General features: G+C 33.4%; 1 protein-coding gene and 2 long non-coding RNA genes across 3 annotated transcripts; all 3 read left to right on the forward strand.

Moving 5' to 3' along the window:
- The first annotated feature begins 1416 nt into the window (after positions 1-1416).
- Positions 1417-17641, forward strand: LOC140447428 (uncharacterized). Its single transcript, XR_011951595.1, has 2 exons — positions 1417-1713; positions 17401-17641. It is a non-coding gene; the product is annotated as an uncharacterized lncRNA (long non-coding RNA).
- Positions 17642-46642: 29001 nt separating this feature from the next.
- On the forward strand, positions 46643-51934 carry LOC140448360 (uncharacterized). Its single transcript, XR_011951697.1, has 2 exons — positions 46643-46836; positions 51811-51934. It is a non-coding gene; the product is annotated as an uncharacterized lncRNA (long non-coding RNA).
- Positions 51935-62066: 10132 nt separating this feature from the next.
- On the forward strand, positions 62067-63753 carry LOC140448361 (uncharacterized). The gene is made up of 3 exons (XM_072541447.1): positions 62067-62226; positions 62391-62606; positions 63458-63753. The coding sequence occupies exons 1-3, from the start codon at positions 62163-62165 to the stop codon at positions 63655-63657; spliced, it is 480 nt and encodes a 159-aa protein (XP_072397548.1). The 5' UTR covers positions 62067-62162; the 3' UTR covers positions 63658-63753.
- The last annotated feature ends 8336 nt before the right edge of the window (positions 63754-72089 follow it).

A 72089-nucleotide genomic window follows, 5' to 3' on the forward strand; every position in this document is an offset into this window, starting at 1 on the left:
AGTAAATGGTATTAGCTATTGTTATTTTCTGACTCTTTGTAAACTTTTGCTATAAATATTTCGATATCTATATTGTCTATATAGCTTTCAATGACAATAAAGCATATTTCTATGCTATTCTACTAATAAATAAACGTGTATTTTTCAGAATATTATCTTGCTTATTGTGTAGGTACGTACTTCAAACAGTAATCCTGTGCAATGATTTACATCTGAAAATATAATAGGAATATATGATATGAAAATATGAAAATTATATCTTACCTGAACGTTCATTGCTTTCCAAAACCATACCAACCATCATTTTACCGCGACTTCCCATTTTATTTCAAGAAATAATAATTGTTTTTACTATTATCTAACTCTAAAAATAACACGAGCACAATTAACTTACTTGTCTTACTAACAATCAAACCTCTACTGATAAAATATTGGTCAAAACAACCACTCGACAAAATAATACTCGACAAGTGTCATCATGAACAGAACGACCGCCCGACCGACCGTTTGGCACCAGGGGAATAAGTATGCCGCCTACGCCCCGGCGGTCGTATTCGACCGCTGACCTATTTTTTCAAAAATTGGGACTAATAAATGAAATTGGTGAAATATTAGTAATGGAAGTATTTCAGTTGGTTGCCAGATGCACTTTTTTCAACTTGGCACCATGGACTTTTTTAAACATTTTTATGTGGCAGTCAACCTGTTAAAGATATGTATTAATCTTTGGAGCTCATATTCCGTTTCGGCGATTAATGCGGCGTCGTCTGCATAACACAATATTTGGATTTCTTTATTCCCCATTCTGTACCCATGACCTTTACGTACTGCTTGTATTATTTCGTTCATTATTATATTATAGAGAAGTGGACTTAACGAGTCACTCTGTCTGACCCCGCTTTGTAATAAACTACTGCCTTGTGATAAACCATAAATAGTTTATCATACCTCTTTGGCAGGGGGATGTAAAAATAAACTTATGTTTGTTTTAATAAAACAACAGAGTGTGTTGTACCTTTTACCCAATAAATAGTTTCAGGTTGTATGATTGTTTCACGTTAAGTATCACTGACGTTTTGAAATTATATAACATACTTGTCAAACAAATAATCTTGTATAAAAAATTTCTTGATTGTCTTTTTAGGTAAGTTTTATATTTGTTATGTTCTTTCTATGATATTTTATATGATAATAAACTCGTTTTAGATGAATTCAAACTGTTATCTCTTCGCAAGAATAACAGTACAATACATATTATACTTGATTATGATATTCATAATAATACAGTTGATCACCCTGTATATAGGAAGATGTGTAGAAAAAACTATGGACCTATCAACGAAATATTGTAGATTATACAACTATTAAACAACTATACACCTAAAATGCATTCTTGGTAAGTCTAATGACGCCAAAGAATAGAAAACGTGAACTTTCTACTAAGAGTCTTTTAATGAAGCATTAATAAATCATCATTCTAAGCAATTTTTGTTCATAAAGTAACGAAAAACAAATCCTTCTGTAATTAGTAAACTAATAAATATTGCATTACGATAAATACAAATGATTGTAAAGACATTCATATAAGAATGGAAGTTTTGTTCTAACAAAATTAGTTAAAAAAAAAACACGCCCAGAAAAGCAAGTTGAAGATGAAGGTTATTTTCATTATTTGTGTTTTGGTTGTAGCTGTAACCCAGATTTTTGCTGAAGGTAAAAATATTTTCCTTACATTTTTCTTTTTTTCTATGTTACATTTTATAACACAATTGTTTCTGTTTCTTAGTAGAGGCTGAATTGAATTTAGGATTGTCGTTTAAAAAATATAAATAAAAATTGGAACTAAGTTGCTTTCCTGTTTGATTGTGATTGGTCGAAACACAGCTAGATACACAGAAAATAAATATGTTTAAATTTTACATACTCTCATTTTTCTGCTTCTTCTTTTTGGCTTTTATTCTACTGAATAATCAGCCAGTATATTTGTTTTGTTATTTTTGGGCCACTGTCGTGAGTTTGAGAATATATCTCATGCCCTAGTATCAGTGAATATAGACATTTCATCTACATAAATATCTACATTTTATTTATGTTTTCTGATTTCTTATAAGTGGTTTAAATGTTAATCTTGGGTAGATTATTATGAAGGTTATAACTTTATGTGGTTGATCTGTAGGAATCTGAGAAGAATTTTGATAGTTTTAGGGTTAATATCGCATAAAAGCATTGGTGTGTTAATTGGGGTTTATTATTAATTTTGACCACTTCCTGATAGACATCATAATCTTTTATTTTGTTTATTAGGCATTCCCAAAATATGTGTTCTAATGTTTCTATTTTTCCACATTCACAATATGGGTTATCGCGAATGTTGATTTTATATAAATGTACTCCTGTCAGGCAATGACCAGTCCTCATTCTAATAATGGTAGTAATATGCCGCCTATCTATGTATGAGATTGTGTCAAACCATGGTTTATTAGGAAAAAATTTTTGTATGTTGTTATACCACTTACAATACCTTTCTTCCTTCCTTCTACCTTTATATTGAAAAGATTTTAACAATTTTTTTAATGCATAGAACATATTTTATTTTTTAATATTATCATATCCAAGTTACTTAATTTAATTTTAGCAGGAATGTTTAATTCAGCCCCAATTTTTGCCAGTTTGTCAGCTACTTCCCTCGATATCATTGTGTCCAGGAATCCAACATAATCGTATATCTTTCCTATCTGTATTTAAATAGTATAGTTTCTTTTTAACTTCCAAGACTCTGTAGTCATTTGTTGCAGTTATCATCTATCTATCTATACAAGGATTTTTACAGCTGTCGCCGCCTTCCTTCTTTCAGCCAACGTCTCCAGTCCTTTCTGTTCTGCCATTCTCCATCTCTAAGGTCTCGTCTTTCCATGGCCTCGTCCACTTCATCCCTCTCCAATCCGAAATCTTTGCTATCCACCTTGTATGATCTGTTCTTCTCACATGCCCATACCAAACTAAACGTTTTTTTTCTTCGATGTAGCTGAGTATGTCTTGTTCTATTGCCATTCTTCGTTTTATCTCCTCATTTCTGATGCGATCCATTTTTGTCACTCTGCAGCTTCTTCTCATGAACTCCGTTTCAGTTGCTGTGATCATATTGGTATTAATTTTTTCTATAGCGCTTTTTGAGTCCGTAAATATTATAGCTTTATCAAAATTTTTTTCCTCACAAATCGTTAGGGTCTTTTGAATAGCTATTATTTTAGTTATACAGATATTAATAAGTGAAGGAATTTTTTCAGAAAAGGAATAATTTAGACTAAATATGTGTATTCCTATGCCCATTTTGACTTCTTCAAGGTCTTGCTTGTTTTGATTTTTTGAAGCATCTGTAAATATTCGCATGTAATTATAGTAATACGAATTTACAAAATTATAATATTCCCAAAGGTTATGGGAACTATTTTTTTTTGATGATACTTGTGTTCATTGATGGTCAGAACTTTTTGACTGCTGTAAATCAAATATGTTGGATTTTTTCCCTTCCAATATCTGTGTTGATAACCATAATATTATTGAAGTCTAGAAGCATATTTAATAATGAGTGATTTAGAGTTGTGCTAATTTTTGGTATGTATTTCGTGGCAATCCATTTAAATCTATTGTCTACATCGATAGTTGCACTTTCTGCTAGAATGACGTTAAAAGGAGTAGATTTCATCATCACATGTGTTGGTCTCAAAGCTTGGAATTAATTATAGCAGCACCATAATCTAATTTTGATTATATCAAGCCATTATATATTAATTTTAGAATACTTGGATCCCCACCATTCTCTACAAAGAGCACATATTACATTAATGCCCTTTTGGGCTTTATTAATCATGATCAATTTAGATTGTGCTTAAATATTATCTTCTTCTTTAAGTTCCATCTTCTATCAAAGGTTGGAAATCATCATGGCTATGCAGACTCTGTTGACTGCCGCTCTAAAAAGTTCTGCACTACTGCATTCAAACCATTCCCCTTAAGTTTTTAAGCCAGGATACACACACACACGCAGTGATCAACCCTGCCCCTAGGAACATGTGTATACCAATGTAAGAATGGGATCCACATGTCCGAAGATTAAACCGGTCACACCTCGCTAGTCGAAGTGGTACCTATCTGACCCCCAGGCTTTTCCACCACCCCTCCTCATCGTGTGACTTACGTGAGGAGGCTTATGATCTGAAATTTACTTAAGATGCCCTGGGTAATAGGACATCCTCGGTTTTTAGTGAATGTGGTTATGCCACCTAACTGTAGGGGTAGCCACATCTAGGCTTTTCTCCCTATTTACTTTACTGACTCTATTGATTTTACTCTAGCTTTACGTCGGGACTTGAGTCCCTAAAAAAAAAAAAAGAAAAAAGAGCGTGTGTTCCGACCATAGAGCCATCAGCCTGAGCTGATGACTCTATGTCCGGAAAAGAGTGTGTGCTCGGTCACTCAGCCGCCGATTTGGCAAAATAAATTTTGTTCTCCTCGCCGGCTGAGCACCCGAGAGGGGTCCGACCACCAAGCCCATGTATGCCGCACATGACCTCAGTGCTCGGATTTCGCGAGTAGATCTTTCATTCGATCTGCCTTAAGGGCCTAGTCCGCGGAGCGGTATATAGAAGGCCTGACGGGCCCCTTCTATATTTGCTATATAAAGTAAATTTACGTTAAACAGTTTAATGAAAAGTATGAATATATCAATATGAATTTACGTTATTTAATCAAAAAACACATTTTTTTTTTGTTTGTGGACTTCCTTGTGGCTTCGGGACTATAAAATGCCTGGGCAACAATTCTTTCCTTTTTTCCTTAATCCTATTTGTGTGCGTGTATTGGGGTGTGCATTCCCAAGTGTATAATGCTCTCACACACCCCGGTGTATATTGGACTTATAATTACCTAAAAACCTAAAAACCTAAAAAGAAAAGCGTACCCTCTCGCCAGAGTTTTTTTGGTGTGTTTTCTGATTGACTGCATTTCTTTGTTTGTTCTTCTTGCAACCATCTTATTCTTTATTTATTCGTTCGGGTTCTCCCTATATCGAGCTATCTGTTGTTTTGGTCTTCTGTGTACCGTCCTTATGTTTTCATTGTAGTTAGTCAGCTCTCTTAACATTCTGCTTGGGTGGTTTCTTAGTCCGTTGAAAATTTCATATGCTCTCTCGTCTAGCGTGCGTAGGATTCTTGTTTGTCCTGAGTCTCTATATACGTATCTCAAGGGTACGTACCTTGGTATCTTAAGGGCATCTCTGACTATTTGATTCTGAGTGGTCTGTATCTTTTTCCTGTTTGTTTTACAGGTGTGTCCCCACGCTGCGGATGCATATGTTAGGACTGGCAGGACAATACTATTCGCAACCCTGATTTTGGTTTTAAATCGTAGTTTACTTTTCCTTCCAATAAGTGTTGAGAGCTGACTTTTCAACGCTTTGGCTTTGCGTATTTGCTGATTGATGTGCTCAGTGAACGTTAGCTTCTTGTCTAGATGTACCCCTAGGTATTTAGCCTGGTTGGTCCAGTCTACTGGGGTGTTTTCAATTGTAATTTCGCGATTTGGTACACTTCTTCTGTGGCTAAACATTACAGCCTGTGTTTTGTCTGGATTTAGGGCTATTTTCCATTTTATGCACCATCTTTGGAATCTGTTTAGTGCTCTTTGCAGATGATTAGCTGCATGATCCGGGTTTCTCCAGCTAACAGCTATTGCTGTGTCGTCAGCGTAAAGACTTAACAGAGAGCCTGGCTCTTTTGGCGTGTCGGCCGTATAGATGGTGTACAGGTAAGGAGACAGCACCGCTCCCTGAGGCACACCCGCCTCCAGGGTCCCGACTTCGGATAGGGTTGCCCCTATTCGAACTCTCAACCTTCTGTTGGCAAGATATGACGCAAGAAGGCATGTCATCGCCTCACTGTAACCAAATTCATTCATTTTATAGATGAGTCCATGGTGCCAAACTCTGTCGAAGGCTTTGCTGACGTCCAGAAAAGCTGTAGCTGTGTACATTTTTTCATTAAATCCTTTGGTGATAAATTCTGTAAGTCGTAGTACCTGTAATTCACAGGAGTGTTCGCTTCTGAACCCGAATTGAGCCTCTGGTATGGTTCCTAGCATTTGTGATTCTTCATTGAGTCTTCTTAGTATGACTCTTTCCGCTATCTTGCTTATAGATGATAATAAGCTGATAGGTCTGTAATTTTGCGGAAATGTGCCGTTTTTACCAGGTTTTGCAATCATTATTACGTGTGCCTCTTTCCACCTATCTGGGAAATATCGTAGTTTTAGCATGCTGTTTATTATGTTAGTGATATAAACAATAGCTTTTGTTGGTAGATTTTTCAGCGCCCTGTTTGTGATGTTGTCGGGTCCTGGGGCTTTTTTGGCATTTGTCATTTTTATAAGTTCCTTTATTTCTTCGGGAGATGTATGTGTAATACCTATTCTGCCCTTTTTCCTTCTAAGTCTTCTCCTTGCTCTTTCTACCTCTTCTTCAAAGTCTATGTCATCGTCGGGGTGTTCGTTGTTTCTACACGCCCTTTCTAATTCGTCCTTCATGACTTCGGCTTTGTCGATTTCCGTATGGACAATCCCGTTTACTCCGTGTAGGGGAGGTATGGGTTTCTTGTCCTTTCGGAGGATTTTAGATAACTTCCAGAAGGCGGATTTGTTAGGATTTAGCTCATCGATATAGGAGTCCCAGCTTTCATTTCTATGATTTTGAAGTTGTTTTTTCACTTCCCTGTCTAGCTCATTTGCAATCCTTTTGTCTTCTACCGTTCTTGTGCGGTAGGCTCTTCTTCTTTTCCGGTTTTTCTCTTTGATTAGGTTTTGAAGTTCTATACTTACATCCCTGAATCTTCCTTTTTGTCTTGTGATTGTTTCGGTTTTGGAGCTGGCATCGATAGCATTGTTTATTGCTTGTTCTAGTTTTATTACACTATCTTCTAGTTCTGTAATATTATTAATTGTTGGGATGTTACCGATGTTCTCGCTCACAATTCTTCTGAAGTTTGGCCAACTTGTCTTCTTTCTGTTGTGGGGCTGCAAATAGTTCAATTCTAATGCACCCAGGGTCAGGACGATTAGGTTATGTGTCGAATCGCCTTCATTTAGAGAGTGTATCTCGTATTGTTGACCCACGTTGTGTAGGATTGCAATGTCAAGATACGTAGGGAGTTCTCCGTGGAAACATGTCGGTTCTGTTGGTCCGATGACATGTGTGTTCGGTCTGTTCTCGAGATGGTTGCAGAGATATCTTCCGTTTCGGTTGGTCGTCCTGTCAAACCAATTGGGAGATCTAGCATTTAGGTCTCCAATAATTATAGTTGGCTCTTCTGAGTTCAGTATTAGGCTCAAATCTTCGTTAAAGATCGGATCATGTGGTCTGACGTAAGCTGACACTATTTTTAGTGTTTCGTTGTTGGCCTTAAGTCGAATAATTGTGGCTTCCATTGTCACCAGTCCGTCTGGTGTTGGGATGTGCTCGTGTTCAAGTCGCTTTTTGACTAATATAGCTGTTCCTCCTGATAATGCTCTATGATCCGTTCTATAGATATCGTAGCCTGGAAATTTTGTTTTTTTCCTTTCCACTAGTTTGGTTTCTTGAAGGGCTACAATATCGAGCTCTAATCTGTTTATTATTTCATCCAGAAGGTTGATCTTTTTGAATATTCCGCCGGAATTCCATGACCCAATGCGTAGATCTTCGTTTTGGTTTGCTAACATTTTCGGACGGCTTCTCCAAATGCAGTCATCATTTTTGTTGCTTTGTCCATCATGGACATCATTTCCATAATTTTGTTATTATACTCTGTATGGAAGTTTGCGATGAGGGTAGCTGCGTCCTGTACCGACACTTCTTGTGGTTGTGCTGGAGCTTCTGTGGTGGTTTCAGCGGATTTTTTCGCTGCCTGTGCGTAGCTGACTCCTTTGTTGATTGGAGCGCTGTTTATGGGTCTTCCTACCGGTCTTGTTGGGGCAGGCGTTTTCTTTTTAGGGGCCTTAGAGCATCCTCTATAATTTGCTGTGTGCGCTTCACCACAGTTTGCACATTTGGGGTCGGTTTCCCGGCTTTTCTCACAGTCGTTACTGATGTGGTTTTCTCCGCATTTTACACATCTGGATCCGCAATGGCAAGCCTTTGAGCTGTGATAGAACCCTTGACAGTTATAACACTGTAGGGTGTCTTTTGTGATTTTGAATTCATCCTCCACATAGATGCGCATGTAGCATATATCAGATATTTTTTTAATTTTTGCAACGTCTTCCTCTTTAAGGGTGACGATGAAATGTGGCAGTACTTTTTTATCAGCTTTTTTAGAGATCATATTGATCACCCTTGTTGCTTCTATTCCTTTATTGTATAGTTCGTCTTTAATTGCTACTGTGCTAGTAGTAGCAGATAGCCCTTTTATAATGACTCTTTTTAGTTTATCGCTATCTATGGGATATGCGATGAATTCTACTTTTGGAGTGTGTTCTTCTAGGATGTGTACCATTCCTAGGTAATCTTTTCTAGTTTTTGTGTTAATAACAATAGATCTGCCTGATCGTGCAAACTTATTGATTGATATTATGCCTTGGTTGGCTGCTCTCTGCAGGATTTTTTGGTGTTCTCCTACAGTTTTTAGGATTATCGCCGGTGGTTTCGGCTCTTTTACTATTGGCTCTTTTACTGTAGGCTCCTCGCTTGTTTGCGGTGAGTCTGCTTTGCAACTTGGCTATTTTTGCTCAAGTTATTTTGGGCAGTTTTCTTTTTCTGGCTTCTTTCATGAGCCTCTTTCGCAGCCTTGTTAAATTCGTTTTCTTTTCGCTGATTTATTATCTGCGTCTGCTTTTCGGCGACGCCTATTTTTGTTTTCACACTACTGTCTGATTTCTCAGTAGTGGTGCCTGTCTTTTTTCCTTTTTTGTTTTGGACTTGTGTCCAACCTGCAGGTTCTTTGGTTGTTATAATTCTTTCCGGCTCTTTAGGCTTGCCTTTGCTACCGGATGGCTTTGCGGGGGGAGGTGAACCGATTCCTAGTTCAACTAGCTTTACAACGTCGTTATCGAGGGAGGCTTTCCACGGGTCGATCTCCATTATTGACTCTTCTTTCTCCTTGGCTGCTGTTAATGCCATTATATGTTGTACAAGTTTTTGTATCTCCTTGTCCTTTTCCTTATTTTCGTTTCTCAGCTCAGTCATCTGAGCGAGAAGGTCTTGGATTTGTTTATTCGCCTTTTCCTCGCGAATACGGCTTTCTTCTTTTAGAGATTTGATCTGTTCCGTCAGTACATTGACCGACCTTAAAAGCTCATTGGCCTTTTCCCTTTCCGCCATTTCTCTGGCCTTTTTCTTTACTTCTTCGTCTTCCGGAGAGTCTTCTTTGGGCCTTAGCCTTTTCATTTTCTTGCCGATTTCGGGCTCGGCTTCATTTTTGGAGACGTTGTCCACGACGGGTGGTATCTCTACTACAGTTGGGGGCGGGGCTTCGCGCGATTCTGCGGCTGGGCTCGGATCTTCGTCGATGGCGTCCATCGTATTAACATCGTCATCGGTGTCGATTTCGCTTTTTTCTTCCTCCGACTCGGGCAGATAGGAGTCATCGTCAGAAGATATCACGATTTCTATGTCATCGATCGCGGGATTAGTCGATTGAATAAATTTATTATATAGCTCAATCGAGCTGGCATCAGAGGGGTTTGATGATTTGGCTAAATCATTCTCTTCTTCTTCTTGTGTTGTCACCTGCGTGACAACACTTTCTGGGGGGGGGGGGGATATCACTCATATTGCCGTAAGGCAGTGAACAAATAGTTCATAAGATATAAGAAAATTTTACTTAGATGACTCTGTTTTTTTTCCACCGACTGACCGCTGTCAGTACGGCTTACTGGGTGCCGTCCCAGGTACCTCGCGGTAGTTCACTCCCTGTATTCACAGTGAGGGATCCTCTTCCTGTTTCTCACACCTCAGGAGCAGGGGCCGTTTCTGTCCGACCTTGTCAAATGTCAAGGCCTTACAGTGTCATCCCTGACGACACACTGAGGTGATCCCGAATTCTTCGCAAACGCGAAGCTATTATAGCCTCCGCGCGGAGCCTATAAAAACAGCTCCTCGACGGTTTAACTAGTAACAACCTCGCATCCGCTTTTCGCTAATATGTAGGACAAGTGCCTATGCCACACTCGGTGTCTTACCCACCGGGAGCTGAAAAGCTCCGTTGACAATAGGTCAGTCGCCCCCACCTAAGCACGCTTCTCTCTTGAGCACGTCCGTACTGTTCGCTTTCCTCGGATTTTGCCTTGCATAATAAGTTGTAATAATGCGTATTTTTGCCCTCTCATCACATGTCCTAAGTACTCAAGTTTTCTTCTTTTGATAGTTAATATTATTTCCGCCCCATTTCCTATCATTCTAGTTACATCCACTTTTAACATTCTTTAAATTCATGATATTCGTAGGATTCTTCTGTAACACCAAAATTCAAAGGCGGCCAACTTATTCAGATGGACTTGTTTTAGTGTCCACGCTTCCAAGCCATAAAGAAGAGTAGAGAACACGTAACATCGAAGCATTCTCAGGCGTAGTTCTAACCTTATATCCCGACAACAAAGAAACTTTTTAAGTTTAAAAAATGATGCACGTGCTATTTCAATGCGTGTCCTAATTTCTTTGGTTTGGTCTACATCTGATGTTATCCATGTTCCTAAGTATTTATAGTTATTAATACTCTCAATTGTAGTAAATTATTATTATTAATTAAATATTATACCTGAATAATTTTTCAACAGAAAATTAGTGATTATGATTATATAGTCAATAATTTTTATATCTGGTGGATTACTAATAGGTCGGTTCATTTTAAACCACATAGTCTCGCATTTTGATGAAGATAGTCTAAGATTATGTATGTATATCAAACCATGTTGATAATTCATATAGGATAAAATTTATACATTATTACCTTTTGTTAAGATAAATTATTGTTTAAATGAAATTATGCCACAAAAGGTTAAAGTACGTTTATTGACGTTTCAATTTCCACTTCGGAAATCGTTCTCAAAATACAAACATTAGTAAATTAAACAAATTTTGTTTTTTTTTTTTGAAAACGAGTTCGGAACCAGTGTCTCGAAGTTAGTGCGTAAGCCTGTATAATTTTTAATTAGTATCTTGTATTTAATTAAATAATAAGATAAATGACTCCTGTACATACACTTTTTATTGTAATTATGCTTGGTGCCCAATTTTGTGGGTTAAAAAACCAGCTCCTCCGACAGTTGACTCTTTGTTTTCTGTGAAATGGCACATATTTCCAGAGTTAAGTATTATTTGGTCTTTTCCTCGACGCCTAACTTCACTTATACCGACTATATTCTATTTTCTCTGTTTTAGTTCTTCCTCTAGTTATATCATTGATACTTCTGTTGATAAAGTTTGTACAGTTTAGGCACATAATATATGCATTTGTCGTTTGTTATGTTTGCCTGATCTCTTCCGGTGATTCTCTCTGCACAATTCTGTCCTGAGCGCTACCTTAATCAGGGTGAGGTAATAGTAAAAAAATAAGTGGAAAAGAGATCTACAAAAATGTGTGCGCGATAGCGACTTGTAACATAAAAGTTATTGAAAAATTGGTTCTGTACAGATTTGTTATTACTTCTCCAGTATCAAATCTTTGATTCCTTTTGTTTGACTGTATTATTTACAATAAAGTAAAAATATATTTATCTTGCATCATTTATTTTTAGAGAAATGTGGTCCAAATGAACAGTTGGGATGCACTTGCTGTCTTGACCCAGAGCCTACTTGCGAAGATATATCGGGAGAACTATGTATGTTGAACAAATGCCCTAGGATTTGTATACCGTTTTGTAGATGTTCACCTGGTTACTATAGGGACGCTAGGGGACAATGCGTTCAAGACTGTTAACTTCGTTAATAACTACCCCACTATGAAATGTAAAATAAAACCAGATTTACTAATAAAATTGGTTTATTCAAAATTTTCGTTTTTTTGCACAAGGTTTTTTTGAGTAAATATAACTACGAATGTAGCGCCGCCTCAGACAAATGAATAAAACAAAGTTGAATGTCATCATCAGTGTAGCTTTACAACCCTGGGTGGATCCTAGCCTTCTCAAAAATTTCTCCCTATCCATATTTCTCATGTTTTCATCTATGTTATCAAGATACTTTCTTCTGGGTGTTCCTCTTCTTCTCTGACCAATGGGTCTATCAAGGAGCGTTTTTCTAGCTGGGTCATTTTGTTCCATAGGCATTACCTGCCGTATCCACCTTAGACGTCCTATCTTAATATGTTTTACTAAATCTGGTTCCTGGTATATTCTATAGTTTTCGAAGTTGTATCATCTTCTCCATACTCCATTGTCATTCACTGCTCTATAGAATCGTCTTGGAACTTTTCTTTCAAACCATTCTAATATGTTTTTTTTGAACCATAATATGTTAGGACTGGGCGTAATATTGTTTTGTAGAATTATTTCTTGTATTTCTGGATATAATTGTGGATCAGTGTTTTTCAATGTTAAGGAGCATTCCCAGGTAGGCAGGCAAACGTCTGACGTCTGACGTCGTTTTCTATAACGAGTGGTCGTAGGATTTGTGGTTGCATGCTTATTTGTATATACTTCGCTTTGTTGATGATTATTATTAAACTCATTTTTGTAGCCGATTAGCCAGCATGGGCAACGATTTGTACTGATTTAATATACAGTGTGTCTGTATATGTCCCTGTCAAAACACGTCGATTTTTAAATTTAATTTTCTACATTTTACAATAAAATTTCATTATACAAGGTAATACACATTACAGTGATAACGTCATCGGCTCTTTTTTTAAATGTAACACCCTACATTTTAGAAAATTTTTAGATCGATAAAAATGAGCTGATTTCAAAAAAGTATTACTGCTACTATATATAACTATGTATAAGTATAACTAAAAGTATAAGTATACTGGGGGTCTAACGGATATGATTTGAAAGATATGCGCTTAGAAAATTAATTTTTATTGATTTATATTATTAATAAATTATAAATAAATTATAATAAATAACTTGAAAGTAATCCAGTAAGTAATACCTGACTTAATCCTAACTGTTCGGAGATTGTATCCCTTGTTGTATTTGACAGTAACCCAAACGTTGTACAAATTCTTGTAGAACCTTGTTTATGCTTTCTTGAGAAATATTGTTTATTTCTTTATGAATTCTTGTTTTTATTGTACTGGGGAATAAATTAACTAAAGTAGGTACGAGATACCCACTTAAAAACTGAAGGTATTCTGGCCAATGATTTTATTTCTTACAATGCGAGCGCTATTGTGTATGATGTTCCCGCATTCAGTTGGAGTTTTATTTTGCAAAGTATCTATAATTCTGACGGTTGACCTCGTCATTTAATTTGAATGTAGCTTCATCAGAAAAAATAATATTTTGAACCAAGAGAGAGTTTCGGTGGCCGTCATTATTTCGCAAAATTGTATTTTTTTAGCCGGACCATCCAGCATTTTACTTACTTTACTTACTTTTACGTACTTTGTGTATCGTTGTTTTGCAAATATCCAGCTCACTACTAACCTTACGAACAGAAGTATGCACATCTTCTTCAAAAGCAAGTAGAACATCTAATGTAACATAATTTACAGAGGGACGACGTTTTTCGAAATTTCTTTTCAATCTTACTTACTGTTGACTACGTGATGGGTATTTCTGAATATTTACCATTAAATAAATTACACACTTTCGAGTTCGCGATTTGTCTCCATACCCATTCATCATGAGTAATTTAATTCTTAGCTTTACACTCAAATTCATTTCTACTTAAAATTAATTATACATATTATTATATATAATTATATATATTATTAATACTAAGCAATAATACAGAACATTCACGAATTAATACAATTATTCTTCTTCTTTTTATATAGACATGACTTTGTTTTTCAATGTGCCTCCAGTAAGGTGTCATTCCATCGTTTGCGTGGTCTGCCTACTGATCGTCTTCCTATTGTGGAACCGTCTTTTGCTGTCTTTACTACTCTATTTGTTGTCATTCCGCTTATATGATCGTTCCATTCTACTCTTCTATTTCTTACCCAGTTTTTGATGTTCTCCACCTTGCATCCATGTCGTATATCTGTACTTCTAGCTCTGTCCCATAGTGTCTTACCATCAATTTTTCTAAGTATTTTCATCTCTGCTGTTTCTAACATCCTTTTTGTTCTCTTTATGTCAGGTCTTCTTTCTGCCGCGTATTTCATTATTGGTCTGATGACTGTTTTGTAAATTCTGCCTTTAGTTTTTTAACCGATTGTTGAAGAATAATAATCTCCAACCAAATAATTCTATTTCAAAACAAATAAAAATATTTCCGCCGCGTCGGTTACGAAAATAAATCCCTAGTCTGCATTGACTTATTTCTTAGAATGTTAATCTCCGCCGATATTGACCTTAAACCGGTAGATCCTTCAAAATGCATAGACAAGTATTTCGGAGGGGCTAGGGGAAGCCAGTAAATTAGCGATCGTCGTAGGGCTTAGACCTATTTTTCAAGTTTCGGAGAGTTTTTCTACACGTTCGCAATCGCAAGTTACGCAATATATCGGGAACCCTTAATATGAACTGTTATGGTGTTTTCGTTCGTAAACTGTAATTTTCTAATTAGGTTCCTTACGATTAGTTATTCACTTACAGTTTATAAGTTTCTATTTCTTGTGATTTTCAATTACAGTTCTAGCTAAACAAGTTATTGTTTTATTTCACTATATCAATCTATTCAACAGGCCAGACTAAATCACATTTAAGAGTCCATTTAAGTTTCTATTACTGAGTATTCGAAGGCTAGCGGAACAATTGGACTTACAACAAGTACAAACCGCTGAAAGAGACACTGTTAGCAAACAAGACTCTCCCTGAAGGGATGTTGAAAACCGGCATCCCCCCACCGATATTTTTATTTCTCCATATTGTTTCGTCTAGGCAGCCTGCGGCTCTGTTTGCTCTATTCACTTGATCTTCCACTTCGGTTTCGAGCTTTCCGTAGCTAGATAATGTGATGCCTAGATATTTAAACTCCATCACTTGCTCTAAGATCTGACCTTCCACCTTCAATTTACATCTTAGTAAATTTGCTGTTATAACCATGCATTTTGTCTTTGTTGGGTAAATTAACATGTTAATTTTTCTGGCGGTTATATTAAATTGGTGCAGCATACGTTATAAATCATCCTCACTTTGAGAGAGTAATATTACGTCGTCTGCATAGCAGATTATTTTAAGTTGTTTTTCTCCCATTTGGTATCCTTTTTTAGTTTTTACTTTTTTTATTATTTCATCCATAATCAGGTTGAACAATAAAGGACTTAAAGAATCTCCCTGTCTTATCCCATTGCCAGCTTCAATAGGGTCGGTTAGTTCTTCTTCTACTTTTACTTTTATTGTGTTGTTTTGGTAGATATTTTCGATCGTTTTGATTATTCGTAGAGGTATGTCTCTTGCATTCAGTAAGTGGATAACGTCTTTTAATTTGACCCGGTCGAATGCCTTTTTAAGGTCCACGAAACATAGATATGCCGGTTTGTTGTATTATAATGACTTCTCTTGCACTTGCCTCATTATAAATATAGCGTCGGTGCATGATCTTCCCGATCTAAAACCTTGTTGTTCTTCTGCTAGTGTTATAATTTCATTCAATTTATTTGTTATCACTTTGGTTGTTAATTTGAGCGTTGCGTTTAATAAATTAATTCCTCTGTAATTTTCCTGGTCCGATTTGTCTCCTTTTTTGAAGAGAGGTATAAGGATGCTTGATCTCCTTTCTTGAGGAATTCTGTTTTGTTCCATTATCTTTTGAATTAGTTTTTGTAGTTGTTTGGTGAGATCTGATCCTCCGTACTTTAGGAGTCCGTTTGGTATTCTGTCCTCTCCTGGTGATTTTCTATTTTTAATTTTCTTAATGCTTCCTTTACCTCTTCTTCCTTAATAGTTATTTCTTCGTTTGTCATCACCTCTGGTGTTGGTGGTTCATTATCGTCACCTTTAGCAAATAGGTATCAAAAGTGGTCTACCCATGTTTCCTTCTGAGTGTGCTTCGTTTTTATTAGTTCGTTTATCTCATTTCTTCGTTCTTTGATCATTCTCCATATTTCCTTTTCTGTTTGGTAGAAGTTGTATTCCATCTGTTTTGGGAACCTCTGCCAGTGTTCCCTTTTTATTTGTTTAACTAAAGTAATAGTTTCATTTCTGATTCATTTATAGTGGTTATATGCCTATTGTGTTTGTTGTATTCTGTATTGTTAAAAGACTTTCTTCTTTTCTTTACATTTTGTCTTCACTTCCTCTCTAAACCATGGTATGTTAGTGTTTGTTACTTTTCTCACTTCAAGTGATTCTGTTGCTGCGTTAATTATGTTATTTTTGAGTTTTTCCCAGCTTTTCTTAATGTTATCGTGATCCAATATTGTATTTCCAGCGATCTTCTCTGATATTCTTTCTCTGTGTAAGTATTCCGTGGAATCCGTATCTAGTCCTTCGACTTGATTTTTGTTTGTGTTAACGCCGCTCTCTTGGATGTGAAGTATTTCAAGATGATTCTTATTTTACATAATACTAGGCTATGGTCTCTACCTACATCTGCTGAGTTGAGGCATCTTACCTTGAATAATTTCGATGGTTGTATATCTCTGTTGGGTATAACATAATCTATCATAGACATAGATCTTTGTCCACGGGGGTTGTCATTAAATGGGTGTCATTAAATGTATATTTGTGTTGATCTTTGTAGTCAAAAAAGTGTTGTTTCAAACGTTTCGAACGTTGCAAAAAAGAGGGAAAAAACGTTCGCCAACGACAGTGAACAAAGATGGCTCTGCTTTCTCACTGCAAAATAATGCTGTTCCGCTGATTCCACTTCAGGATTTTTCTGTAAAATTTTATTTAATTTAAGTTTGCTGATCTTGTAAGCTGCTGATGTTATGTCGCATCCTGAAAAACCATGGAGAAACAGCAATTCTCTGCAAATGACCTTACCATATATAAAACTTAAAGGACAGTATAATTGATGCGACTTACATCTTTTTAAAAGTGTAAAAAAATTGGACACTTTTGATACACATATAAGATGGTGGACGGGGGACAAGGTTGACGATCCTACAAACTTAAACTTTAGCTTATACTCACCCTCCCAGCATATCAAAAAAAATTGAGTCCTCTAAAAGATGCACGCTAAGGCCTAAAAAATGTATCATTTCAATGGACTATTACTACTCCTCCAGCATTACTTGTTTTGTCATTTTGTTAAGCTGTGTTTTTTATAATAAAGTAAAAAATATAGTTGTTATCAATCAATCATATCAATATTTTTAGAGAAATGTGGACCCAACGAGTACGCCGGATGCCAGCCCTGCTGCGCCCACGAAGAGCCTACCTGTGAAAATAAATTGGGAAAAGTATGTACAAACACATGCCCCAGGATCTGCATACACTATTGTAGATGTTCTCCTGAGACTCCATATAGAAACGACAAGGGACAATGCGTTCAAGAGTGTTAATTTGGTGAATAAATATTTCTATATTGGTTTAATAATAAAATTATTTTATTGAAAAACTGCGTTTTTTTGTATAAATTTATTTAGTTATTACTAATATCGTAAGATCTAACTGCAGGATCACTACGTTCATAACGTAGTTAATCTACTCACATTTTTACATAAATTTAAAAATAGGCAAATACATTCATAATAGGCTGCCAGTCAAAAAGGCACCGCAAATAATTTTAATTCAATTAATAGTAATTAACTTTGTCAACAATTTTATTGAGTTCATTTATTTTTTAAATAAAATTCGCTGCTCATGACATATATGCATGTTTTTTATATAAAACCAAATATAATTTTTCCTTAGTATGATGATATAAGTTTACCTGAGAAAAAAGGTCGAAAATTAGGGTTGCCAGCTGTTGAAACGCGAGGTATTAAAGATAAAATAAAAGACAGCTGGAGCGCAAAACTACTTATTTTAAGTGAGTTTTGTGAGTTTTTAATATAATTGGCTGCCACCATAAGAGTGCTAGGTAAGTGGCCCAGATTCCAAAATGAAAAAGGCGTACAAAATAATATTTATTAATACAAATGGTTAATAACACAAAGAAACTTTACACTCTTACTAATTAAAAAAAAAAGTAAGATCACGGGTAAACCTAATGGCACTATACACATATGTCCAAAAGTTTGGAATATTGAAATATTTCATCTTTTTATTGATTTTTATATATAAACTGTTTTCAATAATTAAACATTATTTTGTTTCAATTCTCAACAATACTAAATAAATCTCAAAACCAGATAAACGATATGCAAAAAAATTATTTATTCTCTTGAAGTGAAAAACTTACAATGTACAACTTACATTTAAAAATAAATTAGTATAGAAAAAAATAATTTTTAATAAAACTAATAATTAGTATTTCCTCCATTAGCCTGTATTTATGCCTGCAGGCTATTTGGCATGCTGCCGATTAACTGGTCGAGCTGGGTTTGCGGAATTCTCTCCCATTCTTCACGAGCAGCATCTTTTACTTCTCGAAGTGTAATAGGGGGATTGTTTCGCTTCTTAATGCGTGTTTTGAGAATGTCCCAAGCATGTTCAATAACGTTCATGCCGGGGGAATTCAAGGGCCACTGTAATGTAGATATTTCTTCTTCTTCCAGAAAATTTTGTACTGCTGCTGTTCGATGAGGAGGTGCGTTGTCATGCATAAACACAAATTCATCACCTACTGCCCCTCGCAATAGAAGTACGTTAGGATTTAAAATTTCCTCGATGTACACAGCACCAGTGACTCTTCTCTATAGAACCAGCAGTGGTGTCCGTGTACCACACATAATACCACCCCAAACCATAATACATAATAGAAGATCTACAGATTGATGACAACGTAACAATCAAAGGAAAGGATAAATTCAAATACCTGGGGTTTATAATCACGAAAAAGGCAACAACAGAGGAAGAAATTACACAAAGATTAGGACAAACAAGAACAGCAATCCGACAACTTAACTCAGTATGGTGGGATAGACACCTAAATATGAAGACAAAAACGCAGATTTATAAAACATTAGTGCGAAGTATTATGACATATGGGGCTGAAAATTGGATCATAAACAAGAAAACCAGCAGTAAGATAGTAGCAACAGAGATGGAATGCCTGCGAAGATGCTGCAGAGTAACAAGAATGGATAGGAGAAGTAATGACGAAATAAAGCAAAGAACATCAATAGAAACAGACATACTAACATATATAGAACAAAAAAGACTAAAGTGGTATGGACATGTAAGAAGAACTAGCGACAGCAGATGGATAAAGAAAATAACCGAATGGAGCCCCATAGGAAGGAGGAAAAGAGGACGACCCCGAAAATCCTGGAGGAACGAAGTAGAGGACGCCATGAGTAAGAGAGGACTGAACGATGGAGAATGGAACAACAGAGAGAGATGGAAACGGTTGAGCGAGGGAAGGCAGTGAATACTGTAGAATCCCTAAATATATATATATACCATAATACTGCCACCTTCAAATGGGACACGCGGTTGGGCTGTTTCTAGTCGGGTTTGTCGTCATGGGGCCCTCCAAACCAGTGTTGTTCGCGAATCAGATACCAAGCCAATTTTTGACTCATCAGAGAACATCACGTTATACCAGTTAGGACCATGATGCACCATTTCTCTAGCCCATTGCAACCTTACTATTTTATGTTGGTAGGTTAGTTTAGGAACACGTAGCGGTCTTCTACGATATAAATTTACTGCATTTAATCTGCGTGTTATTGTTTGCCATGAAATATTCAGTCCTTGAAGCCTAGAAATTTCTCTGGATATACCACTTGTAGATTCCAGGCGATTTCTACGAGCTACAGTGGTATTTGCCGGTCTTGTGCTGCTATTGTACATCGACTTCTACCACTTCTGGGACGATCCTTAACGTCATTTGTATCTTGGAATTTTTTCTAAACTTTGACTAAAGCCCTGTTGTAACAAAGAAATTACTCTAGGTATGTCAAAATAAGATATCACGTTTCTAGGCATTTTTAAACGGCTCAATTCAAATTTAAACAAAAACTAAAAAAATGTGTAAATACGCTAATCAGCGTATGTGTATCAGAATGTGATCAAAATCATACAAAAACGATTCAAATTTTTGATCATTTTCATTTAAAAACGCTTTAGAATGAATATTAATAACAATTTTAAAACCACCATAGGCGTAGATATATTATTTTTACATATTCCAAACTTTTGGACATGTGTGTACTAACATATTACACACGTTTGTGTCACTAGTACTACCGGTAGTTTCAGTGTAACGTTGGTTACAACGTTTTCTCTTCTTACTATTGTTTGTAGTTTTGGCGTCAACTGTAACAAGCATGCTTTAGAGTAGTAATAGGTTCAGGCATCTTACTACAATTGACTAAACTAGAGATTAGCATTTCCCGAAATGAGATAATTTGCTGTTTTGGTGTGTTGAAGGGATTATATAATATTAAACTATTTATGACAGTCGTATTCAATAAAACTTCAATTTGCAGCTTTATGGTACCAGCGAACAGTTTTTCTCAGAGGTGAGAAATGGCTTGCAAGTTGATGTGAGACGTCAACAGCATCTTTTCTTTTGTCGTAGTCTATAATTGCTTCAGGTTAAATTATATCTACATCACTTTTCTTATGTTTACCTGTCTTTCTCATGTCGATGCCATGTGTGGTCGTCAAGAAGAGGACATCACGTTTATCGTGCCATGTGTCTATTACAATGCCATCACGATGTTTCTTTGCAATTATCTCTTCTTTGTTTTAATTTTTCGGTAGTATATCTTCTGGGATATATTTTCTGTTTTTACGTGGTGTCCCTAATAAGTGTCTATTAGCATCAATTGTTTTGCTAAAGGTACAGACGTATAGTAATTATTGGTTATTACAACTCTTCCTCTTTGTAAATAGTCTTTTGCTAAATGTAGTACAATTTTTCCCGATAAATCCTGTCGTTTATTAGCCATTTTGCCATAATTTAAACAGTTTTAAGCCATAGAGGTGACGCTTTACTGTGGCGCACCCAGGGGGAGTTTGGGGGTTAAACCCCCCCCCCCCAGGACATATGAAGTAAACAATATATAAAGAATAGTAGGAAAATGTAACTTGTATTCACACATAATAGAAAAAATCCAAAACTGCTGATTGAATAATTAAATTACCACTTTAAATATGTAGAACACAATAATTATTGCATTACTATATAAATACACAATAATTAATACACAATAATTAATAAAATTTTTCATTATATTTAGATATCGATACCTAATATTAGGCTTATGAGAAAGTAGACAGAACGAGTCTGTTACGAGTAGCATGCGCCTACAGGACTGTATCTGCGGTGGCCTCGAGGACTATCACGGGTTGTGTTCCTCTGCATGTGTTAGCAGTAGAAAAGACACATCTCTATGGGAGAAGAAAGCATTTGACAACAGCTATAAAAAAAAGAAGAAAGGGAAAGATCAATGGAAGGATGGCAATAAGAGTGGAACAACAAGGAAGATGTTGCTCAGTGGACAAAGATGCTCATCCCGAGCCTAAGGAACTGGGTAGAGTGTCTGTTTATAGGGCGTATCTTCATAGGTTCAGAAAGACAGATACAGATAAATGCCTATACTGCAAATATTCCGACATTGTTACTCACACAATGCTGGAGTGTAATAGATGTACAGTGGAGAGAAACAGAATGTATAAAGAAATAGGTATGAACCCTGTGACTGTAAGAGAGATGATCGTGAAGATGACGGGAAATACAGAGGGATGTAATAGTGTTCATAATTACATCCGAGCAGTCATTAAAAAGAAAGAAGAAGAAGAGAAACACCAACCGAGCTAATGGCAGAGATAAGATCTAATTACTATTTTAATGGGAATAAGTCGCAATTGAAGGTTAAAATAAGTTTATTGACGTTTGAATTTTTGATCTTTGATCTTGCACTGATAATTTGTTTATACTCCAACAATTAATAAAAAAAGGAATAGCGGTTAGTACCGAAGTACATCTAGCCTTCACCGACCTAGAAAAGGCGTATGATACAGTTCCAAGACTTAAATTGTGGCAAGCTTTACGACAACTCGAGTGTAGTCCATACCTTTTAGGAATAATCACAGAAGTCTACAGGGATAGCCCTACTTACCTAAAAATCGAAAATAGACTATAAAAATAACTAAAGAACTAAAATAAGGATGCAGTATGTCACCCTTACTGTTTAATTTATATATTGAGGCAGCCCTCCAAAATTGGAGAAACCCCTGCCAGGGAATGGGAATCCCCATAGAAAATTACATACTGTTCTCCCTGAACTTTGCGTATGACCAAGTCATCCTAGCTCAAGATTCTTATGATCTAGAATTTATGATAAAGCGTCTATAGAGAGAATATTTAAAATGGGGGTTACAAGTCAGCATGAAGAAAGCAGAATATTTACTTAGTTATCAATTCAGATGCAAGGTTTGAAGCGTTGATAGACGAAGATGTGGAAATCAAACAAGTGGAAAATTTTAAATATTAAGGTACACGCATTGCTAAGAACGGCTTGGAAGAAACCGAAATTAAACACGAATTAATCAGGGACGTAAACTTTTAGGATGTCTGAACTCCTTATGGTGGGATCATAACATTTCCAAAAGGAACCAAAAAGAATTATGGCAAACCATGGTTGAATCAGTTCTTTGTTATGGCTCTGAATTATGGACAATTAATGCAGACCTGAAGAGAAGATTGTTGGCAGTTGAAATGGATTATTTGAGAAGAAGTGCTAGAACATCAAGGCAGGAAAGGAAGACCAACGAATCTATAAGAAATAACATGAATGCTACAGAAACGGTCATTGACAGAATAGAAGGAAGAGGTTCAAAATGGTTTGGACATCTATTGAGAATGCCTAACGAAGTTGGCCCCAAAAACTTTACAAATGGAAGCCCCCTGGAAGAAGAAAAAGAGGGAGACCTCGACGCTCATGGAATGAAAGAATTAGAAGAGCGATGGAATCGAGAGGTTTGGAGGAGAAGCATGCTTTGGACCGGGAGGATTGGCGGAGGAGAACGGGAGTACGGCAATAGCCGTCTCCAAAATGTATTGTATTTACAAGTTGGATTAATGTCAAACGTCAATAACCTTATTTTAACCTTCAATTGTGGCTTATTCCCATTAAAATAGTGATTACTTTACAATCCCACAAGAAAATAGCTTCAGAACAATAGATAAGATCTAGATACGAGAAGAGAGTGTCCCAAAAATGTCAGCCTTACAGTGGCCACCTACTTTTACCAGAGTACGGTACGTGCGACAGTCAACTGCGCACAAGTAAGAGAGGGTGGTTTTAGTTGGTAGGCAGGATAATAGATAGCAGATAGAGGTAGCATAAAAAAATTTCAAAACCCCCCCCCTAAGACAAATTCTGGGTGCGCCACTGACGCTTTAAAGGTATATATTGTTTTTAAAGTAGTCTTCTTCAAAAGGGAATCATAGTTTCATCAACAACTAGTATTAAGCCAGGATTACCTTGTTGGGTAAAACCTCACTTTGTCATTTTAAATAATTTTCTAATTTTATGGCAACGATCATTGGGTAAAGCAGCCGTGTTATCAGCAAAATGTAAGAATTTTAAAAGAAGTTGAAGAGGAATTAGTTCGGTTCTATTTTGAGGATAACGATCATCATAGACATCTGATTCATTACCAGGAAACTGTGTATCAAGATGTAAATGAGTACAGTCAACTTCATCGTCAATATTTTGCTGTTCAGGCTCACATCGGTCGAACTATTCAGAAGCGCCGCAAATAAGATCAGAATTGCCATGTTAATAGCCAACGTTCGCAACGGACAGGGCACTTGAAGAAGAAGAAGAAGGTATTTAGCTTCGTTTTGCCATTCGATGGGTCTGTGGTCTGTCTTGCACTCTTAGTGGTTCTTCTGGGTTATCTCTTCTCTTTTTGAAGATAACTGCTTGTGTTTTTTCTGGTATACTAGTATGCTACTTATTTATTATCTTAACCGTTTTTAATCTATTTTATCTCGTTTATGAAATGATCCCTTGTTTACGGAATTTCCCACCTCAAACAGTATCACCCCACTGATCTGAATATTAATGAGTCTTCTACCAATATGGTAGTATAATACACTTGGTAAGCATACATTAAAAATATGGAAATATGTTAAAAATTTACTTCTCAATAAATTAGTAATGTACTTGTCAACGATGGGTAATTCCAACAGTTATCAAGACGTTAATGTGAATAATGTCAAAGCCCAACATTTTTACATGATATTATAAAAAGTTTACTGATAATGTTTTATATATAACATATTCTTCGTTCTTAGGTGTGCAATCATTGTTGTAAAGTATAGTAAGAATGAATATTGCTTTTGTTGTTACTCTTTTTGTTCTCGTGTCATTATCGGTAGGAGAAGAGACTGGTAAATATATTTTTTATTTTATTTTATTGATAACAGCATCAACGACTTTAGGTTATTAACTGTACTATAATTATTACATAGATACTTAAATCTTCTTCTCTTCTTCCTCTGATTAAGTGATTCTGCTTGTTCATTGGCGGATTAATACCGCTATGGAAGGTTGCCACTCTGTCTTTTGCGCGGTCGTCCGATACTTCTTCTGCCGATTGGTGACTTATCTCTTGCTATTTTGACGACACGCGTCTCCTCCATTCTGCTAATGTGGTTATTCCATTCTTTTTTTCTATTTTGTGTCCATTCATTTATACAGTGTACGTTACATTTTCTTCTAATGTCTTCACTTCTCTATCGATCTCTCGATCTATCGATTTCCTGTAATTCTTTGTAGAACTCTTATCTCTGCCGTTTCCAGTAGCCTTTGCATTGTAGCTGTGTCGGATTTATAAATTCTTGACTTCATCTTAATGTTAATGTGTCTGATTCGCCATATAGTGTTATTAAGGCATCCTGCCAGTCTATTTGCTTTTTGTACTTGATCTCTCGCTTCTTTGCTTCAGGTGTCCATAGCTAGATAGTGTAATTCCCAGGTATTTTATTTCCAGTACTTGTTCAATGCTGATGCCATCAATTTCTATTTTACATCTGGTTGGTCCTTTGCTAAATACTATTGTTTGAGTTTTCTGAAATGAGATTGTCATATCAAATTATTTTGCTCCTGTGTTAAATCTGTGGACCAGTCTTTGCAGACTATCTTCATCTTGGGCTAGCAATATTGCCTCGTCTGCGTAAAAGAGTGTTCTTATTTCTTTGTTTGCCATTCTGTATCCTCTTTTTTTGTTAATGCTTTTGATGATTTTATTAATATTCAAGTTGAAGAGCATGGGGCTCAGTGAATCACCTTGTTCCGTCTTATTCCGCTGCCTATTTCTATAGGTTCTGTAAGTTGTCCATCTATTCTGACTTCCATTTTGTTGTTTTGGTAGATGTTATCGATAGTTTTTATAATATTTAGGGGAACTTCTCTAGTATACAAAAGATGGATTACATCTTTGAGCCTTACTCTGTCAAACGCTTTCTTAAGATCAATCAGACACAGAAATACTGGTCTATTATACTCTAGTGATTTCTCAGTAATTTGCTTTATAACGAATATCTGTACACGATCTTCCACTACGAAAACCCTGTTGTTCATCTGCTAAACTTATTCTCTGATTTATTAGCACTTGTAAAATTCTTTTACAAGTGCTTCTTTTTTAAGTTTCTTAAGTTCTTCATTTGTGGCAATTTCTGGTGTTTCCGGTTTTAGCGTCGTTTGTTCTTTTAGTTCTATTAGTTCCTTTATCTCCGTTTTTGACCTCTTATGAAGCGCCATATTTCCTTTTGCAGACTGTATAAATCATGTTCCATTTCTTTCGAAAAGAGTTTCCAGTGATCATTTTTTATTTTGGTTTTATTAAGTGCATATATTTCGTTTCTAATTGTCTTGTTATTATTGTATGCCTCTTGTGTTTTGGTTGACATGTATTTCAGGTAAGCTTTTTTCTTTTCTTTACGTTTTTCCTTCACTTCTGTATAAAATCATTGAGTTCTTTGCCTTGAGACCGATTTATTTTTATTTATATTAATTCTTTCACCAAGAACTTTCTTGGTTGAGGCTAATATATTAGACTTAATTTTTGTCCAGCTTTCTTCGACTTCATTCGGTGTTATACGAGTATGTGTTTCTGCTTTTTTTCGCTTATTCTTTTTTTAAATAGGTACCTTGTGGAGTTATCCTGTAACCTTTGACTTTTATCTTTGTGATGTATTCTGGTGTTTTGTTATCACATATATGTGTTTTCTTTCGGATTTTACACAATACCAATTTATGATCGCTTTCTATTTCTGCTGATGTTAGTGCTCTTATATCAAAGATTTGAGAGGGCTGTAACTCTCTATTTGACAGAATATAGTCTATCATAGTTTTTTGTCCTCTACTGCTTTCAAAAGTGTATTTGTATTGTTCTTTGTGAGGAAAAAATTTATTATTAATACGAGGACAGATTCGAATGTAGATATAAGGATCGAATCGTTTGTAATGCCTCTTTGTCTGCTTCTTCTCGATCGACAATTGTAAATACAATAAAACGTTGAAGTTGTGGAGTAAAAATTATGGTTTTATTGACAGCTACTAATAAGAAACTAAAGATGATGGTTAGGTAACTTTCTACAATAGACTGCGCTCGAATGAGCTCAAATCCCCAATTTATAATCTCACAAATAATGTATACCTCAGCACAGAGGTTATTGCTTCTATCATACTAACAATCTTTGAACTATGAGCTTACAATACAATTTTTATCTAGGCCGTAATTGTAACACTTAGGAAGTTCAATTGGAAAATATATTATTCGCCAATTTATTACGTTGTAGGTAAATGAACTAATTATTAAAATATTACACGATATGATTTCACAATGTTTCAATTATACACGGTGAAACTATAAAATATTAAGAAGTTAAGAATAATGTGAGATTACAAATTAAGGGATTAATTTGTAATTGAACAATACGTATCTCCTTTATGCTACAGAGGTTCGTCAGAAGGTCTCAGTTTTCATTTCTGATATTTTCGTTATATCGCTGTTTTATTCCTGAAACTATATCATTAACAACACGGGCGTTAAAATCATCCATAATGATTATATATTAATTATTTGGGGTCTCGTTTATTACAGTCTGAAGGTGTTCGTAAAAATTTTCCCTTGTAAGTAACAGAATTTTTAATTAATTGGTCATAATTAGGTAAAAATGTCATATTTAACATATTTTACCATTTATAAATAGGATTTACAGAACATTAACAGTTACAGTATGTTTAAAACATCAATATCTTTCAAGTAATTTAATATATTTGTAAATTTACAATGTGTTCCTAAGACTGCTTTTATATTGAGTGGTATTTATAGGTATTGAGTGTTTTTGTCTTTCACTAATATATTTAGGAAACTATTAAGATATTTGTTACATCAATGATATAGCTACATAAGTCACAAATAGAGCGATTTGATTTGGAGATTAGGTAGCTATGAGTTAATCTGCTATGACCTATACGTAAACGGGTTAGGTTAAAAAACAGCTGGCGATTTAAGCTTATCTGGCACCAAGATTCGGTTGAGAGCTTTACGATGTGTAGAGTTGATTGTGAAAGATTCCATTGGTTTTTCCATTCACGTGTCATTTTCTTTAAGGAAAGTGCTTCTTCATTTCCTTAAAGTCCAATGTATGATGGAACCCATATAAAGCGTACTTGCTGCCTCGCTTTGTTTAATAAATGTAATTGTTCTTTTATTAAAATACCTATAGGATTACTTATATATCTCCACAAGGAATCTACGTTCCTGTATTTGGCTGTATACCATATATTAAAAAAAATTTATTAAAATCCTTAAAAAAAATATATAACCACTTAATTAAAAAGAACGTGAAGTTAAAATTTTGACCAAGATTAATGTAAAGTGTGGTTAATACTTACTAGGAGTACATGAATGTAGCCACTAAATACATGGGTAAAAACCCGTTAACAAATAATTAGTTACATTTGTTTTACATTATATTTTAAAAATTATTGGGATGTTAAAGTTACTGTTGGATTAGGTAACATGGTGACATATGACTCCACGTTGAAGTTGCAAGTCCTGAGACGGTGTGTCTACGAGGACTTAATGGAAGCAACTGATTGAAATGACAATGTTGACAAGTTAGGACGGAACAAGTAACAGAGTAGTCAATATAACTGTATGTGTCTACTTAAGACAAAAGCCAACGTTAATTAAATTTGTTAAAGTAATAGATTTTTTGATATTAAATTAATATAACAGTATCAACCATCAATGTTGTTGTTTTTTAAAAATTGATTTTTATGTGTATGAGATGAAATGTGGAGAGAAGATAATGTGGTTATAGTTAGGCAACCAACTATGCATGTGTGTGGTAGTGTAATGAAAAAGAGATTTTTATATTTAGGCCCTTTATGTTTCTTCAACATTTGGTACTCGGAAAATAGAAAATAGACACATGTAGAAGGTTGAGTTATAGAAATTTTGTTTGATATTGGTGGAAAATGAATGAATATATTTAAAATATGAAAGTGTTCTTACATGAATGAAATAAAACTTTTGTAGTATAATGGTCATGTGAAATTTAACTTATAACTCGATTATAGAAGGCCCTGTATGTCAAAAAACAACATTTGGTACCTGGTAAATGTAAAACTAATTAAGTTATAAGTACATGAAATTAAATATCTGATAGGGTGTTAACAGACTAAGTGGTATGGAAGTTTTATTTTATTATCTATTATGTGAAATGAATAGAAATTGATGGTTGGGACATGGTTTTTTTTTAATAAGTTAATAGAATGGTACTCAACTTATAACTTAAGAAAGGCCCTATCTGTCATAAGCAACACTAGGTACATGGGAACTATAAAAGGATAAGTTACAAGTTGTATGATTTTCAGGTGTATAATTGTCCAAAATGTGAAAATGGAATGGTTGTGGGTTGGCTCTGTTAGAATTAAGTAAAACAAAAATTATGGGGTCAGCTTTAATGGTAATTAAGTTGTGGGATTTGTTTTTAATTCTTAATGGATATGAAGGTCTTAAGGTGTTCATTAAACTATTATCTAAAATAAACAGAATTTGATGGCTGGAGCATGGTTTTGTAGTATGTTGTAAGTATACTACTCAACTTATAACTTGAGAAAGGCCCTATCTGTCATAAAGCAACACTAGGTACATGAGAAATATAAAGAGCTAAGTTATAAGTTGGGTGATTTTATAGGTGTATATAAACCTCAATTATGAAAATGAAATGGTTCTAGGGTGGCTCTGATGAAATTGAGTGAAAAATAAGAAAATTATAGTGTTTTTGAAAAAATGTAGGATACGAAAAGAATACAGAAGGCTGAGATCCCCAGAGAGCTGCAACCAAACCCTAGGGGGGTTGTGTGGAAGAGTGAAATGAGGACTGAGAGGTTTGTTTGAAAGAGATGAAGAATAGTCTAAGGGTTGGAGGTGCCGACAAGAAGTATGGACAACAAAAGGTATAGTGGGTCGGATTAGAAGTTTGGGTTTACTAGAGAGAGATAAGGACTGATTGTGAGTGTGATGTGTAAACAGAAAAGTTTTTTGGAGTGGATTAAAGAAGATGAGTATTGGGCGGACAAATAGTGATTAATTAATTTAATTAACATTGGCTTTTGTCTTAAGTAGACACATACAGTTATATTGACTACTCTGTTACTTGTTCCGTCCTAACTTGTCAACATTGTCATTTCAATCAGTTGCTTCCATTAAGTCCTCGTAGACACACCGTCTCAGGACTTGCAACTTCAACGTGGAGTCATATGTCACCATGTTACCTAATCCAACGGTAACTTTAACATCCTAATAATTTTTAAAATATAATGTAAAACAAATGTAACTAATTATTTGTTAACGGGTTTTTACCCATGTATTTAGTGGCTACATTCATGTACTCCTAGTAAGTATTATTAACCACACTTTACATTAATCTTGGTCAAAATTTTAACTTCACGTTCTTTTTAATTAAGTGGTTATATATTTTATAGGACACTGATGATGGAATAATGGATTCCGAAAACGTTTTGTCTAAAACAGCCCGTTTGGGTTTTTAAAAATATATACCTTTTACAAAGGATTTTAATAATTTTTTTTTTACTTATATATCTGTTCTATCATATGCAATATACTAAGAGTCGATAACTATGAAAGTATTTGGAATTTTTTGGTTACATTTTATATAAATGACAGCTTGCAGAATTAAGTATAGTTCTCCAGAGTAAGTACTGCAAGTGAAAGATAATTTAAACTGTAATAAAATGTTCAGAGTTATAACTGCTGATCTCACACCATCAATAATTTTGGATGAATCTGTACAGATATGACCATGATCTGGGAAACAAGCAAGTATATTTGCTGCTATGTAAAAGGATTGAATAATTATTGCATGAAGCGTCTTAAGTTAATTATAATTAAAAAGTTAGGTCACATATTGTAGGAATAAAACTGCTTTATCTGGGTATCTTTAGCATTCGTCTATAAATCCATGTTTCCAATGCTTTACTTCTTTTCATACTTGATATTTTCAGTGTCTACACTTCGGTTTGATACAAAAGTACAGACCAAATATAGCACTTAACCATTCATTGTCTTAGTTCTAATCTAAGATAATTATTGCAAATTAATGGCTTACTTTTCATAAAAGTAGTTTTAGTAATTGCTACTCTTTGTTTTATTTCTATGTCTGGATCTAGTTGGTCAGTTATGACAGTTCGCAAATATGTAATTTTGTGAACTTTTTCAACTTAATTTAGAGACCTTCAATATTTTTTGCCAGAATTACTGTATTGTCCGCGTATCTAATTACATTAAGTAGTTCTCCTACGATTGTTAGTAGTTGGTAGTTCTCCTATGATTGATGAATAAGTTGATTTTGATTTCATATGGCTGTCCTTCAGGTGCGTTTTTATTAGCTGGTCCAAGTAAACATTGAACAATGTTGGGGACAAAATGCAACCTTGTCTTACTCATGAGTGCATCTGCATTAGTTTTAAATGCTGTACTTTATTAAATGCCTTTTCGAAGTCCACGAAGCATGGACATACACCTTAGCTTTAATCACGGCATTTTTGTAATAAGATATTTAGGACAAAAAGTGCCTTCCTAATTCTCATATTATTTCTAAAACCAAATTGGTTATCTTCGAGATCTTCTTCACATTTTTTTTTAATTCTGTTGTGGAGTATTCCTAGCAAAATTTCAAGAGTGTGGCTGATTGGGCTAATTAATCGATATTCCTAGCATTTTCTAGCACTGTGTTTTTAAGGTATTATAACAAAGATGGACTTAAGTTAGTCTGCGGGAATCACTTCACTGTTATATATTTTATTAAAAAGTGTTACTAGTATTGTTAGGATGTCTTCATCTATTAGCTTCAGCAACTCATTGGTGTATCTTCTGGACCAAAAGCTTTCCTAATTTTACCATTCTTTAAAGTATGTTCAACCTCTAATTTCCTAATTTCTGGGCCCTCAGTACAATTTTTGTAGTATTAGGTATTATCATTTCTGTCATTTTTAAACAACTCTGATATATACAGTTGCCATTTTCAACATCTCCCACTGTTGGTCAGTTGGTCTTGAGTAATGCTTTGACATATTAATTTTATAGTTATCCCATTGACTGTGGGTTTAAATGAACTACTTGGATTATACCACATTTATACACTCTGCTTTCAATTTTGATTTTTAATTTTTAGTATTTTTAGTATTTTAATTTCATAGTTATATTTCTTCTTTTCTACAGTATTGATAGTGCTTGGTAGACCCTTTTATTGTAGGCAACCACCCACTGTCTAATAGATTGTTTAGTTTATTTCTTGCATTCATACTTTACGTCCACTTCAGTTGCCCTCAAACTAACACACTAATTATTATAGATAGGTTTGAGTGTGAGATCTGGATTATGCAACCTACTTAAAATATTCTATATAATTTAATATTGTAGTGTAATCATCAGTTGATTTTCTATGGTAGTGTTAGTTGGACCTTTGGTCAATGCTTAGTTTCATAGAATTTTGAAATGTGCAGATCACATCTCCATGATTGTGACTGCCCAGCCAAGCTGTCATATGTCACATGTCACCTTAACATTTCCGTTAAGACCAGGAGCTATTCTCTCTCCTGATTCCAACCATAATGTAGCTTTGCCTATTTTAAAATTTTTTTAAAAAACTGTTTGTTCTTGTGTAGTGTAGTGTAATGTAAATTTTACAATTTTACAATTTTATGTTTATGATTACGACATTCTATAATTGTTGTATAGGCCAAAATTGACGAAGTAAGTCTAAAACGTTAATCACATATAAACTTTTATCAACCATCATCTTCGAGTTTTTTATTGAAGTTAATTAATTTTCTTCAGTTAAAAAAACGTTTCTTGACTTATTTCAGATGCCCCTGAAGATACTCTAGGAAGCGAAAGTATTTGGGCAAGATTTAATTAATAAACTGTGCTCGATATCTGCCTTTCATTCGATCAAAGTTCATTTATTCGAGCATTCAACCTTATATCAAATTGTATTGTTATTGTCAACTAATGTAGCATTTTCTATTTATACAGCATCTAAATTTTACTTATAATAGAAAGTAACCACATACTGCTCCCCTCCTAGCTCTAACATCCATTAAGTTTGTTGCTGCTCTTCTATCTATTAACATATGATCTATCTGGTTAGTTGTTTAACGGTGAGAACCATGTGGCCTTACGGATATCTCGTTTAGTTAATAAAGTTGAGCTGATGATCATTCACTCCTTAGATGTAATTCTATTAGTAGACTTCCGTTTGCAGTTGCAGTTCCGTTATCCTTTTACAAAACCTCTTGCTCTTTGACCTATGCATGACTGTAAATCTATACCACCCGTGATCTTAACACTGCTAAATAATTTACATATTATCTCATTGTACAAATTACAAGAATTAATTAGAATAATTTAATTATTTATACTTGCAGAAAAATGTCCTCCAAATGAAGCTAGCTACTGCACCAACCCATGCCACCCCATACCAACCTGCCAAAACAGAAAACCACAACGTCCACCTTTTGCTTGTGGAGGCCTTTGCATTCGCAAATGCGAATGTGATATAAATAATGGTTATATAAGAAACACAGTGGATAATAGTTGCGTAAAAGAAAAGGATTGTCCCAAAAGTATGTATATATTTTAAGACAATTCATATCGTAATTAATTTAAGGATTCTTGCGATTTTCTTTTAATATCTGTAAAGTTTGTGTAAAAGTAAACCAAAAGGAAGTTAAGACTTAAATGTAGATGAAGAACTGGAAGCCCTAAGAAATCAGAATAAGATAAGAAACTTTTATATAACCATCAATAGTGCAAGGTGATAGTGCCAATTCTTGAGCTAAATGGAAGATTTCAAGTATTTGCTCTGCAATGATGATAATATGTAGATATATAATTAATCCTTGACCTAAATGAGTGTGAAGTTTACCCATCGAGCTAACAGGAAACTAACAGTAGTCAATCCAGAAATTAAAGAACAACAAAGCGGCAGGAAATGATAAAGTCTTCCCAGAACTCTACAAATATAGAGAAAGATAATTATCAAACACAATCCACAAAATTATAGCAGTAGTATGCAAGCCATCACCTAAATAATGGTGCACAGTTTAAATGTGACAATTATTGAGTAAAACATATTATAAAACGCCATATAAACACCAAATATGGCGAATACCCAATACCGCCCCTTAATAAGATGGAGCGAAATTTGAAGCCAGAACAGACAACAAATCTATCAAATATCATGATCCATATATAGATAGATAAGCCTAATTTTGCAAATATTTTTCATTTCCCAATAACAGGATCAACTACTACAAGTATTAACGAGAATAATTAGTTATTAATTAATAGTTATTAAGTAGCCAGGCGACTGTGTGGTGACATTTTCTGAGAGTAGCTTTGTTTTGGGGTAATTATCACCCAATTTTTTTATTTATAAAAGTGAGAAAATATTTTATTTTTACATGCAACCTTTAGATTTTAGATTATGATTATACATATATCCTTTTTTATATTTATAGCATTTTAAAAATTTCCATTAAAAAATTCAGTAATTTAAAAAAGATACTAAAATTTAGTTTATTAACCAAAATTTTTGTTACCAAAATGGTTGTTGGATATACAGAATAAAAAACAACAAAATTTATGAAAAGTAACAATTTGTTGCACATTTGGAACAACAAGATACACAATTCTGTCCTTTCCACTGTGACACACTCCACATCTGGATGTTGTTCGTTGTTTCTTGTTGGGAGGTCCTTGAGTGGTCTCTCCGCTGTCATTTCTTTTTAGTTTCGCCCTTATATCTGATAATATTCATTGATTGTTACCTCGTTTTTCAATATATGTCTGATCGTTGAGCCCATGTTTGTCGCACTGTCGCACAGGTCTTTATGTGACCTGCCATGAGGGCCTACGCCTAAGCAGCTGTGTAAAAGCTCTTATAGGCCTTTTAAACTTATGCATTTAGTTTTATTGAGAGCATTGGTATTTAGTCGAGCTTATACAGAGAATTTAGTGCGATGACTGAAGGCGCTTTTTTTTATCCTTAACTATGGCGTGTGCATTCCCAACTAGTCTTCTTCAAAGCAGCATCTATACAATCGTCTTTAAAACTATTTGTAGTTGAAACACGAACTTGCCATTTTACTTTTCTGGCATCTAGTTTCCTTTTATTGCTTATTTTTTTGCAATTTTTTGTTTTATATCTTCAATTTCTGTTCGGAAATGTGTAAAAAAGGTGGTGATCAACTTTTTGCAGCAATCCATAAACCAATAGTACTTGTATGGCAGAATTAATTTCTACCAGAAGAGTGGCTAATGGGAATAATATGACTATTGCACAAAAAGAGAGATCAATTGGAGTGTAAGAACTATAGAGGCATTACTCTGTTAGCATCTGCGTATAAAATCTTCGGCAATGTATTGTTTGAAAGATTTGAACATTTTACAAAGGATATTGTTGGTCAATATCAATGCGAATTTACTGCTGGAAAGTCAACTACACATCAAATTCAAGCACATAGTCAGGTTCTAAAAAATTCACTAGAATATAACATAGATACACACCATCTCTTCGTTGTCTTCAAAGCAGCCTATGACAGTGTGAAAAGAACTGCGTTATGTAATGCAATGATAGATTTTGGGATCCCAACTAAGTTAGTTAATTTGACTCAACTAACAATGTAAAACCTAAGCTCATGCGTTAGAATTGAAGGAGAAAACTCTACGTTCTTTGACATTAATAATGGTCTAAGACAGGGGGACGCGCTGGCGTGTCTTCTCTTTAATATTGCTTTGGAAAAGGCAATCAAATAATTAAATATTAGAATGAATGGAACTATTGTTAATAGATCGACTCAAATTCGCACATTCGCTGACGATATAGTTATAGTGAGCAGAAGCATGAGGGACATGGTGCAGTGTTTTACAAGGTTTGCGGATGCGGCAGGTGAATTGAGGCTTGTGGTAAACGAGGAAAAAACCAAATTTATGTTGCTTTCTAAAAACCCCCGAAATATCCTACAGAGAATTCAAATTTACCATCATACCTTTAAGCAAGTCAAAGAATTCACATATCTTGGATCGCTAGTAAACGAAACAAACACGACAAGCGACGAAATAAAAAGACGCCTACCAATAGCAAACAGCAGTGTTCATGGTCTCCAGAAACATTTAAAAAATAAAAATATAAAACGTCCAATAAAGCTTAATATATACAGGACCTTAATAAGACCGGTTCTGATATATGTGGCTGAAACGTAAACCTTATCTCAAAAGATAAAAGACTTCTTGGTATTTTTAAGAGAAAAATTCTTTCTCAAAAAGATTTTTGGGGGCCGTAAATGAAAATGGGCTATGGCGTCGAAGATACAACTTTGAACTATATCAGTTATACACCGATCCAGATATTGTGAAATTCGTTAAAGTGCAGAGACTTAGATGGGTTGGACACATTGCTAGGATGGCAGATCACGAATGCACGAAGATATTAACATTTTTAAAACCAGATGGCATAAGAAGTAGAGGACGACGACGATGGAGATGGATTATTGATGTGGAAGAAGACCTACAGATTCTAAGGGACAGAAGATGGAGGGAAATTGCCAGGAATCGACAGGAGTGGCGACTTCTTTGTGAGCAGCCAAGATTCACAACGTATGTTTGTCTAGCCACTTATGATGATGATGATCTTCAAGTTCTGGCGTTGAATTTAAATATCCTGTTTTTTCCCGTTTTCTACCCTTTTTCTGCATTACTTCAGATACATTTTCAATCGAAGAAATATTTAGTCTTAAATGTTAAGGTGATGAGTTCTGGTCAGAATATCCTGACAATGGGTTTTGTTCAGAATTTTCTCTATATGTTATTATAGACTGCAAAAAGTGCCAATCTTCGAAGACAACTGGATTGAACGGTTGTATTTCCGTCTTTTTAAATGCATTGATTGCATTTGATGGTAAAGCACTTTTTAAATATGCTCTATTAAAGAGACTAGTTACTTTAAATTGGGTCACTGTTAACCTAGATTCTGTCACAGCCATAATTGAATTTCTTGGTCGTAGTAAGTTTGAAGTGGTCTTAAAAATCCTACGTTCATGAGTTGAACGTCATGAGAGCAGTGACCAGGAAAACAAAACATAATAATACCGTTTTCCTTTGCAAACTAGGAGCTTCAACACTTTTATGACTACCATGGCTATCGAGTAACAACAAAACTTTGTTGGTTTTAGAAGCCTTTGTACAGTTATTGTACACCCTAAAAAATGTGTTTGTCTGTTCTCTGGCAATATACTGTGCCGGGGGTCCAACATATAAATAAGATAGGGATTGTCTCTGAAGGAATAATAATATTTGGCAAATAATCTGTAAATTTGACTTCTGTATATTGCTTTTAAAGATATTTTAGTTTTTTCTCTGTTTGTGTATTTAAAACCTTTTTTTTTTGTTTCAGAATAATACTAGCTACCACTGTGACCTTAAACTGTTTTACTTCAGCTACAGTATCATCACATCCGAAACCAAATATACTTGTAAATAACATTTTATAATAATAAAATAAAGTTCATTAAATTATTTTTATTTTTATTAATAATGCGTTAGATATGTATAAAAACAAATTTAGAATAATATAATAAAAAGGAAAATTTAAATAATACCAGTGTAATGTGATAAAATTTAAAGTGGGATATTGTAAAACGAAAAAAACCAAACTATTAAAATTATTGGACATACAGTACAATAAGAAAATGGGCAAGGTGATGCATAAATGTAACTTGATCTACCAATTGCAAGAGGTTCAATTTGAATACGTTGTTTACTAAAAAGAAAATTAAAATATCTGTTAACAATATTTTAATAGATTCCTGTGCATGTTAATCGGTAATATGTGGTCCTTATAACAGTGAGCCAGCTGTAACAAATGACGTATTCATGGTGCGTTTTAGAAAATTAAAATTTGGGCAGCATAAATTATTCGAATCCTTAATTTTTTACATTTATCAATGACGTTTCATGAATGTAATTTAAAAGTATTGTCTTAATTGAAAATTTAATCAGTTTACAAAATTTATATACAGAATAAGCAAATTATACATACTTATTCATGTGATATCTCGTATGTCGCTATACGTTCATTAATAACGAAAAAAAGGTTTAGTGTTCTTTTGGTAGTCACCTTTAATATAATCCTTATCCCTCCCCTTTCATTTAACGTGTCACACGCTCTAATCAGAGCAATAATAAAGGATATACGATGTAATCCCAGCGCTGGAGTTTTCATTATAAACAGATAGATAAATAGACAGAATAAGCAAATTATATACATATATATATATATATATATATATATATATATATATATATATATATATATAGATATATATATATATATATATATATATAAACTAAGGTACACTCGAAGAGTGGTGGGTTTATCGGTCAAAGTGGAGAAATAAAAGACAAAGACGATGGCTACTTCATCTATTTATTGAAGACGTTTCGCTTTCTGCTCAGAAAGCATCATCAGTTCATCTAAAAAGAACAATATGAAACCAAACATCCATAGAGAAGTTATAACCAAAGTGTGTTACCTTACAAAGACATGTAGCAGTCAGTGATGTAAAAAATATGAAAAAGCTTACAAAGCTGGACATTCAGAGTTAACGTTGTATATAACAATTAATTGAAACTAGGTAAAGTTTGCAATTTGACAAAATTAGCACAACAAAAGAACATGTGATAAAAATACATGTATATATAAAAAAAAATTTTATAAAAACTTAGTAAAAAACATTAAGGTTTATTTTAAAGTGTAAAGAACTAGAAAGATCATTAGATTGCACTTCCAACAAATTTATTTAAAAATTATATTTTAATTTTAACTTTAGGTAACATTATAAGTTATTAAAGATTAATAGTAATAAAGAAAAAAAAAATGAAGTTACCAGTCTTTAGCTTACTGAGGCTCGTTGGTAAATGAATTTAAAAGTTTTGACACCCACGCACAACAACGTGAGTAGAAGTGGCCTTGAAGTCACAATGACATAAACAGCAAGGCAAGCTACCAACCTCTATGTATAAGGCGGTATATTCAAAGAGTGTGATAAATTTGGTTGACAACTTGTCGTTAAAAAACCAAGCAGTGAAAGGAAAAGGTGGTTAAGATCACCATTTAACCCTACAGTGATTGATCTGTCAACAAAGAACAAAGCAAGAGAAGTCAATCCAATATATCATATATTGTAATATTATGACGTCACTAGTTAGCCAGCTAACAGGTGAAGATTAATAAAAATTTCCACAGTCCAAAGGTTCAAATATTAAGGACCATAATGAAAAGGATTCTATGAATCAGATTCAATTTAAAGTTTTATCAAACAAGTTCATCAAAAAGAACAATTACTTAATTATGTAAAAGTGTTATTGACAAATATTGATAAAAAATGAGTTGATAAATCTTAATTAAAGAAGGAATAATTTATTTATATTTATTTTTATTTTTATTTAAATTTATTATACGAAAATGTGATAAAAAAAACCCCAAAATGGGACAAAATTTAAGTAAACAACATATCAAGCCTAATTCTGTAAAATTAATGCATGGTAAATTTGGCTCAAATTACTAATGTCCGTTCTCTTATTAAGAGTATTAGGATGTTTTAATATTGCACACATTTCTAAAAACTGTCTTTTAACGAGATTGCGTTCAGTGCCAAGAATTTTAACTTCATTAAAGTTTACTTCATGCTTAGTGTTAATGGCATGTTGGGCAAGAGCACAAGTATGCTTAGATAAATTGATATCACTGCGGTGTGTCGTAAGACGCCCTCTCAGTGATCTCCCAGTCTGACCGATGTAACATGAGTCACACTCAGCACAAGGTATATGATATATTACATTCACTTGTTCCAGAAGGGACAGAGGTGTTTTAGTTTTAGAGAACAAATTCCTGACAGTCTTAGCATTCTTAATAGCAATTTTAACAGGTACGTTATTATGTTTGTACAGTTTAACGAGTTTCTCAGTAACTTGAGGAAAATAAGGTAAAGAGGAGTAATGGGTAGTTGGATTCCCAAGTACAGTATTAGGCAGAACAGTGTTATTAATTGAATTATTTGATATCATTCTAAGTTGGTCACCATTGGGTATATCATTTAAAGAAGAACCATAGCTTTGAGCGAAAAGGTATTTATTAATAAGGGAGGATGGATAGGAATTCTCAACCAGAATATTTTTAAGTAATTGAAAGGATTCCCTTCGATTAATCGGATGTATCAGTCTATTTAGCCTGCAGCTTAAAGCTTTAATAAGGTTTAATTTGTATTTAAAGGGATGACAAGAATGGTAGTTGAGAAACCTATTAGAGGCCATTGGTTTCCTGTACCAACTTGTAGTAAGGGTGTTATCTCCCATTCTAATGACACGCATGTCTAAGAAGGGAATACTATTTGTGTTGGAGTCCTCAAGTTCAACAGTGAACTGTAAATGAGGATCAAACTCATTGAATAACCTTGACAAAACCTTGTCTTTATTCAATGAGTTTGATCCTCATTTACAGTTCACTGTTGAACTTGAGGACTCCAACACAAATAGTATTCCCTTCTTAGACATGCGTGTCATTAGAATGGGAGATAACACCCTTACTACAAGTTGGTACAGGAAACCAATGGCCTCTAATAGGTTTCTCAACTACCATTCTTGTCATCCCTTTAAATACAAATTAAACCTTATTAAAGCTTTAAGCTGCAGGCTAAATAGACTGATACATCCGATTAATCGAAGGGAATCCTTTCAATTACTTAAAAATATTCTGGTTGAGAATTCCTATCCATCCTCCCTTATTAATAAATACCTTTTCGCTCAAAGCTATGGTTCTTCTTTAAATGATATACCCAATGGTGACCAACTTAGAATGATATCAAATAATTCAATTAATAACACTGTTCTGCCTAATACTGTACTTGGGAATCCAACTACCCATTACTCCTCTTTACCTTATTTTCCTCAAGTTACTGAGAAACTCGTTAAACTGTACAAACATAATAACGTACCTGTTAAAATTGCTATTAAGAATGCTAAGACTGTCAGGAATTTGTTCTCTAAAACTAAAACACCTCTGTCCCTTCTGGAACAAGTGAATGTAATATATCATATACCTTGTGCTGAGTGTGACTCATGTTACATCGGTCAGACTGGGAGATCACTGAGAGGGCGTCTTACGACACACCGCAGTGATATCAATTTATCTAAGCATACTTGTGCTCTTGCCCAACATGCCATTAACACTAAGCATGAAGTAAACTTTAATGAAGTTAAAATTCTTGGCACTGAACGCAATCTCGTTAAAAGACAGTTTTTAGAAATGTGTGCAATATTAAAACATCCTAATACTCTTAATAAGAGAACGGACATTAGTAATTTGAGCCAAATTTACCATGCATTAATTTTACAGAATTAGGCTTGATATGTTGTTTACTTAAATTTTGTCCCATTTTGGGGTTTTTTTTATCACATTTTCGTATAATAAATTTAAATAAAAATAAAAATAAATATAAATAAATTATTCCTTCTTTAATTAAGATTTATCAACTCATTTTTTATCAATATTTGTCAATAACACTTTTACATAATTAAGTAATTGTTCTTTTTGATGAACTTGTTTGATAAAACTTTAAATTGAATCTGATTCATAGAATCCTTTTCATTATGGTCCTTAATATTTGAACCTTTGGACTGTGGAAATTTTTATTAATCTTCACCTGTTAGCTGGCTAACTAGTGACGTCATAATATTACAATATATGATATATTGGATTGACTTCTCTTGCTTTGTTCTTTGTTGACAGATCAATCACTGTAGGGTTAAATGGTGATCTTAACCACCTTTTCCTTTCACTGCTTGGTTTTTTAACGACAAGTTGTCAACCAAATTTATCACACTCTTTGAATATACCGCCTTATACATAGAGGTTGGTAGCTTGCCTTGCTGTTTATGTCATTGTGACTTCAAGGCCACTTCTACTCACGTTGTTGTGCGTGGGTGTCAAAACTTTTAAATTCATTTACCAACGAGCCTCAGTAAGCTAAAGACTGGTAACTTCATTTTTTTTTCTTTATTACTATTAATCTTTAATAACTTATAATGTTACCTAAAGTTAAAATTAAAATATAATTTTTAAATAAATTTGTTGGAAGTGCAATCTAATGATCTTTCTAGTTCTTTACACTTTAAAATAAACCTTAATGTTTTTTACTAAGTTTTTATAAAATTTTTTTTTATATATACATGTATTTTTATCACATGTTCTTTTGCTGTGCTAATTTTGTCAAATTGCAAACTTTACCTAGTTTCAATTAATTGTTATATACAACGTTAACTCTGAATGTCCAGCTTTGTAAGCTTTTTCATATTTTTTACATCACTGACTGCTACATGTCTTTGTAAGGTAACACACTTTGGTTATAACTTCTCTATGGATGTTTGGTTTCATATTGTTCTTTTTAGATGAACTGATGATGCTTTCTGAGCAGAAAGCGAAACGTCTTCAATAAATAGATGAAGTAGCCATCGTCTTTGTCTTTTATTTCTCCACTTTGACCGATAAACCCACCACTCTTCGAGTGTACCTTAGTTTATATTGGATTGACGGTCGTACTCCTTTTCTCGATATATATATATATATATATATATATATATATATATATATATATATATATATATATATATATATATAGATATATATGTATATATATATATATATATATATATATATATAGATATATATATATATATATATAGATATATATATATATATATATATATATATATATATATATATATATATATATATATATATATATATAGACACTGTCATATGACATCTCGTATGTCAGTCAGCTCGTCAGCTATACGTTCAGTAATAACGAAGATAAGGTGTAGTGTCCTTTTGGTAGTCACCTTTAATTTAATCCTAATCCCTTTCCTTTCATTTAACGTATCACATGCTCCAATCGAACCAATAACAAAGGATATTTATGATGTAATGCCGGCGCTGGGGTTTTCATTGCGACAGACAGACAGAATAAGAAAATTATATATTACTCAAATTATCACTCAAATCTATTATTTAATTTATTTTTAATACATGAACAACAGCGTTTTCACAATTCTTTATTTGGATTCAACATTGAATCAACAGTATATTGACGAGATCTACCACGATGTTCCTTGATTATTGGCATTTATGCTACTTTGGCCGTATCCTCTGTAAATGGAATGCATGCCTCTTGTAGCCAATTCCGCCTGACGAATTTTCAATCAGCCATCGTTGGAAAGCATTCAACAAGCCGTCTTTAATAATATGTGTTATGACATAGTTACTATCATTACACTGGAGAATGTTCTTGAAGCAGACGGAGTTTATGTCCTTATGATAGTCTTCTGTTGTATTTGATAAAAAATCAATACGGTAATTTGCAGAACACCAGTGTCGCTGCCCATATGGGTGACAATTCGATGCTGGCACTTACCTACCAATCCTGTCGACAGCCCTTTAACAAACATTTACCAAGCAGTTGTTACTGTTATATATTGCCAAACATTGCCAACTGTGTGTCCGGCGTTAACCCAACTTTCGTCTTAGTAATAAATTTTTCTCTTTGTAGTACGATATTTTTGAACTGATTGTAGATAATTACCTCGTTATGCTATTATTTGCTCCTTATCTGTTAAAATGGAACTCCGGTAGCGTTTTACATATCGAAATTTAATATAATTGTTATTTTAATGATTTCAGTGTTGGGAGTTCTATTTTTTAAGACAAATGAATGTACAGTTCTGCGGAGCATATCTTGTTGGGGTTTTATTAAACTTAATAGGTTTTTGTCCACACTGATATGTATTTAGAGGTTTTATTTTAATTTGTATAGATTGTAACATACTCTGGCCTGTAAGAGGTAGTTAGGACGCTCAGAAGATGGGTATATCTTTGGGGAGCATAAAAATTAAACCAATGGGACGTTTAGTGTTGGAACTAAAAGAGAACTGAAGAATTCCAGGTCAAGTATATTCACTTTGCAAACCGGCACTCAGGTGATTTAAAGGACACAACGGTCATTGAAAATGCTGATAGGAATAAAATTAAAGAAAATGACTGTGGATCTCCAAATAACTGAGATAGTTATTGAGATTAATTACTATTTAAATGGGAATAAGCCACAATTAAAGGTTAAAATACGTTTATTGGCGTTTCAATTTCCACTTCGGAAATTGAAACGTAATAAAATGTTCAGAGTTATAACTGCTGATCTCACACCATCAATAATTTTGGATGAATCTGTATAGATATGACCATGATCTGGAAAAGAAGCAAGTATATTTGCTGCTATGTAAAAGGATTGAATAATTATTGCATGAAGCGTCTTAAGTTAATTGTAATTAAAAAGTTAGGTAGGAAAAAAACTGCTTTGTCTGGGTATCTTTAGCATTCGTCTATAAATCCATGTTTCCAATGCTTTACTTCTTTTCATACTTGATATTTTCAGTGTCTACACTTCGGTTTCATACAAAAGTACAGACCAAATATAGCACTTAACCATTCTTTGTCTTAGTTCTAATCTAAGATAATTATTGCAAATTAATGGCTTACTTTTCATAAAAGTAGTTTTAGTAATTGCTACTCGTTGTTTTATTTCTATGTCTGGATCTAGTTGGTCAGTTATGACAGTTCGCAAATATGTAATTTTGTGAACTTTTTCAACTCAATTTAGACACCTTCAATATTTTTTGCCAGAATTACTGTATCGTCCGCGTATCTAATTACATTAAGTAGTTCTCCTACTTAATGATTGATGAATAAGTTGATTTTGATTTCATATGGCTGTCCTTCAGGTGCGTTTTTATTAGCTGGTCCAAGTAAACATTGAACAATGTTGGGGACAAAATGCAACCTTGTCTTACTCATGAGTGCATCTGCATTAGTTTTAAATGCTGTACTTTATTAAATGCCTTTTCGAAGTCCACGAAGCATGGACATACACCTTAGCTTTAATCACGGCATTTTTGTAATAAGATATTTAGGACAAAAAGTGCCTTCCTAATTCTCATATTATTTCTAAAACCAAATTGGTTATCTTCGAGATCTTCTTCACATTTTTTTTTAATTCTGTTGTGGAGTATTCCTAGCAAAATTTCAAGAGTGTGGCTGATTGGGCTAATTAATCGATATTCCTAGCATTTTCTAGCACTGTGTTTTTAAGGTATTATAACAAAGATGGGCTTAAGTTAGTCTGCGGGAATCACTTCACTGTTATATATTTTATTAAAAAGTGTTACTAGTATTGTTAGGATGTCTTCATCTATTAGCTTCAGCAACTCATTGGTGTATCTTCTGGACCAAAAGCTTTCCTAATTTTACCATTCTTTAAAGTATGTTCAACCTCTAATTTCCTAATTTCTGGGCCCTCAGTACAATTTTTGTAGTATTAGGTATTATCATTTCTGTCATTTTTAAACAACTCTGATATATACAGTTGCCATTTTCAACATCTCCCACTGTTGGTCAGTTGGTCTTGAGTAATGCTTTGACATATTAATTTTATAGTTATCCCATTGACTGTGGGTTTAAATGAACTACTTGGATTATACCACATTTATACACTCTGCTTTCAATTTTGATTTTTAATTTTTAGTATTTTTAGTATTTTAATTTCATAGTTATATTTCTTCTTTTCTACAGTATTGATAGTGCTTGGTAGACCCTTTTATTGTAGGCAACCACCCACTGTCTAATAGATTGTTTAGTTTATTTCTTGCATTCATACTTTACGTCCACTTCAGTTGCCCTCAAACTAACACACTAATTATTATAGATAGGTTTGAGTGTGAGATCTGGATTATGCAACCTACTTAAAATATTCTATATAATTTAATATTGTAGTGTAATCATCAGTTGATTTTCTATGGTAGTGTTAGTTGGACCTTTGGTCAATGCTTAGTTTCATAGAATTTTGAAATGTGCAGATCACATCTCCATGATTGTGACTGCCCAGCCAAGCTGTCATATGTCACATGTCACCTTAACATTTCCGTTAAGACCAGGAGCTATTCTCTCTCCTGATTCCAACCATAATGTAGCTTTGCCTATTTTAAAATTTTTTTAAAAAACTGTTTGTTCTTGTGTAGTGTAGTGTAATGTAAATTTTACAATTTTACAATTTTATGTTTATGATTACGACATTCTATAATTGTTGTATAGGCCAAAATTGACGAAGTAAGTCTAAAACGTTAATCACATATAAACTTTTATCAACCATCATCTTCGAGTTTTTTATTGAAGTTAATTAATTTTCTTCAGTTAAAAAAACGTTTCTTGACTTATTTCAGATGCCCCTGAAGATACTCTAGGAAGCGAAAGTATTTGGGCAAGATTTAATTAATAAACTGTGCTCGATATCTGCCTTTCATTCGATCAAAGTTCATTTATTCGAGCATTCAACCTTATATCAAATTGTATTGTTATTGTCAACTAATGTAGCATTTTCTATTTATACAGCATCTAAATTTTACTTATAATAGAAAGTAACCACATACTGCTCCCCTCCTAGCTCTAACATCCATTAAGTTTGTTGCTGCTCTTCTATCTATTAACATATGATCTATCTGGTTAGTTGTTTAACGGTGAGAACCATGTGGCCTTACGGATATCTCGTTTAGTTAATAAAGTTGAGCTGATGATCATTCACTCCTTAGATGTAATTCTATTAGTAGACTTCCGTTTGCAGTTGCAGTTCCGTTATCCTTTTACAAAACCTCTTGCTCTTTGACCTATGCATGACTGTAAATCTATACCACCCGTGATCTTAACACTGCTAAATAATTTACATATTATCTCATTGTACAAATTACAAGAATTAATTAGAATAATTTAATTATTTATACTTGCAGAAAAATGTCCTCCAAATGAAGCTAGCTACTGCACCAACCCATGCCACCCCATACCAACCTGCCAAAACAGAAAACCACAACGTCCACCTTTTGCTTGTGGAGGCCTTTGCATTCGCAAATGCGAATGTGATATAAATAATGGTTATATAAGAAACACAGTGGATAATAGTTGCGTAAAAGAAAAGGATTGTCCCAAAAGTATGTATATATTTTAAGACAATTCATATCGTAATTAATTTAAGGATTCTTGCGATTTTCTTTTAATAATTGTAATAAAAATTTGTGTAAAAGTGAACCAAAACGAAGTTAAGAATAAAATGCGGATGAAGAACTAAAAGCCCTAAGAAATCAGAATAAGATAAGAAACTTTTATATAGCCATCAATAGTGCAAGGAGATAGTGCCAATTCTTGAGCTAAATGGAACATGTCAAGTATTTGCTGTGCAATGATGATAATATGTAGATATATAATTAATCTTTGACCTAAATGAGTGTGAAGTTTACCCATCGGGCTAACAGGAAACTAACAGTAGTCAATCCAGAAATTAAAGAACAACAAAGCGGCAGGAAATCATAAAGTCTTCCCAGAACTCTACAAATATAGAGAAAGATAATTATCAAACACAATCCACAAAATTATAGCAGTAGTATGCAAGCCATCACCTAAATAATGGTGCACAGTTTAAATGTGACAATTATTGAGTAAAACATATTATAAAACGCCATATAAACACCAAATATGGCGAATACCCAATACTGCCCCTTAATAAGATGGAGCGAAATTTGAAGCCAGAACAGACAACAAATCTATCAAATATCATGATCCATATATAGATAGATAAGCCTAATTTTGCAAATATTTTTCGTTTCCCAATAACAGGATCAACTACTACAAGTATTAACGAGAATAATTAGTTATTAATTAATAGTTATTAAGTAGCCAGGCGACTGTGTGGTGACATTTTCTGAGAGTAGCTTTGTTTTGGAGTAATTATCACCCCATTTTTTTATTTATAAAAGTGAGAAAATATTTTATTTTTACATGCAACCTTTAGATTTTAGATCATGATTATACATATATCCTTTTTTATATTTATAGCATTTTAAAAATTTCTATTAAAAAATTCAGTAATTTAAAAAAGATACTAAAATTTAGTTTATTAACCAAAATTTTTGTTACCAAAATGGTTGTTGGATATACAGAATAAAAAAAAACAAAATTTATGAAAAGTAACAATTTGTTGCACATTTGGAACAACAAGATACACAATTCTGTCCTTTCCACTGTGACACACTCCACATCTGGATGTTGTTCGTTGTTTCTTGTTGGGAGGTCCTTGAGTGGTCTCTCCGCTGTCATTTCTTTTTAGTTTCGCCCTTATATCTGATAATATTCATTGATTGTTACCTCGTTTTTCAATATATGTCTGATCGTTGAGCCCATGTTTGTCGCACAGGTCTTTATGTGACCTGCCATGAGGGCCTACGCCTAAGCAGCTGTGTAAAAGGTCTTATAGGCCTTTTACACTTATGCATTTAGTTTTATTGAGAGCATTGGTATTTAGTCGAGCTTGTACAGAGAATTTAGTGCGATGACTGAAGGCGCTTTTTTTATCCTTAACTATGGCGTGTGCATTCCCAACTAGTCTTCTTCAAAGCAGCATCTATACAATCGTCTTTAAAACTATTTGTAGTTGAAACACGAACTTGCCATTTTACTTTTCTGGCATCTAGTTTCCTTTTATTGCTTATTTTTTTGCAATTTTTTGTTTTATATCTTCAATTTCTGTTCGGAAATGTGTAAAAAAGGTGGTGATCAACTTTTTGCAGCAATCCATAAACCAATAGTACTTGTATGGCAGAATTAATTGCTACCAGAAGAGTGGCTAAAGGGAATAATATGTCCATTGCTCAAAAAGAGTGATCGACTGGAATGTAAAAACTATAGAGGCATTAATCTATTAGTATCTGCGTATAAAATCTTTGGCAATGTATTGTTTGAAAGACTTTTAACAAAACATTTTACAAGAGATATTGTTGGTCAATATCAATGCGAATTTACTGCTAGAAAGTCAACTACACATCAAATTCAAGCACATAGGCAGGTTCTAGAAAATTCACTAGAATATAACATAGATACACACCATCGCTTCGTTTACTTCAAAGCAGCCTATGACAGTGTGAAAAGAACTGCCTTATGTGGTGCAATGATAGGTTTTGGGATCCCACTTAAGTTAGTTAAGTTGACTCAACTAACAATGCAAAACGTAAGCTCGTGCGTTAGAACTGAAGGAGAAAACCCTACGTTCTTTGACTTTAATAACAGACAATCAGACAATTAAATATTAGAATGAGAGGAACTATTGTTAATAGATTCTTGCATTCGCTGACGATATAGTTATAGTGAGCAGAAGCATAAGAGACATGGTGCAGTGTTTTACAAGGCTTGCGGATGCGGCAAGTGATTTAGGACTTGTGGTAAACGAGGAAAAAACCAAATATATGTTGGTTTCTAAAAACCCTAGAAATATCCAACAGAGAATTCAAATTAACAACCATACCTTTGAGCAAGTCAAAGAATAAAAAGGCGCATACAAATAGCAAACAGCACTGTTCACGGTCTCCAGAAACATTTAAAAAATAAAAATAACGTGCAGTAAAGCTCAATATATATACGACCTTAATAAGACCGGTTTTGATATATGGCGCTGAAACGTGGACCTTATCTTAAAATGATGAAAGACTTCTTGGTATTTTTAGAGAAAAGTTAAAAGATTTTTAGGACCGTAAATTAAAATGGGATATGGCGTCGAAGATACAACTTTGAACTATATCAGTTATACACCGATTCAGATATTGTGAAATTCGTTAAAGTGCAGAGACTTAGATGGGCTGGATACATTTCTGAGATGGCAGATCACGAATACACGAAGAGATTAACATTTTCAAAACTAAAGGGCACAAGAAGTAGAGGACGACGACGAATGAGATGGATTAATGATGTGGAAGAAGACCTACAGATTCTAAGGGTGACAAGATGGAGGAAAATTGCCAGGAATCGACAGGAGTGGCGACTTCTTTGTGAGCAGCCAAGATCACAAACGATCACAACGGATGATTGTCGAGCCACTTATGATGATGATGATTTTCAAGTTCTGGCGTTGAATTTAAATATCCTGTTTTTTCCCGTTTTCTGCTCTTTTTCTGCATATCTTCAGATAAACTTTCAATCAAAGAAACATTTTGGCTCCAATGTTAAGGTGATGAGTTCTGGTCAGAATATCCTAACAATGAGTTTTGTTCAGAATTTTATCTATATGTTATTATAGACTGCAAAAATTGTCAATCTACGAAGACATCTGGATTGAACGGTTGTATTTCCGTCTTTTTAAATACATTGATTGTATTTGATAGTAAGGCATTTTTTAAATATACTCTATTAAAGAGACTAGTTACTTTAAATTGGATTACTGTTTTACTTAGATTCTGTCACAGCCATAAATAAATTTCTTAACCATAGTAAGTTTGACGTAGTCTAAAAAATTCTACGTCCATGGGTTGAACGCCACGAGAGCAGTGAGCAGGAAAACAAAACATAATATAACCGTTTCTTCTACAAACTGTGGAGCTTCAACACTTTTATGGCTACCATGGCCCTCGAGTACCAATAAAACTTTGTTGGTTTTAAAAGCCTTTGTATACCTTAAAAAATGTTGCAGCCACAGATAGAAAATGCCGGAAGTGATCCATCCTTTTTCTTGAGCGAAGGCTACACTTTCAGTAGCTGCATTTATCTTTCTTTGTTTTTGTCGAGGAAAAATTAACGTAGTAAGAACATATATTCCAATTGCATTCATTGCACATACGACCGTAACATGTAGAGACTGCTGTATACTATTTAAAGCACCAACTTGTTTGAGACCTTACTAGCATAAATTTTCTGCGATTTCTTTTGCACACTTGTCAAACCAGACTCGTCCATATTATCAATATTTTTCGGTGGAAAGTAAAACTCGTCTAATATATTTGCTAATGCAGTAAAAAAGGCATTTGTATGCCTATAGGCAGTTGTATGTAGATAATATATTATGTATTTGGTTTATTAAAAGCTTGAGCTCTTGCCAACGAAGTATTTTCTGGAGTGCGCGCTGATATTCGAGAATTTCGCTTTAAAAAGTCTCTGACCGATTTCTAGCCTAAAATGCTGGTTTCTTTATTAAAATTGTGGCTAATATTGTTTCTTTCAGCTACTTTGTGTAAAAGTTTTCGCAAATATTTACAGATCAGGCCAAAAAAACAAATTTTCAAAGTAATAATAGGGTCAGCAACTTCCTGTTCAATAGTAGTGGAGAATATTGGTCTTTGACCTGCCAAATCATCTTTGATACTTCCTTGTTCATTAATAAAGCGCCTTGGAAGTCGTTCTTGGAACGTTAAATGTTATTTCTACCAGCTTAAACTCCATAGTTTTTTCTTGTAAGCTTTTTAAAGCTTGCTGCATATTGCTCTCTTTCCACTGTTGCAATTTCTGAGGAGCCTTCCCTGTAAAACATATTATGTTAATCATTTAGTAGCAAAAGTGAAGATATGTCAAATTTATTTTCGTTTTCCTGTGACCTAGTCATAGGTAACAACACATGGGTCCAACATAGGCAAATAGAAAAGGCAGTAAATTTAATTCTGTTGCTTTTGTTTTCACAGTCTTAACCTAAAACAAAGTACAGTATTTGACAAAGAGAGTGCAATCATTTTATACAAAACAAAACCAACACTTAACGTATGTTACCAGTAAAATACTACTTCCAAAAAATTATATTAGATCAGCAACGTCAAATTTTAGTTTTATTTCACACATTTCCTTTTATAACATCCACGTATCTGAACGTGATAAACCACAAACTTCGTGCGCAAGCTGCAACCAGCGATGTTATGTAACCACGCGGTATTTGAAATTACAGCAAGGGGAGCCTTTAATAGCAATATACTGTGCCGGGAGTCCGTCATAGACAGGGGCCCAACATATGCACATTTCTCCTAGTTAAAATAGGGATTATCCCTAAAGGAATAATAATTTTTGGCAAATAATCTGTAAATTTGACTTCTGTATGCTTTTAAGGATATTTTAGTTTTTTTCTCTGTTTGTGTATTTAAAACCTCTTTTGTTTGTTTCAGAATAATACTAGCTACCACTGTGATCTTAAACCGTTTTAATACAGCTACAATAGCATCACATCCGAAACTAAAAATACTATTGTAAATAATATTTTATAATAATAAAATAAAGGTAATTAAATTATGGTTATTTTTTATTAATAATGCGTTAGATATTATAAAACAAATTTAGAACAATAAAATAAAAAGAAAAATTTAAATAATACCGGCGTAAAAGGATAAAATTTAAAGTAGGATAATGTAAAATGAAAAAAACCAAACTATTAAAATTATTGGACATACAGTAAAATAAATTGGGGAGAGTGACGCATGAATGTAACTTGATCTACCAATTGCACGAGGTGCAATTTGAATACGTTGTTTACTAATAAGAAAATCAAAATATCTGTTAACAATATTTTAATAGATTCCAGTGCATGCTAATCGCTAATACGTGGTCCTTTACAGTGAGCCAGCTGTAACAAAAGACGTATTCACGATGCGTTTTAGAAAATTAAAATTTGGTCAGCACAAATTATTCGAATCCTTCATTCTTTACATTTATCAATAGCGTTTCATGAAGGTAACTTTTAATTGAAAGTTTAATCAGTTTAAGAAATTTAAGAAAGCTCGAAACCGAAGTGAAAGATCAAGTGAATAGAGCAAACAGAGCCTCAGGCTGCCTAAATTAAACAATATGGGGAAACAAAAATATCGGGAAAGAAACGAAAGGCAGAATTTACAAAACAGTCATTGGACCAATAATGACATACGCGGTAGAAATAAGACCTGAAACAGTGAGGACAAACAGGATGTTAGAAACAGCAGAGATGAAAACACGTAGATGCAAGATGAAGAACATCAAGAACTGGGGAAGAAATAGAAGAAGCCGAATGTCAACAAAAATAGAGTAGTAAAGACGGTAAGATACGGTTCCCCAATAGGAAAACGATCAGTAGGAAGACCACGAAAACGATGGAACCACAACTGACTGGAGGCACATTGAAAAACAGACAAAGTCATGTTTATATAAAAAGAAGAGGAAGAAGGAGAAGAAATTTATATATAGAATAAGTAAATTATACATACTTATTAATACTCTCATGTGATATCTCGTATGTCGCTATACGTTCATAAATAACGAAAATAAGGTGTAGTGCCCTTTTGGTAGTCACCTTTAATATAATCCTTATCCCTCCTCTTCCATTTAATGCATCACACGCCCCAATCGGAGCAATAATAACGGATATAATGTAATGCCAGCGTTGGAGTTTTCATTACGGAAAGATAGACTGACAGACAGACAAAATAAGCAAATTATACATATTGACACTGTCATTTGATATCTCGTATGTCAGTCAGCTCGTCAGCTATACGTTTAGTAATAACGAAGATAAGGTGTAGTGATCTTTTGGTAGTTGCCTTGCTCGTTCTTTCTATCTTAATAAAATCCTTTTTCCCTTGCCCTTTCATTTAACGTATCACATGCTCCAATCGAATAACAATCCAATAACAAAAGATATTTATGATGTAATGCCGGCGCTGGGGTTTTCATTAAGGCAGACAGACATAATAAGAAAATTATATATTACTCAAATTATCACTCGAATCTATTATATAATTTATTTTTAATACATGAACAATAGCGTTTTCACAATTCTTCATTTGGATTCAACAGTGAATCAACAGTATATTGACGAGATCTACCACGATGTTCCTTGATTATTCGCATTAATGCTACTTTGGCTGTATCCTCTGTAAATGGAATGCATTTCTCTTGTAGTCAGTTCCGCCTGACGAATTTTTAATCAGCCATCGTTGGAAAGCATTCAACAAGCCGTCTTTAATATTATGTGTTATGACAGAGTTACTATCAATACTCTGGAGAATGTTCTTCGAGCAGACGGAGTTTATGTCCTTATGATAGTCTTCTGTTATATTTGTTAAAAAATAAATACGGTAATTTGCAGAACACCAGTGTCGCTGCCCATATGGGTGACAATTCGATGCTGGCACTTACGTACCAATCCTGTCGACAGCCCTTTAACAAAAACTTACCAAGCAGTCGTTACTGTTATATATTGCCAAACATTGCCAACTGTGTGTCCGGCGTTAACCCAAGTCTCGTCTTAGTAATCAATTTTTCTTTTTATAGTACTATGTTCCCGAACTGATTGTAGATAATTACCTCGTTATGCTATTATTTGCTCCTTATCTGTTAAAATGGAATTCCGGTAGAAACAATATAATTGTTTTTTTAATGATTTCAGTGTTGGGAGTTCTATTTTTTAAGACAAATGAATGTACAGTTTTCCAGAGCATATCTTTTTGAAGTTTCATCAAACTTCATAGGTTTTTGTCCCCACTGATATGTATTTAGAGGTTTTAAAACATTTTTGTTAATTTTCTGTCGCGTAACAATATGTTAAACTGTAGATACTTTCAATTAAGTTAAAAAAGACCAGTCACTAACAGCTTCCATTGAAGGTGGTGTATAGAGTCAGTTTTTATAGTAAAGTTGTTTATTTTATTGCCAGGAGTAAAATCTTCCTCTTTAAATTTGTATAGATTGTAACATGCTTTGGCTTGGAAGAGGTAGTTAGGACGCCCAGAAGTTGGGTATATCTTTGGGTAGCATAAAAATTAACCCAATGGGACGTTGGAACTAAAAGATAAATGAAGAATTTCAGGTCAAGTATATTCACTGTGCAAACCGGCACTCAGGTGATTTAAAGGACACAACGGTCATTGAAAATGCTGATAGGAATAAAGTTAAAGAAAATGACTGTGGATCTCCAAATAACTGAGATAGTTATTGAGATAATATACGTCAAGAGACGTCAACTTCAAAAGCATGAGTTGGCTGATAAACAAAATAGTTTAGATATCGCTAGAAAACAAATAATCTGGAAAATGAACATTTACGTATGTTGATGCAAATAATGTGATAATTAATTTTTTAAAATGTTAAGGTAAACAAATTTGTTTTCAGTATTGACATTATAAATTTAAATAAATTGCTAAAAAGTTAAAAAACATTAAAATATTATAATCTACTTTTAAAATAAGCAATTTATAAAGATAAGGAATTTCCAAGAATAGACCGACTGGAATAGAACATGATCCTATAAAATGCACAAGAAATTATATGAGGAAAATCATGGACGTATAAACACAGATGGACTCAGTTATTTACATAAAAATGTGAAGCCAAAATTATTTGACTAGGTCACATTCTCAGCACCTTCAAATGTTGTCACATTTTTTTATTAAAATATCTTATTCACGTATCGCTGAAAATATTACTATATTTATTTTATACTCTACAGGTGCTATCAAACCAAAATAATAATTTATTACTTATATTAATATATTTAATTGTAATTAAAACATCAAATGTGCACATAGTGTGCATATCATTTAATAATAGCGTATAACAGATATCAACCAATTATTTTATATGTAGAAGCACTGAAACCTATTTATTAATGGCAACGGTGTTTAAATTTCTCTGTCTTATGGCTCTACGTCAAACTTCAAATGCTGTTCCATGTCATGTCCATGTTTGTTTACTTTTTACCCAAGATGAGGAAAAGTTGTTTTTAGATATTTTGGCTGTATTTTAAGTGATATTTGTAAATAGTGAAATAAACAAATTATAATAATGGTGCTACAGTTTTGCATTTGCAAAAAAACGAAATATTTACATCCCAATGTCTCATTTAATTTGTAAGTACTGTTTGTTTACATTATTTAAGATGAGGAACTGAGGAAGCCTGTGTGTTTACATTTTAAAATATGTCTTTCATAGGCGTACCATTGAGTTTATTCATATTAATTAATGTATTGAACAAGATATTAGTTCATGAAATTAGTATAGACATTTTTAAATTGTAAGTAGACATCATCTGATTAAAAAAATCTGTTTAGTAGCTTTTTAATTTAATATTTCTCATTAATTAACAATAAATTAGTGAAATGAATAAAACTCATTTATTTTTCTATGTAGGTTTCCAAATAATATTGATTAATGATTAAACTTACTCTAAACTTCAACAGAGAAAACAGTATAAAAAAACCTTTCAAAAGCATCCTTTTTGGTTATTTAAACTTGTAAGGAAGCTGAAAAATATTTCAGATTTTTTAATAAAACTATAAATATCTACAACAGACTAGTTAAAAACCTTATGAATCTTTTGATGAATAAAACCATACAAAATGTCCCAAAATCAATCTATGAGCATTTTGGTGACCATATGTATGATGAAGATGTAATCGATGGTCACTCTATGCAACTTTTAAAATTGTTTCTCGAGAAATATTTTAAAATTGGAATTCATCATGAAACGAGGACTACTTTAGATGCTAACACCGTGCGCATAAGAAGCGTTCTTACTAAGACTGTTTTTCGCAATCAATAAAAATTTATTTCTATACCAACGTCTTCTATTATGTCTATTTACCATTTTTACTTTAATATTTCTATTCGGCAAATAGCTTTCCAATAATTTATACATTTTCACGCCTACTTTTTAATAAGTAGGTATATTTGCAAATAATTTTATGTCAAATACCAGCAAGAGCTTTGGAATGATCAATAAATAATTTTGTAGCAGAAACCCTTACTACGTGGAATCTATTGATATCGTATTAAAACAAATTTGTCACAATTTGAAAAAATATGTTTTAACACATTATCAATAAATATAGGTATGTACTTAAATTTGACAAATGTATATTTTTTAATTGTTTTTTTTTATCGTAGGATTATTTAATACCTATTAAAAAATTAACTTGAGCTTAACTATATTTTATTGTATTAATTTTAAAGCAAATAAAATTGTATTTTATTTTTTCTATAAAAACGTGTTTTTATTACTACTTCCAATTATTAACGTCTGAATAATTATCCAGGCGAGAAAAATTCAAGCACGCTTATGCTCATTGAGGAAGTATCACAGTCTATCGATACCCGTTTTACTCCCCTTTCCCTCTTGTCCAGGAATATCGAAGCTTCAAAACAGTGTGTGTTTAAGATATCTTATTGCTGGGTCCATCTATGTTTATACGTCCATGAGGAAAATACTTACTTACTTACTTAATCAGTAGACCCATTTGTACCTTTCGGTTTTGGGCCGTTTATAATGCAATTCATTAAATGACAATATTTGACAGTCTTCTGAGGTGTCCTGGCTCTTAACGAACTTTCTCCATTCCTTCCTATTGGATTCCATCTGTGTTGCTTCCTGCTAAGTCTTACCCTTACTCTACAGTATCTGCGAGATGTCACTGTTCCATTCTTTAATGGGTCTTCCTCTTCTGTTCTTTCCTATTGGTTTGGCGTCCCACACTCTTTTTACTTGTCTATTATTGTCCATCCGGGTTAGATGTCCGAACCATGCCAATTTTTTCTCCTTGATTGAGTCGAGTATCGGTTTGATTTTGAGTCTTTCTCTTATTTCTTCATTTCTGATTCTATCAGTTCTTTTTACTCCGATCGTTCTTCTGAGGTATTTCATCTCTGCTGCCTGAATTCTGCTTTGCTGTCTTTTGTTTAATATCCAATTTTCTGCTCCATATGTCACTGTAGGTCTATATATTGTTTTGTATATTGTCATCTTGGTCTTTGTTGATATTTCTTTGTTATTAAGAAATCCTCTATTTAGTGCTTGGAATAGTTTTCCTGTGTTTTCCATTCTGTTGCATACGACGAAAATAACAATACATAAAAGGATTATCGGAAAAACTTAAAATAATGAGAAATAAATAAAATGGATAAATAAAAGAAATAAATAAAAACATTTTAACATTAAATTCCAAATAATAAACACAGACGTATTTTGTCTAAAACTAAACCTAACAATGAACAAGGAAGAACAAAGAATTGTATTTATAATATACCTTGTGAATGCGAACATTTATACTCGTATTAGGTGAAACATCAAAACCATTAAATGTTAGAATAAGTGAACTACTTTCCCAAACATGATCCCCCTCCAAAAACGAATGCTTTTAAGAACAGTTAAAAGTGTATGTGTAAAAAGTTGACATAAAAAGATCGAAATACTAATAAAGAACTAAATAAGAAGAAAATATGGATTGGCAAATAAGCTGCGGGTATATTTTGACATTGTTGGATGCCATCTGAATTCATCAGTAGAATTTTTCAACCTACTCATCTAGGAAGACTGTAAAGAGAATTCCGTTGGCCTCTTTTCCTATGTGAATAATAAGTGGTATGAAAGACAAGAAGAAGAACAGCTTCAAAATCTCGACGTGGCGTCGCATTTTAGAAGAGTAGTGATATTTCGACCAGCTTCACGGTAGGAAAATACCAGTTTGGTGAAAATTGTAACAATTGTGCCGGTGGTCAAACACGACTAGCAATTAGCAGGCACATAATGCCGAGAAGATCGTGTATCAGTTTTTGTATGTAATACGATTGGAAATTTATGGGTAGAAAAAATTAGCTGCAGTGGGCGCAATCACCGTATCATGACAACCATGAAGATTGGACGAGACTCGTTGACAAAAGTGACTAGATCAGCCAGCAATGCGGCTGCCAAGGGCTTTAATCTTGTCAAATCAGACCAAATATAAAGATTAGACGAAAGACTCTTTAACAGAACTGACTAGATTAGCCAGCAATACGGCTGCCAAGAGCTCCAATCTTGTCAAATCAGAAAAAGCATAAAAATTGGACGAGACTCTTTGACAAAAGTGACTAGATCAGTTAGCAGTACGGCTGTCAAGAGCTCCGATCTTGCGACAGTTAGTCTGGTGTAGAAATGGCACTAGAAATGTAACAGATACAAGTACAGTAATTGTTGAGAACGATAAAAGTACGCAAGACTGCATACCTTGGACACATACTAAGAAATAATAAATATAGTCTTCTGCAGGTCATCATGCAGGGTAGAGTCGATGGCAAAAAGGGAATAGGTAGAAAGAGGAAGTCATGGCTGCGAAATATTCGAGACTGGACAAACATGACTGTAGACGAATTATTCCACGTTGCAAAAGACAGAGAAGCTTTTAAAAATGTGGTCGCCAACCTCCGTTAATGGGGACGGCATAGGAAGAAGAAGACAAGTACAGTTGTCTATTGTCTCTGTTCAGATGTTTTATCATCCCTAGATACACTGAAGTATCACAATGGTTATAGAAGACGTTTGGTTAGCAAAAAAAAACATGAAACAATGAAAACAAGAGAATAGAAAAAAAATACGACTGATTTTCGACCGAATAGCCAGCTTTTTACAAGGTTTGTCAAAGAAACGAGAAGAATAAGAAAAGACGTCAGTCGTAGAGTCCTCTTTCAGGCCTAGCACCGTAACAATAGAAGGTTCCTCTTTGTCAAACAAAAAACATATTAAAATGTTTGTGCCAAAGCCTTGAAATAAACGAGAATGGTTGCTGGCGCATTTACCTAGCGAAAAACCATCAAGCTTTAAAAGCTGAATGAGTGCTCACTGCAGAAAGCAAGTAAATAAAAGAGAATCCCTTCCTAACAAACCGTTACTAGGGCAATTAAAAACGAAACTCACAAATCATCATCTGAACGCATAATTGACGCACATGAAAACAGTGATATTACTTTTGTTCGTACATTTGATGTAAGCTCATCTGCTGTAATCCCAGTTATTACCTCTAGTGCTATTTCGATAGGGTTCTTTATCTACTAAGCACTTAGTTTCACCCTGGATGTATATGGAATCGGGCTTTCTTCCGGGAAAATAGCAGTTTATCTCTTCTTCCATGATTTTCTCAAATTTTGTCAAATGCCTGCTTTTCTTTTAAAAACGGCTTTACTTTTTCAGTGAAAAGCAATATCGAACTTTCAGGTTCTACTTATGTCGCTGCGACTGTGTTTGCAGACAAATTGTCGTTGATATCTGAGCAATGTTTTAGAATTTTCGATGGATTCTCCATGATTTTAGCTTGCTCCACTATTGAAATATTTCTGTTATTTTCGGTAGCGTTTCCTTCTTCATTTGTTGGTGTAGGCCTGACTGGGAAATTTTGCATGACCAGAACTTTTTTTTTTAAGATAGAGATCTAATTCTAAACGGATCCTCTTTTTGGTCGATTATTTCGGACCAACAGAAAATGCTGTGAAGCATTGTTTGAGAGTTTTAAATACAAGTTTGGCTCTAAAATAATCTTTATCTGTTGCATTTTGGTTAGCAAAAGGGTTAAAACTGATTATAGTAAAATTCATTAACCGATGCAGGAAGATGTAAACATTACCACGTGTAGGCCTGCAACAGGGCCGCATTTGGGATTATCTTTTTGTTTAGTCAGAATATATATTATTTTATAAAATACGAAATCATATTTTAATTTTGCAAAAGTGCTCGACAAAGAACCTTTAGTTGATATCCGATAATAGGAACCATTTATACAGGGCGAAAAACCCAAGAATTTATTTTTTTTTGCCAACAATTTTATGTACCGAGTGCCTGCAAAAATATAAGTTTTATTTTTAATTTTTACTATACTTAGTTGTTTGTACAATTCTAAAAAGTTTCATAATAATAATAACAAAAAAAAATACTCATTACTCAATTATGTTGAAATAATATATATGTATATATAATTATATATAATTATTAATATGTCGTGACTCGTCACTGTTAAATTATCTAAATCTGAAAATTTTGGGGAATGCATATGTAGGTACTATAAATATGTCATCAGAACAAAACGTAAAGTCTATAAGCTTTTATCTTTTGAAGATATTCTCTTCGCAACATCACAATGTCGTCTCTATCTAGTAAAAGAGCGTTTCTTCCCCTACGTTTGTATTGAAAATTAAGTTTTTCAATATTCGGTAAAATGTGGTTTTCGAAAAATTTGGCAAATCAGGGTCATAGTTCACCTTCTTTAAAACCTTATCAACGGTGGGTATTTCGTTGCTCATAAAAAAATTATGAACCAGTCTTCTAATGGCAAAAAATAATTTTTGTCAAAATCATCAATTTTGTCAAACTTCTTTTTCCGGGTCAGACATACTTTTGGTCCAGCGACTTGATGATTCGTTTTGTATTCCTTTATCACCGTAAATACACTTCTATCACAAACTCCAACTTTATTAGCCACTTTTTTCACAATATCTTCAACCACTAACCCGGGATTTTCTTGTCTTTCACATTTAAAAACATTTAAAATGATTTCTTTAACTTCAACGCTAAGGGGGCTTCTTTTTCTTCGTTTTCGAGGAGGATTATATGTATTTTCAACCAATTCATCAGCAGAATCATTTTTGGTTTCAATATCAGTTATTGAAATACGTGGTTATTGTTACAGTAATCACAATCACGTATAGATAGGGTCGTTATACAAAAAAAAATATATACTTAAACAGTTTTAAATCGCACAATAAATAATTGCTAATTCAACATTAACAGCATAAATATAATTTATTGTCCTTTAACCATCAAGATGACTAAAAATATACTCACAAATCGATTCAAATTACAAAATTTCAATACCGAAATATAATACCTACTTAAATCGTGTCCGAACCTGTATCAGTTCCGACGACGTCGGCAGTAACGAAATAAAGATGGACATTTCGGTTAGTTTTTAAATATTCTTGAAGAACTGTTACTGCATGTATGCATAAAATAGTCATTAATTTTATGAATCGGATTATTTTTTTACTTACTATGTATTCAGTGATAAAAATAATTTATATACTATGCAATAAACACTAATAGTTGAGAAAATAAAAAAATTAATAAAGTGTCATAATTATACTGTTACTTATCGGAACGAGTAAATTCATTTGGAACATCTTTAACAATCATCTGTTAAATTTATCTTTGTTTATACGTCCTGCATCTCTTAATGAAAGTAGGTATAGAACCGATTACATCGTACGAAAAAATGGTTCCTCCTGAGTTGTCCGAGAGTATATTATAAAAATGTACATTACAATCTGCGTGCAAAAAAAGTGCAGTTGGTCTAAAATGTACCCAAATATGCGAAAATTGTAACGGAGATAGCTGCCATAATTCTCCGATTGTTAATCGTGATGAAAATGACGATCTGAATGAGAGTGACGACATTGATGTTTTGAATGTAATATGAAACAGTGTTTTTATTAAGATAAAACTTATTTATAAATTGAATATTCAATACTTGTAAAACTTAAATACGTAATCTGTGCTTTATTTAAAATTTAGTGTAATAATCTAAATTGCAAAAACCAGTTTCCGTATATATTTCAATAAAATATAAAATATTCTTTGTTATTTGTTTTTTCATGCAGTTTAAATATATTAATTTATGTTAACAAAATCTTTGCATTTGAAAAGTACTAGTATATAAAGATGGTTACTTTGACACATGACTAAAAATCAGTAAAAATGGAAAAGTTTCCCCTACTATTCGTCTTATGCTTGGGCTGTGTTTTGGTTTTCGGACAAAATGGTATGTAGAATGATTTTTATTTCATTTTACTGTTAATGTTAATCTAAATTCGATATAATTTGCTTGTTATTTTTGCCAGCTTGCTCAACTAAATCCCACATTAACTAACTAACTATACTAACATTAGAATTTGAAGATAGGAAATTAAATTTTTTTACTTTTAGATACAAGTACAAAGCCATATTGTCGTCCAGATCAGAAATTAGTTTGTACAAACCCTTGCATGAAAGTTCCAACTTGCCAAAATCCAAATCCAATTAGTCAGATATGGATTTCTTGTGGAGGTCTTTGCCTTCATGAATGTGTTTGCGATGAAGACCAGGGACTAATTTTAAATGAAAATAATCAAACCTGTGTGAAGAAAGAAGACTGTTCGTCAGGTTCGTAATATAATTATTTATATTATACATAACACATAATGACGGTATTAGATTTTTATTTTGATACAGGGCAGCAACAGCCGCTTATACGTATTTCGACCTCTTTAGGTCTCCTCAGAACGGTAGAGCCACTGCTCTGAACCAAAACAAAAATCTCTCCCGTCCTAGACAATAGTTATCAAAATAACTATATACGGACGTAACCACGCCATCTAAAAACAAAAAGAGAAATCAAACGATTTCTACCTAGCGAAACCGAATTCAAATTTTTACCACTGTGTTTCCTAAAACTTGCGAAACAAACAGCTGGATAAATTACTCGGCAAGGGAATCTAAAATTGCATTCCACTTGCCGTTCATCCTGGTCAAAATTCGTAGTGAATTCAGTTTCTGGTACTCCAAACGAAGTAAGTAATAAAACATAATGACGGTATTAGATTTTTGTTTTGATACAGGGCAGCGACAGCCGCTTATACGTATTTCGACCTCTTTAGGTCTGCTCAGAACGGTATAGCCACATTTTGTAAACCTAATTTGCAATATCTAATATAAATTTTTAATAATTTATTTTAATAAAATAAGCCTTTCTCTTCAGTTTGCTGCTTTCAGAATTTATGTAGATCTAATATCTTCATCTTTAGTATTTAAAATCAGATAGCGATCTTACATTGTTTATATATTGTTTATAAGTAAAGTAAAAAATTTATTTATTAAAATTTTATTAAAAGCAGTTTTTAAATACCTGTATTAAAGAGTGTCACGAAAAGGGCTTTTAATTTCTCTGGTATTTAAAGACATTACCAATCTCAATATGAAAAATATACGTCTACTTATTTTATTTAACTTTTCAGTATGCAAACCAGAAGAACAACAAGGATGTGCTCCATGTCCGTGTCCCGAAGCGACTTGTCAAGATCCTAAACCATCTTGCCCTCAAGACATAGCTTGTTCTTTTATCTGTCGTCCGTTTTGTGCGTGCAAACAGGGATATTTAAGGGATAATTCAACTATGACATGTGTACCTCAAGATAAATGTCCTCAAGCAGTATAATCAATATATATCCGGAGTTTAACCTTATATAATTTCTAATTATTGTTAATATTATATTTTATATCGGTCTATCCAAATTAAAATGTTTTATAGATATATTTGATATAATATTTAATTTGAAAGAAACCTTGTTTAATATCCAAGAATCGATAGAGAGATGCCGAAACATCAATTATAATGAATATCTCCGCCAGTGATTTGTGATGTTACTGATGTTGTAGATCTTGTTAAAGCTGCAGAAAATATCATAGTCCTCGTAGATTTTAACGCCAAAGTCGGCAAAGGACGCTATTTGAATATTGTGTGGGATTATGTCTTGAGAAACAGCAATGAACGATTAGTTCGACTTATCCAGTTTTGCCAAGAACACGATTTGATTATATCGAATACTTACTTCAAATTACCACCTAGGTGACTCTATACCTGGAAATCAAATGCAGAGTCAGAGCAAAAAATATTAGGAACAAAATCGACTTCATTCTAATAAAAAATCGATTTAGAAACTGCATTAAATCAGCTAAAACTTATCCAGGTGCTGACCCAATTAAAATTAAAAAAGGTGATCAAAAATAAGTCTAATAAAAATATTGATGAGACCCAACTACAAGACGAAAAGTTAAGGAGACGGTTTAAAAACGAATAAAAGAAAATTTAGTTCGGGAAAATATAATATAATATGGTTCTCGAACTCCTAAAAGGAGCATAGAGCGAGCTTCAGTGAAAATGCGCCATCGGGTTCTATTTTGTGCTAAGGCCTTTACCTCATTCCAAGACTTTCCTTAATCTCTTATCTCGCCCATGATTGATCTTCTCTAATTTTGTACTGGGCGACCTCTTTTTCTTCTTCCTTGAGGATTCCACTCTAAGGCAATCTTTGCAATACTGGAATTATTTTTTCTGAGTGTGTGACCAATCCAACCCCACTTTCTGGACTTTATTTGATGTTCTACCCTTGTTTGTTTGGTCAGGTGTAGTAAATCTTCGTTTCTGATGATGTTAGGCCAGAAAATACTAACAATTCGTCGTAGACATTTATTAATAAAGACCTGCAGTTTATCTGTAAGGTTTTTTGTCACTATCCAGGTTTCACATCCGTACAGTAGAACAGACATGACATTTGACTGGAATATGCGATCTTTGTCCTTGCTTAGCTTTTTGTATCTTCATACGAATATCATCCTCTGTACCTCCACTTTCTGTTATGACACTTCCAAGATACGTAAAGTTTTCCACATTTTCAATCTGCATGTTGTTGATAGTAAATAGCGTGTTATTTCTTGCATTTACTCTCATGAATTTGATTTTACCAATATTGATTTTCAAACCTACTATATTGGCTTCAGTGGAAAGTGTTTCCAATTGATCAGCCACATCTTGGAAGCTTTGTCCTAAAAGGTAGATATCGTCGGCGTATTCCTGATCGCCTAGGCGTGTGGTTAACGTCCATTGTATCCCTCTTGTGTCGGAGTCCAGTTTGGAGATAACATAGTCTACTGCTATGTTAAAAAAAAATGGAGAAAGCACTCATTCCTGGCTGACTCCAGTAAGTATGTCAAATTCGTCGCTGTTGATTCCATTGTGTGTCACGCTGCATTTCGCCCCAGTGTACAGCGACTTTATAATTGAAATTATTTTATGCGGGATATTTCTTAGCTCTAAAATTTTCCATAAAGCAGCATGAGATAAGCTGTCAAAGGCACGCTCGAAGTCAACAAAAACCATGTATAGGGGTGTGTTTCATTCAATAGATTGTTCCGTTATTACCCTCAGTATTAATATGGTCTATGCAAGAGGATTTTGGTCTAAAACCTGCTTGACCAGCTCGAAATTCAATATTGTTTGTTAATCTTTTAAATATAATGGTCGTGAAGACTTTATTTATTGAGGTGAGCAAGGTTATTTCTCTCAAATTTTTGCTCAGTATGAGGTTGCCCTTTATTGGAAGCTTAATAATGTTACCCCTTTTCTAGCCCGCTGGAATGCGGTTTGCTTCCCACATCTCTTGGATTATGGAGAGCAAGAGTTCAGCAGTTAGATGAAAATCAGTTTTATGTATTTCGGCAGCAATTTTATCGATTCCCGGAGACTTGTTATTTCTCAGAGATTTGATAGTTGTTATTATCTCCGTTTTGGAGGGGGCCTCGCAAGATATACGAAAGTCTACATTCTGCGGGTTTTGATAATTTTATTTGTGTTTTCCCTGGGCGTGCTTAGCATCTCCTGAAAATTATTTTTTTATGATGATAACTGATTGTTAAAACCATAAAAAAGAATGGCAACCAAACTAGATTAATGCTATATGCTTCACATTAAATTACTGATTACGATAACGATAATAAAAAATTTATTATTGGCTTGGTCTTTAAAATGTAAAGCTGTTTATAAAGTGTAATTAGCGGTATTTACCCATTAACATTTCAGGCAATAAAAAGAATGATTTAATATGCTGCTAAACAATTTTTTGGTGATTTCACAAAAAAGTTATCAAGCTGATAAATTTTTTCAATTCTGTAATTACAGGGTTCTTTATATGAATGTAAAATACATAAAATTATTTACTATAAATACAACAGCAACAAGAAAAATAAATTGAACAGTTTTTTGAAAATGAAGCTTGCAACACTATTTTTTACGGTGGGTTTGTTAGTTGCGTTCGCACTTGGCCAAAAAGGTATGACTATATCACTTTTACACATTATTTTCTTAGACCAGGGAACTAGCGATTGTTCCATGACACTCGTTGTTAAAGTTAACAAATCACCAGTAATTCCTTACTCTTTCCGTTAAAATTATTATTATTAACAAAAATCAAGCTTCTATTTATTTTACCGCCAATTCTCCTCTTCTCAATATTAAAGTTAGTAAAAAGGTTTCGTTTTATGACCACAACTGGTCATGAAATATTTTTTCCTATTATTTACTGCTTGCAAATTCATTAGAAAAACAGGTATTAATATTTATCAAGTTAGTCAGTGGGTCAGTTAGGTTTATTACTTCTCGGAACGCGTAAAAAGGGAAATAAGTCTTTCAGCTTTATTGTTTTATTTTATGCAACTTCTTACTAAATATATGGCAATAAGTGGTATATTTCTGAAAGAAATAATCCACTAAAATACGCTAAAATTCGTGAAGTGTGGCGGCATTGCTTCCTGCTACAAATAAGTGAATGGGAGCGGCATTGGCAGACTACTTTCTCGGTTTCCGTGCGGGATAGTACATCTCGGTATGTCAGTACATTGTGTAACTGCATAGCATCTCCAGCATTTCTCTTGCTAACTAAAAGCACAATTTTAATTCACTTTGCGAATACACGCGCTCTACGTAAATTTCGTTCGCACATGACAGAAAAATAAGACGTTCAGTTTTAGTTACATACATTTGAAATGGATATTTTTGGAATGGAAAATAAAAAAAATATCCTACGACCCTTAAAACCCGAGTTACACTTTTTTTTTAAAATTCACTGGGGCTTCGATTATAAACAATAAGAAATTAAAAAAAAAAACATTTGAAAGACTGAGAGTTACAGTTTTGACAAAAAAATTAAAAACGATTCCTTTAAAAATGAGCCATCTATGATGCGCTAAAGGCGAAGGGTTTAAAAACGAAAGGATTTCACTATCCAAGAACTGAATTTATACATTCAAATGTATAAAAGTCGCAATATCTCGGGTTATAATTTAAGAAAAGTAATGATTTTTTTTTCAATTTGGGATACCTCGTGCCATAGATCATAAAAATACATTAAGGTAATTTGTAAATTGTTTATTTAATCAAGTAATTTTTTTTAACAATTTAAAACAATTATTTATTTTGAAAAAATTTTAAATTTTAATTTTCTTTTAAAATTATTAGTAGAAAAGATTAAAACAAACATAAATATTTATGTATTTTAGTTATTAATGGTATCTTTTAAAAATAAATTTTAGAAAAAATTAATTTGAAGATGAGATTAATTTTTATTTGATAATCAATACGAGTTAATTTGCTTGAGCTTATTATTTTTACAATTAATCCTTTTTAAAACTAATGTTTTCTAAAAACATACAAAATATATTTAACACAAATGAATTTTTATAAAATTCGTATAATTATAAATAAAAATTATGGAATTATTCTGTATACAGAAAGAACATATTACAATTTACATACTTATTTAACCTATTTTTATTTACAATTATACATAATAATAAATATAAGTTTTTAACAATTAATTTGTGTAAAATATATTTGTAATATTTTTCAGTCAAGAAAAATTATTGTAAATATAATAAGCATAATTCACGAAAAATTAATACCTTTAGATTTGATTTTCAAATAAAAAAATTATTTTTTGTAATATTTATTTTTTTAATTATATTATTTATAACTATATTACATAAATATTTAGGTTACCTGTCATTTTATAACCTCTTCTCCTAATAATAATAGGGGAAAAGTAAAATTTTGCAAAATAAATATTTTATATACTAAAACGCTAAACCCTTTTCTTGTCCACCACTTTACTCAAAAACCATATTAGATAATTAAAATATTTTTTCGGAATATTATTAGTATTATGTATGAGATTGTCAAGATATACTTTTGGTACAAAAATTCACTTCCGGTTTTGAGATGACCGGAAGTTAAAATTTACTTTAAGTTTTAGACCCCACAATGTATATATGGATCGAAAGGTCTCGTCGAGACAAATCTAAATATGTACTTTCGGTTGCGATCCGACACCGGAAGTAACCCCAAACGCGCATAAAACGTCAAGATAGAGCAAACCTTTATATATTTTTTAAATTTTAAAAATTTACGTTATCAAAAAACATGAGAGTCAACGAAGGTGAAGATAACTTTGCAAACAATCTTCTATCAATTGGAAACGGCACCGCTGGGGAAAATATGACCCTTCCTAAGAATATCAAAGGTGAAGGAGACGTTGTTAAATTCGTATATGGCAATATTCAAAACTCTATCGCTGAAGAATTGCTTACAGAACTTGCTATTCTTGCTCCAACTAACGATGATTGTGCACAGCTCAATCAAAAAGTTCTGTCTCTGTTAGATAACGAAGAAGGCGTTTATCTAAGTATAGATAAAGTACTTAGTGATGATATCAACGAACATTTAAGACTGTCTACAGAGTTTTTGAACAAAATTGAAGGATCAGGCTTACCTGATCGTCTTCCTCTAAAGGTTAATGCAGTTATTCTTCTAATGAGAAACATGAACACTGCTAAAGGTCTTATAAATGGAACACGTCTCAAAATAAAATCATTGCATACCAATTGTTTGGAATGCAAGGTCTTAACGGGACAATCAACAGGAAAAATCATTCTTCTACCTCGGATCAAACTTTCGCCAACTGAAGGAACCTTCAGTTTTTCCATGCAACGACTTCAGTTTCCAGTCCAATTAGCTTTTGCGATGACCATCAACAGAGCACAAGGACAAAGTCTGAAGAAGGTTGGGATTTACCTTCCAAATCCTGTTTTTTCCCATGGACAACTATATGTGGCAATGTCTCGATCTCGCTCATTTGATGGCGTAACAGTTTACATAACTCCCGGTGCCAAGCAAAAGTTTTCAGAAAATGGAGACATTGTAACAAAAAACATTGTTTTCGACGAAATATTTCGTGATATTTAATACACTTTTTACTTGCATTATTATTGATGAATGTTATGTATATTCTTGCTTATATTGTTTGTATTGATCTCTTAATTTTTCTCGCAAAATAAAAATTTCATTTAAAAAACTCGATGTCGAGTTGGTCCGCTAGTTTATTTTAAATTGTTTAAGGTTAATCTGCACCCCCAAAAGTCAAAATATACATTCAAAAAATTTGAAAAAGGTTGAGGAGATATATGTGATCACTAGAAGTATTTTGATCAATTTTAAACAAACTTCATGTTTCCGTTTACGGAAAAACTCAAAAAAACTACTTTTTTCCAAGTATAAAGCGCGAAAACCGCCGCTATAGAGCTGAAAAAAGGACAATTATTTAAAGTTCAACAAAAGTCATAGCATACGCGATTTAGTATTGATAGCGCGGATAAACAAAAACTAGAAGAAACAGTCCTAACGTTGATAACAGAAGCAAAGAACAGAGAACTAATAATCAATCCGGATAAAACAAAATACTTGATAAGTACAAGAGACTGATCAACAGAAATAATAATAGATGAAAACCAATTCCAGATAGACAATTACTTTAAATATTTTGGGAGGGGGGTTAGTGTACTGCAAAATTGAAAGGAGTGCAGAAATAAGCGAATGAATTAAAGCGTGGACCGGGGTGTTATGGAAATATCACCCACTACTTAAAGACAAAAACCTGAGCAAAAAAACAAAAACCAAAATATATAAAGCAGCAATTAAACCGGTGCGGTGATAGCATATGGAGCAGAAGTAATGTGTCTTACGAAAAAACATAAAGGCAAACTAAGAAGTATTAAAAGAAAAATTATGAGAATACACAGCTTAAAAAAGACAGAACAAGGAGAATATAGAAGACTAATGAACCATGAAATAAGAAATATAACTAAAGGGGAATACATTTGAAAATTTATTAATGTACGAAGACTGAGATGATTTGGACACATACAAAGAAGAGAAGTAGATGGCACTAATTAGGAAAATATCAAACCAGAAACCAGTAATAAACAGACAAAAAAAAAGACATTCGCACGTTTTTTGACGATTGACCATTGATGTAAATGTAATTCCCAATCAGATACTAGATCATTTCATTTTTAACTATCAACAAAAATGTATTATATGATGACAAGTATGAGTTTGACGGTAATACGATCTTCACAGATATCGCCGTCGCAATACATATTTCTTTGTCGATAACAGTGTTTAGATAACATGAATTATTTTACAATGATATGTGTGGATGGAACCTTATTTTTCTAATAACAATATGATCTTGCAAAGGCATAACTTTGATTATTTGGCAATTCTACATTATACATCACAAAAATTATACAAAAATCATTAAAATCTGTTTAGTAATAAATTCACTGTATAAGTACGATATATTGTATTCCGTAGGTCCTATTTCAATATAATAAATCGAAAACTTATTGAGCAGGGCTGATTGACATAGCAGAGCAGTAAAATATTATACATAAATATGTTTTAAAAGATATCTTTGCTTACTTAGTCTACTAGTAATAAAGTTATCAGCATTAAAGGGCAAACGGATTATAAAAAATATTGTCCTTAAGTCAACTACTTCACATATTTCATAAAAATATTGCTAACGCTACATTCATTAGATGTTTGATAAAATTACTCTCTACACAATTTGGCAACTCAGCTAATGGATGTAACGATAGAAAGCTGTAATGTATGTTAGATTTTGTAAATATTACAGCCAGTCATCAAGTGACAATTTTCCATCTCTAGGGTCAGAAAAAAATGAATTAAGTGTGCAGATCAACTTTAAACAAATTACACGATTTAATAAACAATTCACAAATTAACTAATTGAATTTTTATAATATATCTAACGAGGTGTCCCAGATTAAAAAAAAACATCAGTTTTCGTTGATTAGAACCGTAGATATTTTGACTTTTATAAATTTGAAATTTTGAATAATTTAGTTTCTGAAATAGTAAAATCGAGAAATAAAAAAAGGGTTAACTCATTTTCTAAGAGTCATAGGACATTTTATTTTTTTTATGTGTTGATGCATCTGAGTTATTTTAAATGTTTATAAGCTTAAAATGATGGCACTTTTGTTAACCTATTTTACCATTAACATAAATTTTTAAAGTGTTACATGATTTATTACTAATTACTATAAATTACGCATAAATCTCTTTTCAATTCTTCTTTATTTATAAATTTTAGTAACTGCAATTCACTAAAACATTTTCGATTCTTGATTTTAGGTAAATGTGGTCCGAACGAGCAATACGGATGCTTTCCTTGTCCTTGTCCTGAGCGGACATGCCAAGTTCCGAATCCTAAGTGTCTGGATTTGGTTTGTGCTCAAGTTTGTTTTCCGTATTGTGCATGTAAGCCTGGCTACTTGAGAGACGCTACAACCAAGAAGTGTGTACCGAAAAGTAGTTGCCCCAAGGGATGATATTGAAGGCAAATAATGCCAAACTAAAAAATTTATCATTAATTTGACGTTTAAAATCACTATTTAAAATTGCTTTGTTATTATTTTTGTTAAATGTAACATTATTATTTTTTATCTCAACTAAAAGAAATCTCAATAAAAACATTTTTATGTACATACCTTCACACACTTCATTATACTGTTCGGGTTCAACAGTTTTAGAATTAAGGTTTTCCTAGTTACTGCTGGGTCAATATAATGCGGTCCGCCCAAGCGGTTGGATACAGCAAAATTTGTTTACAGAATAAAATAAATATTTTATAAATTTTGTGAAACTAACGAAAGGGTTTCTTGTTCGTCTAG

This window comes from Diabrotica undecimpunctata, chromosome 8, assembly GCF_040954645.1.
Source record: "Diabrotica undecimpunctata isolate CICGRU chromosome 8, icDiaUnde3, whole genome shotgun sequence".
NCBI classification, from domain to species: domain Eukaryota; kingdom Metazoa; phylum Arthropoda; class Insecta; order Coleoptera; family Chrysomelidae; genus Diabrotica; species Diabrotica undecimpunctata.

Excerpts from the sequence above, each read along its gene's own strand:
- LOC140448361 (XM_072541447.1), top strand. The coding sequence starts at position 62,163 with ATGGAAAAGTTTCCCCTACTATTCGTCTTATGCTTGGGCTGTGTTTTG. Across the intron at positions 62,227-62,390 it reads TTTGGTTTTCGGACAAAATG|ATACAAGTACAAAGCCATAT; the intron begins GTATGTAGAATG and ends TTTTACTTTTAG. Across the intron at positions 62,607-63,457 it reads GAAAGAAGACTGTTCGTCAG|TATGCAAACCAGAAGAACAA; the intron begins GTTCGTAATATA and ends TTAACTTTTCAG.